General features: G+C 45.8%; 1 protein-coding gene across 1 annotated transcript; it reads right to left on the reverse strand.

Annotated features, from left to right (window-relative positions):
- Positions 1-33,544: 33,544 nt before the first annotated feature.
- LY86 (lymphocyte antigen 86) lies at positions 33,545-60,077 on the reverse strand. Its single transcript, XM_010573253.1, has 5 exons — positions 59,856-60,077; positions 45,825-45,911; positions 44,248-44,376; positions 37,192-37,244; positions 33,545-34,279 (listed from the first exon to the last, which is right to left on the reverse strand). Exons 1-5 carry the CDS (start codon positions 59,974-59,976, stop codon positions 34,175-34,177), a joined length of 495 nt encoding a protein of 164 aa, XP_010571555.1. The 5' UTR covers positions 59,977-60,077; the 3' UTR covers positions 33,545-34,174.
- Between the last annotated feature and the right edge of the window lie 3,871 nt (positions 60,078-63,948).

Genomic DNA, 63,948 nt, shown 5'->3' on the forward strand with positions numbered 1-63,948 from the left:
ATAGGCAAATCAGATCTGTTTTGGCAGCTCTGATGATAGTTCAAAGATTGCCAGTCAGGCAAGTTTATCAGTTTTCTTTGCAAGAAATCTTAAGCCAGATCGGCCCTGATGAAGGATGGGACAGCCTCAAATGATGCAGCATCTGAATTATGTCCACAGAAGCAGTTAACAACCTGGGTGCTTTACGAGTTACAGAAACCTCTGCAAACCTCAAGAGGCTGGGGTTCTTTTGTGCAATTTTTGATAATTCTGCTTGGGATGCCAGATTTGGGGGCCTCACAGAAAACAGCACCAGTTAGTTCTCCGAGCCCAGGTCCCCAGCGCCAGGGCTGCATCTCAGCCGAACGCTTGGTGTGGCAGGGAGGCATGAGTAGGCACCACCTGAAGTCACCTGCGGTCTCAGCGTAAGTGTGGCGTGCACTAAGGAAGCCTGAAGGAAGACAGCGTGAGGGAGCTTTCAAGCCTTTCCTGCATCTGGCCCCGATCCAGCTGCGAATGGTCCAGGGGTGCCCTTTCCAGATGTGGACTGACACCGTGACAGGGAAGCTGAAAATTGCCGGGGGAGGGAAGGGGAGAGGAGGCGTTACTAGCATGGTTCAGCTGAAAAATGAGGGGAGGTTTGGGAGGCTTCTGCAAGGTCTCCCTGCTGCAGGGAGCATGTTTTTAGAGGTGCCTCCGGCTGCGGATTGCGAATGGCCGGTTGGCGCTGCGGTCGGGTGCTGCTGCCTCCCAAAGCCGCAGCAGCATTGTCAAGCTGCAGACGTGCAGAACAGCTCACGCCGAGGCTGCGCGCTCACAGGTGATCTTCGGTCTGTACATTTTCCAGCGGAGCCGGCAGCTCCTCTTGCGGTGTGCATGCTTCGTTGGCTACCCAGAGAAGGAACTGGGCGGGCGTCGATCCAGTTGAGGCGGTTTCGAGGAGCGCAGGCAGGAAGGAAAAAATACCAACTTTGACATATGTTGCTCCCTGCAGGTCTCTCTTATTATAGCCTGGCGGGATGTCAAGGTGCACAGACACAACCCAGAGCTGTAACACCGATGGCCGCTTCGCCTCCTGTCCCACCCCTTTCACACAGGCAGGAGTGGCAAACCCGTATCTGGCATACCAGGAAATCCTGGTTCTCGCTATTATCAAGGAGGGAGTGCGCAGTTATACAACCTCAAGCTGCCATCAGCGGGACCCGCGGGAGGGAGGGGGGGAATAGTTCACTTGGAAAGGAATGCTGCAGTGTAGGGCAGTGGTTTTGACATGCTGGAGTGAAACTTGGCATAGGGGAACTGAGGGAATTCGTTTGCCTGGTAGACGTGGCACTTGAGCAAGAGATTAAATGAAATGGCAGTGGAAATCTTGAGAGATCTTAAGAGGCGGCTAGTTAGCACAGGGCATGTGTCTGCAGCCCTTAAAGCAGGTTTCACCATGCTGGGTGTCCGTAGCTTTCTAACAACTATTATTTATCTGACTCCCTAGCTCTTTTGTCCCACCAGCACACATGAGAAGCCAGCTATGTGCATAGTCCTACCCGGGGCAGGGCCTCTAACTTGACAAGGAGAAATGAAGACCCAGAGTTCAGTGGCCTGAAGTGTTTGTCAGCTGTTTGCGATGGCAGAAATCTACTTACTTTTCTGAGAATATTTTTCCACTCTAGTGTGCCAGGAAGAATGTAGCGTGGCATAGCAGCCATCCAGAACGATGGCAAATATTTGTTCCTGGTAAAAATTTGCTTGCCACATGTCTTCATTCGCAGCATATACCCTGTCTTGGAGCAAACTGGGGGGTCTGGGGTGTCCCTCTGAAATGTCACTCCTTAAGGACTGAGTCTTAAAGAGAGCACTTATGTGGAAAGGCTGGGAGAAATACACATGTGCATCAAGAAGAATTAGGTGTGCATTGGATTAACACCTTTCATTCCCCCTCCTGCCAAGGGCTTGACATCGAAACAAAACACGTTAAACCTTCCTCTTCATGGATTCTTTCTTCTGGGGCAAGTTACCCGTCGCTCGCTTTCATGCCGTGCTTTCAGCCGTTGTTTTTGTAGTCTGTCAGCACAACCTTGAGAGAAAGGACTTTGGCTGAGAGCTGAACACACAGTACCAGCTGTACTGGTTTCCATCTCCTGGTAGCAGTGGACTTTCACACTGCGCCTTCTTCGCCTCCCCCAGCTGAGCTGAAATCTCTCGCCAAAGTTTCTGCTCTTCTGTGTGGCTGAATTGACTCGGCCACAAGAAGCAGTGGGTTTAGGCTCCTGCAGCCCTGCTGTCAGGACGGGAGCCCCTTGGCAGGGCGCAGGCAGCCACGTGGGATGAGGGGCTGAAGGCATCGGAGGAATGTTGATGTTCCAACAAACTTTGGGATGAGCGAGGGAAGCTGGAATGCATGAGTGGATCAGAGAAAAGGAGGAAGCGAGCAGAAAAGGGAGATACCATGTGATAGATGGGAAGGAGAGCAGAAGGGCAGTGTAAAATCACACAGGGGATGGGCAGGATTTGAAGAATAAGGGCAATAAAAGATGAGGGAGTGTTATAAGTGCCTAACTCTCTGGGGAGCTGGTAAGAAATTGGACCTCCCTCCGCCCCCATCTCTGACTTGGACTGTATTTTGAAAAGAAAAAAACCCCCAAAGTTGTTTTATTGACTATCATTTTTTGTTGCAAAATAGTCAGGTTCTTGCACTACGATTTTTTTTCTTTGCATTCCTCTGGTTATAGCAGTGAAGTAGATGATTAAAAACAAAAGCACCATATTTTGCACTTTGTCACGTGCTTTGCTGCCCTGTCCTTTTCTCCTTTCTGTGATGCTGGCAAGGAGAGGTGCACAGCACAGACTTCTCCTCCTCCTCAGCAGGGGTTTTACACTGACCTCGTCACCCGTGTAATGCAGTGTTGTTACCTGGCAGTTGTGATGCTCTTTAGCCTTAAACAAAGGTTTGTATGAAACACAGGCCCTTTGTGTGAATGGAGGGAAATAGGATGCAGAAATCGGGTAATGCCAGAATAGCCGCGTGCCTGAACAAAGGCTTGGAAGGGTAATGTGGGAAGGGGGAAGCTCCAGCCTCCTCCTCAAACATTCTCTGGGCACTGGGACATGATCTGGAAAGTCCTCCTTGTCCTAGTGTCACACAGTTGCAAGGTCTCTTCATCCCATCAGGTGGCCCGCAGATACCGGTGACCACCGACTCCTTTCACCTGCTTCCCCTTGGAAAAGGGTGTAAAACTGTATTTCCACCCTGCCTCCTCTCTTGCTGCTGTTTGTCCTTCCAAAGTGTACCTAGCGCACCTATTTGCTCTGGCAGTGTGTTGATGAACTTTTATTTGTATCCCAGGGGACTTGTAAGAATTAGGGTCGGCTTGACATGAGTGGAGTACTGTACAGAGATATTTACAGCTGTTTGCAATGCTTGTATTGAGTATGAGACCAGCAGCAATTAGGATCCAGGCCAGTGCCTTCAGTGAATAATGGTCTTGGTTACTTGGAAATATCAGATGGCTTCAGCTTTATGCAGTTGCTATGAGGAAAAAAAGTTAAGTAAACAAAGAAAAAGAATAAGAGGAGGGAGTGGTGTTTTTTTATTGGCATAGTCAAGAAGGGCAGTCAAAAAGAGAGAAAGAAACTGGAAAACAATACCCTGGGTCTTCTCTTGGAGCCCACAGCACAGAACAGACATTTTCTTTGCGCGCTTTGATGTTCAGTATCCTTCTCCATGAGCACTTTTGGTTCCTGTCCCTCAGAGACCTTCCCTGGAGGCCAGTTTTCTTATTTGGGTGCCCCACTGTTAAGATTTTTTTTCTAATGCCTAACATATGATCTTCATCACCAGGCAGTCCTGGGACCTCATCCCTGTGAAGCACCCTCACATCTCATGGCCTCCATGGCAGTACTCAACAGCACGTCCCTGGGGCCGGCACTCAGCAGTTGTCCCTCTTTTGTGTCCAAATAGTCCACCTGGCTTCCTCTGGGGTTTTGAAGATGGGAGATCCTGAGATGGGACTCTGAGAGGGAGATTATTTCTGGAGGTTTTCCAGAGCCACTACGCTGCCTGTTGCATAGATGCCTTCCTCTCCTATAGATAAGCGAGAAATGCTTTCAGATTCCTTTTCAGATTTCAGATTAGAGATATTTTAATGCTGTCTTTCCTTGGATAAATAAGATAACCTGAGGGAACCGATTACGCCACATTTCTTGGTGTCTAGCTGTGGAAACAGGCACTCGGCCACTTTTGCCAGACCGGCCCCAGAGTTTGTAGTCTTTTACGCTTATTCTCCTGACTGGCGGTGTGGGTCTCGGCTGGACACCGGAGCTGTGCAGGTAGCTCCTGCGAGTCGGGGGCCACCACCTGGATTTTTGGGGTCGTCTCTCTTTTCTGGTGCAGACTAGACCTGAGCACAGAGGTGGGCACAAGCCTTCCTCAGCACACCACTGTTCAGAAATAAAGCGAGCCCATTTTGCCACCCTGGAAAAACCCCTCTGAGGACTCTGAGGTGCGGCAGGACTTCTCCTCCTCGCAGCTTGCTTTTCCTGCCCGCAGCAGGGGTTGCCTCCTCTCGCGGCGTTCCCCACAGTGGCCCGCGTTTCCCTCTGGAGATGCAGCCTGTAATGAGATCAAGATGGAGGGGCAGCCTTTTAGCAACCCTTCGGCCCGCTCTAGCAATGGAGGAGGGCTGCCAGTGCACCCGTCAGCGGGACGAGGGCCGGGTAGTCTTGCCTTCTAGCAACGATGGAGCCAGTCCTTCCAGGGCAGGATACTCTCGCTTGCGATGACACCAAAAAAGCCTTGGCTCCTTGCAGGCTGCTGGCACACACAGCTTGCTAGAGCACTGGCAAGTTTTTAAGGTTTTGTCAGATGGGAACAGTGGTGGAGAAAAGAAAAGTGAAACCAGATGTTTTTCCTTACGGTTGCTTCATATTCGTATGGGGGGAGAGAAGAGAGGCCATAAAAATGTCATAACCCTTGATCCCTGAGGCTCAGCATTATACTCTGCAAAAGCCAGTGCTGTAAATCCGCACCTCCGCCTCGGCAGCCGCGGGTCCTGACGGGGCGAGACTGTTGCGATAGCTGGCGGGGGGAGAGCCTTTGTATTTGTCAGTGTAAACTGGAGGAAAAAGCCTTTTGGAAGTTAACGCCGATAGGCTACTTTTATGGAATGAGTTATTTTTTCAGATTTCTCTGGGGATGCATCAGTGCCGAGTCCTGAGGCTGACCGGCAGGCTTAGAAATTTGGGATGTGTCTGCACGGCAATCAATCTACCCTGCAGGCTGTGCCGATGGAGCAGAGTTTTAACTTTATCCTCCCCAGCCCAGGCTCGCCTGTCAGCACGGCCAAGGCAGTGCAGCGCTGGGGTGAGGACTCACCACCAAAGCATTCACCTAACTTGCCCGGCGGGGTTTTTGCAGCCCTTGCTGCCCTGCGCTGCTGCAGCTACACGCATCCCCGTCACCTTGGGCACGCAGCCTGGGTACCACCGCATCGCAGTGCAGTGCTGGCAGCCGTGTAGAAGCAGTTCTGGTCAGACGGTCTGGCTGGTACCAGAGGAGAGCTGCTAGGAAAAGTCCGACTCCAGTGATCACTTTTTTTGTATCAGAGAGGCTGCTCGTTGCAGTCAGAAAACAACTGTGAGGAGTGCCAGGCAGCCCCTTTCCATGGAAATATGTGCTTGGGTGAACGCGGGGATGGAGGAGAGGAAATGGAAGTTGTGTACACACATGCTTCGAGCCAAACAAGGATTTAAACAGAATGCTGCTAGGCCTTTTCTGCCCTGTACAACAAGGACTGTGATAACTGGATATTTTTTCTTGATAATTCGTGATATTTCCATGCTCAGTTTCTGCCTACATGTCAGCAGCGAGGAAAGGCTTTCCCTAATCTGATGCAGACTGTACGGGTGCACATCTGCCTTGCAGGGCCTGGGGTGGGATGTGAATTCAGCTGCCAGCCCAGACTCTGAATCTGAATTTCCCTACAAGGTCAAAAGCGGCTAGGTTTAGCCCTGTTTCGGGGGTATAAGCTGTGTTACCTCCCATAGGATTCAGGTAGTTTGCTGTGCTGGGCAATGTATAGTTGCAGCACTACTTGTGCTAATGGGTGAACAGGAACGAGAACAGCATGAAAGGTGGGGAGTGTATGGAGAGGGCAGTGGGCTTGAACTCAGAAGATTTCATTTTGGATCTCAATTCAGCCAAAGACTCCTGTGGTTTCTGTGGTCAAATCATGTAAACGAGCTTTTGGAGCCTTGTGCCCTTTTGCAAAAGAAGCAAGCTGCCCTTGGTAGTCTCTGGTGGGCCCTGAGATTGCATGCTGCTCAGGTATTATGACAGCATGGCCCAATGGGTTCGAATAATTTTTTGAAGTATTTTCCTATGGGGGTTAGTTGTCCTGTAAAATAATTTCATGGAATGACCGCAGTTTTCTTTGACTTTGCAACACGTTTTACTCACAAAGTGACTAAAAGTTTAGTCTCTTTGTGACAGGAATTGAAGACGTTTTACCTCACTGCCTGATTTCTCTTCTCCTTCGCCACACCAAGTGATGGAAAATTGGAGACATTTGCAAGCTGCCTGGCATTGTCGTTGCACTACTTGTGTGAACACTGGCATCCTGGTGGACTGCAGCTATCAAAAATAGATTATTCTGTAGGCAACTATGCTTCTACCAACTTTGTATTGACTGGGATGTTCTCAGACAGATGCAGTTCTTCTGGTCCTTCATCACTGATCATGTTTTCTAGACCTCTGGTCTATCTCACGCCTCTCTTCTGGACTCTTTCCAGTTGGTTGGTGTTGAAGTGTTGTATCCAAAACTAGAGAGCAGTCCAGCTCCAGTCTGGCTAGTCCTGGGTGGGAGGATTACTTCACTTGTCCCGAGGCCTTTTCTCCTGTTTACACATCCAGCATGTTGTTTGCCTTTTTCCTAACGGTGTTGCACTGTGGACTGACATTCAGTGTATGTCCCTGATCCTCCCCTGCAGAGTGTGTACCGAGATGGTGGCATCTCCATCCTGGATCTGGGAACTGACATATTTCTCCCAGTGTATAGTTCCTTGTGCTTGGGCCACTTGAAATGCACTTTCTTTTGCTGTGACCATTTCTTCAGTTTTCCTGTGGTTAATGGAAAGAAACTTTTATGATTGATTCAGACAGTTGATCAATGTTCATCTGGGGGAGGCCAGCTTGGGTGATGGAGCTGTGGCAGGCCAGAGCACCGGGAGACAGAGGCAGATGTTACGGGCAAGACTGAAATGTAATGGCTGATGTTACAACGCTCAGTTGTGAAAATACTAGTTAGCTCTGTCAAGGGATGGGTGTTGCTGACCGGCTTTAGAAGTAATTACCAAAGATTGCCTCGTTGTAGAAATGAACATAAGAACAGTTTTGCATCTCTCTTTGAGTTAGGGAGTTAATAATAGCCAGAGGGTGAGGATTTCATGTGCGTACCTATTATCACCTGGCATTTTGCAAAACGACTGAAAACTTCAGCCAGTTTGCGAAATGACTGGTTTCACAACACGAGAACATAATGTATGTGCCTTAAAAAGCTACTGTAACTGAAGCGGAGCAGTAACTCAACAGTACCTTTGAGTGTTCAGTGAGAGACAGAATTTGTCTGAGAAGAGAGGAGTCCGCTCCCTCTGTCAGATACTATTCCTGTCCCGGTTGCAGCTGAGCACTTTGCAGCCATTAGAAAGGATGGAAGAGCCTTTAGACTCCTGTTAACCTGGAAACTCCCCTAGTACTGCATTTTTTTTTGCTGTTGTCAGAAAACTCGTCCCCTTGCACCCAGCTGCTTCTCCCTTCTCCTTCTGCTTCAGTTCAGCGCAGCAGAACTTCTCCAGGATTAAAAAACACTCCTTCTGCCATGCAAGTGTTGGGAGAGGAGAGTGATTGCTGGGCAACTGATGAGCTGGGGTGAAACAGTGTTGGGAAAGAGAGCACAATGTTCTTTTCTTTTTATGGAAAGTGATATATTACTATAGACCACAGTAATCCAAGGTCTGCTCTTAGCTACTTCACGATTAGCGAACAGGCCCCACTTGTGCTGTACCAACCATTTGTGCAGCTGTGGTAGGCATGAGGATGTCAATTAATCTTGATTTGTGCTATAGGATTACTTCATACGAGAGGAAATTTACCGGGTTTGGTTTCAGTGTATGTAGATGGACATCACGCTATCTTTGCAGGGAAAGCACAGGCTTCTGCTGTGCCAGGCGAGTCACTGGTCCTCACTGGAACTTCCCTGGCAAATTCCCTCTCTTCTCGGCAGCCCTAACTCAGTCTAAAAGATGGAGCAATCAGCACACAGTACAAAATGTTTCGCAAACTTTGCCCAGTCTGTCCCTGTGTCACACCCATTTTAGGGAAAAGAAAAATAAGGCTTTTGCTCAGCCACATAAACGATTGTAATTATTATTTGCACGGCAGCTCAAACTTTGTGAGATGCAGGGTAAACACAGAACAGGTGAAGCCCTGGTTCTGCATCAGAGAGCACAAAGTCTGTGTAGATAAAAAACCCCAAAAGATAAAAAAGATGCCGGCAAGCACACCCTCCGAGAACACACGTGTTGTCTTTTAATATTTCTTCCGCCACCATCCTCCATCAGAGAAAAATGAATTTACCTTCAAAACTGCAAGGCTCAGAGAAATAAATAAATAGCAAACCACAAACGTGGTATTCTTCTTACTGGCTTCTTTTGCAAGGTGATGTTTGTGCAGAAGAATGAAGCTCTTGTCTCTGAGGTGTGATGAAAAAATATGGAATGATGTGACTTGTGACAAAATCATGAGACCCGCCAAACTGTTTCTCAGTGCAGTGCCCAAGTGTACCTGTTCTTCTTTATCGCACATACCAGCCCCTGCTGCATGAAGCCACGCTCCCCAGGGACCAGGCTGCTCTGAAATGGGTGCAAGGCAGCACATGCTGGCCGATCTCGTCAGTACAGGTCAAAGCAGGGAAGCGGGAGCGGCAGGGCCTTCAGCAAAAAACCAGTTCAGGGATCTGGAGATCTGGCTGCCTTTGTGAGCCAGGGCTGAAGTCCTTGCTGCTGTGCCTCCGCTGCGATTGCTCCCTGCCGGACCCAACTCGGCTGCAGCTAGCTCAAGTATGCCAGTCACGCTGATTGTAATGTGGAGATCACTGTGTGCAAGCCAGAGGAGAAAATAGCTGGGCAGATGGTGCTATATTAAGGAGAGCGTCTCAGAATTGTCTGCTGGGATTCTCTGGGGGCAAGGGCCCGTCTTGGCCTTACTTGCTCTCTGCCTTCCCCAGTGCCTCCTTCTCTCCTGCCCCTTTTCTCCCTTATCGAACCTCCCTCGCCGAGGAAGCTGTGGGGCGGCGAAGGGGTGCTACCTCTCGTGGAATCTGAGGGGAGATGAAAGGCGGGCGCCTGTGCCCCATCTGTGTCCAAGGGAGCCGGAGGCCCCTCCGTTCCCACGCCCCGGTCCAGCTCCCTGCTCCGCCACGGGTCCCAGGGCAGGACCCAGGCGCAGTTTTCCGCAGGGATGGGCTGGCACGGGCGAGGGAGGGCCTCCTAATCTCCCTTGTCAGCAATCAGCTTGCTTCTCCTCAGACTCCACGGGGGAAGGACTTGCAGCAGCACGTTTTTCTTCCTCCTCTCCCAGCCTCAGCTCCTCTCCTCCCCCCCCACCGCTCCCAGCCCGTACCAGCCCCGCTCCTCATCCCTGCCAGTTGTCCCTGCCTTCCCTCCCAGCTTTCCCAGCTAAGCTCCAGCGAGCAGGGGCAGCGGGCAGGGGCGGGGAGGACGGTGACAAGACCCAGCTGCCGGCCGCTCTCCGCAGCTCGGAGAGTGGCCCCTAGTGCCCGGGAGCAGAGCGGGCCGGGCACGGCCGGCTGCATGGCCGGGGGGGCACCGGGTCCCCTCGGGAGGTCGGGGCGCAGCCCCCCGGGGGGCACCCGCGGGACCCGCCTGGTACAGAAGACAAACGGGAGGGGAAAAAGGCGCGGGCTGGCCATGCCTTGAAGGGCCTGGAGGTTTGTGGCTTTGCACCATTGCCCTTAAACTTCTCTGGTGGCACTAAGAATATTTCCTAGTGCGGGGCGGGGGAGGGCTCAAGGAGGATGGGCAGAAGCTCCCCTGCCCCATCTCCTCCCCAAGCCCCACTGGAAACAGAGTCCACGCGTTGCATGGCTTTTCCAGCCCTTCGAAACATCCTGTTGGACAGTATAAAGACGGTAGCTGGAAGCGCGCGGAACGGTCATCCTCCTTTATCAGTGCAGGCATCTGGTGTTTGGGGGGCTCAGAAAGGAACGGAGCTGTCTGGTCAGATGTGATACGAGCTCCAGCGCGGTACGTCTGCGCTGTGGCTGGGATCCCTAGCTGGTCACCGCAGAAAACTGGAGTGCAGAGGAGCCCTGGAGTTGCTTTAAGTAATGGATGTTCAGAATCCTACATGCACAGAGAGGAAACTGGCTCCTTTCACCAGTCAGAGGGTGGAAGGATCAAAGATGGAAATACTGGGGCTGATCGTGGTGTGTGTCAAAAGGGATGCTGGAAGATAAAGCAGCACAGCAGCCGCACGGGAACAGTAATGCAGTCACTCAGAGACGCTGCAAAAGCCATGTGGGACAGTGGCCGTCGTTTGCTCTTTACAGCACACATCTTAGTTGGTTAGCTCTTCTGTTGTAAGAATAATTTTATGGTCTGTAAACAGTTTTCATGACACTCCTTTTCCACACAGCCCTTTCACAATGTCTTTTCCCGTATTAAACTTGACAGGTTTTTAAGTGTAAGATTGTCACAGAAAAAGAATTTTGATTTTTTCTGGCTCTTGAATATTTAAAAAATCTTGTCGACAGCATTGCTCCCAAATAATTTTTTTTTCAGTTGTGAAAATATGATGCCTCTGACTTTATATCATGTGCTTCTTCATATCACTGTTACTGAGTACTATTTTGCCCCAGCACGTCGTGGTCCTCTCAGGACCTAGTTTTGATTCTGAGTCCACGAGGAAAGAGGCAGGCGAGGCCTTTGGCAGCCTGATGTAAAGCACCGGTGCTTGAGAGAGGGAAGTACTAATTCTGTTGTAGAAAGCGATGTGACATGCCATCTGCACAATGCGGGGCAGTTATGGTCATTCACGTTCAAAAAAGATTGATTCACACTGGAACAGGTGCAAAGAAAGGCAGCAGGAGGATTAGGGCATTGGAGAGCTGAGGTTATAAAAGTAGACTAAAAGAGCTTGGCTTATTTAGTCCAGCACCATGAAGGCTGAGAGAGGGATATGATCGCTCTCTATAAATACATCCTGGAGGTTAATGCTAAGGAGGAAGAGGAGCTATTTCAGTTAAAGGACAATGCTGACACAAACCCAAATGGGCATCATAAAGCTGGCGTGCAGAAACCGAGGTGGGAAGTTAGGTAGATGTCAGGCGTTGCAAAGCGGCCGGCCGCTGGCAGGGTGAAGGCAGGCTGAGGGCTGGGGGCTCGGGCAGCTCGCGGGGCGGCTGCATTGCTGTGGCCACCCATGCACGCAGGCTGGGCACAGCAGCCGTGGGCTCGTGGCACCCTGGCGGGAGACATCTGCCCGAGCCTGTTGGGTGCAGTGCTGGGCAGGCGGCACAGCACTTCTGTAGCTCCCATCCTGCCTGGACCCTGAGGGCACCGGCAGCCCTGATGTCCCTGCCCCGTCCCCCGCCGCTGCCCCACGGCCCAGGACCCCACGTCAGCCCCTGCCTCAGTGACAGTCCCTGTCCCCGTCCCCGTCCCCAGGGAGATGCCCTCCCTGGGCCTGGGGGGGCTGTGGGACAGGCCCCCCCAGCCACGTTAGCCCCACTGCCAGGGGTGAGCAGCGCGGGGCCGTGCCGATCTCCACGCAGGGCTTTTACCAGCCCCCCCTGGTCACAACAGCCACCAGTAGTCTCAGTTTACCTGCCCAGAGAGGGAAGAAGCGCCATTGAGATGGGACACGCTGGCGCCCGCTTTGTTTTGTGGCTGGGGGAGGAGAGGTTTCCCTGGAATGGCTTCAACGGGGGATTTTGGGGTATGGAAGGAGGCGGCTGCCCCGGCTGTGGGGCCAGGGCCCGGGAGCGCAGCCGGCTCCCCGGGGCTGATGCCGCAGCAGCGCGGGGCATCCCCAGGAGGCCGCGGACATTTTGTTCCTGGCGCGGAGAGTGGTCGGCCGCTGGAGTTAGCCCATGGCCGAGAAGCTCTCTCTGGGTGTGTCTGTCACTTGAAATCACTCACATCGTGTTGTGCTTCAAATCCCTGACTTGCGCTTCAGATCTTGCTGCCTAAAAATGTTGGCAATGTGAGTGGCCGAGTGAGTTGCTCTTGGTGATGGGAGCCGAGTGGCTACGCGCTTGCCAGTCAGGTTTTATTTCCACCTTGTGCCATACGCTCGCTGAGGTCTTCACCGTTGGATCAGTGGGATGGAGAGGAGCTGCCAGTGAAACCGTGCCTCCTGCCGAAGGGCGCTCGGCCAGGGCAGGAGCCCTGCTTTCCCTCCCCAGGAAGATGTTGCAGCTTGCTCTCAGGATGCTTTGCAAGCACAGTGCTCTGGAGAACACCCCACCTTCAAGTGACCAGGCCACCCACCTGAGGACCGGGTGACATAAAGCAATGGAGACCATACCTAGCTGGCAGGGTCAGCTTTTATTGCTCCTTGCAAAAAAAATAATGTCAGGGTCACAAGTATCCCAGCTTGTGTGTTTCGGGGCTCCCCCTCCCTTTCTATTTTCATTGCTTGAGGGTGAGGGCAGCCCATGGGATGAATATTTCACTTCGGACTTCCATTCAGCTGTTAAGTCAGGATGTTTGCCAGAAGTGTAATTCTTTCTTGTATCTCCAGGATAATAGCTGGGCAGGATGGTGGATGGCTCATTCAGGACGAGACATTACAACACTTTTATTCCTGGCATAGGATGGTATGTGGCTGTACTGCCTGTGGGTAGGAGCTTGGCTAACAGTGCTTCTTCAAGGAGTTGTGGTTTGGTTTTTTTTTTTTTTAATTAAACACCTCTTCTCTTGCTTTGCCCGGTGAGTTCTGCTGGTTGGGACATCCTGTATCAGAAAGGGACCCGTCAGTGCATGTGTCAGATACCTGCTGCCCTCTAATGGCTGCCTGTCCCTGCGAGCCTTGGGACAGCACAGGTTCTGTGCATTCAGTGAAGGAAATCTGCTTAGCTCAGAGCTTTTTCCAGCAATTTCATAGCATGGGACAAATCTCTGGAGACAGAGTGTGGCGAGATCTCTTAATTACTCTTCATGGTATAACGTGCCTTTTCCTCTTCCTCACACCCAGCGCAAACCCCATCTTTTGCTCCTTGCTTCTGCCACATCCCATCCTGCTTTGATTCCTGTTAGGGAAGTACGTGCCTTTCCTAACAGCTTTAGGTGCGGCTTAGAGGGTGGACAAGGAAGAACAGCAGCAGCGCAGCCCTTGAACTCCATCAGCTTTCTGCAGACCACAGGAGACCTGCAGAACATGTCGGAGAGACGCTGCTCTGGACTTGCCAAACACTTGGAGGGAGTTCAGACAGCTCTGTTTGTGAAATGCTTTACTGTGGTAACGAAGACACACACAGTGTCAACTTCTGCTAGTTCGCTACCAGACATGTAATAATGTCTGCTCTGTTCTGAGAAAGCTATCGGTGCCCTGACTGCCTTGTTGACTTAGAGGGATTACATTTCTTACCGATCAGGGACCATGCAGTTCCCTGCTGAATGGCTTGCTGCTGCTTATCTGCGGGCAAGGTACAGCATGTTGCTCCCTCAGGAGCTTTTCCTGAATCAGCACGGGCTCCCTGAAAAGCCTGGTTCTCATGGAGCGTTGTGGAGTTCTGGTTTTCTCCCCCAAACCAAAATCTTTAAGACTGTCTAGAGGTACACTGCTGTATTGGAGCAGTACGAGGGAAGCAGTAAGATATCTGGAAGGAATTTTGCAGATGAGTTAATGATCAGTGGAGTATGAAGAATGGTACCGACACAGCCTGCATGTCTTTGCCAAGGAATCTAGCATCCTACTGAGGACTGGAGGCCGTAAGTGACAGGGGAAAACGAAAGATGAATTGCAGTTAAGCAGACAAACAAGCACTCTGAGAGCTCTTGGAGGAAAGTTCCAGGGGCTGGAGCCTAACTTCATTCACAGCTTTCTCCCTCTTTTGACTTAACTACTTTTGCTAATTTTGATAACAATCTCAGTGAGAACACAGGATCACGACTGTTGTTTCATCACAGTTAGCCAGCCTCAGTGAAAGTTTAATGAAAACAGCAAGGCTGCAATCTTTGATGTTCTCTCTTCTATCCAGCCTGGAAAGAACAGTTCTAGCGCTCTATTTATAAAATGTATTTTAAATCTGGGTTTGTACATTTTGGAAGGTGGGGGGTGAAAGCCTGGCTTCATTCAAATCAGTGGGAGTTTTGCCATGACTTGCATGGGCCAGAATTTCATCCTTGTTTATGTAGTTTTGCAGCCAGGCTGAAGAGCTATTAGGATGCCTGGGCCAGAAAAAGGAATCTTGAATCTCAAAACTGCTGCAAACAGTTGGGGTAAAAATGCTGGGAAAGTCCCAAGGAAATTGAACTGGCATAGAAGTCATGTGTTTAGCTGGCCGTGTTTTAGCTGCTTTTTTTGTGCTCTCCATCTCCTCTCTCGCTGCCTGAACTGAGAATGATGTGCTACAGACCAACCTGGTCTGCAGAGAGATACAATTCTTACACGTAGCCATCTGCAGTGCCTTCACTGGCAGGGGAATGCCTGGTAGCTTTTTAAGATCAGATAATAGGCGGGTGCAAGACAACCAGAAGTCTGAACATACTTAGTAAGCAATGTTCCTGACTAATGTAGGCAGCAGTCAGTTTAACAGCAATCCGCGCTTGGTAGCCAAAGCGCTATGGGATGTGCTTGGATCAGGTTTGGGCATGCACCAGGTTAAAAAACTGCTCTGTTAGAAGGGTTGCTTTTTCTAAGCTGCCATTATAGGTCAGTGCAACACACTGAACTAGGAGCCACATGTGAAAAGGATTTCTAGGTCACATCTCTGTGGCTGTGACTTTGCACCCATGGGGTTTTCAGGTGGTCTTTCTATATCTAGTAGCACTCATCAGCTTCTAAATTCCCCGGTCTGTGTCTGTGCAGCAAAGAGCATGTGCAGCTGTTCATTTCATTTGACAAATCCTACACCTCATATTCCAGAATAACAGTCAACATACTTAAAATTTCTATTTTGGGTAGACAGTGAAACCAATAAATCGCAGTGTAGTTTTTACCCCAGAAGCTGCACTGATTTTAAAAATGGCTACATCTCTGCAGCTTCTACTGCTAAAACACTGGGATGCAATGTGCCGTACAAACTAATGTGAACATCCACACACATCTGCAACACTTGAAAGTGGTTGTATGATTTTAAACTCATTTAGTTTAATATTGTACCACCCAAGCATAGTACCTTGTGTAGGGAAAGTTTCACAGGCACCACCAAGGGCTGTGCTGGATTGTTAGAACAGGCAAGTCTTAAGGTAGAGCTTTGAGCTAAAAATAAGTCACGAAGTCCAAGTGTCCACATAAGGTTATGCCATGCTCCATAGCTTATCTGGTAGCAGTGACTTCAGAGGAACTACATTGAAGAACACAAGAAGAAAATTTGGTCCCAAGCTCTGATCTCAGAACCTCCTGTAGGCCTCAGAAGTGCGTAAAGCAAACACTGATGCTTGTTAGGTGCAACACTGTCCCTTCTTTCCACAGGATTTGCCTCAGACGAATGAGGATCCGGTCAAGTACAGACTAATCCCGGACCCAAACATGATGTCTGAAGAGTTGCTGGACTGGATCCTACAGGCTTTGTTTAAAACAAAACAAAATAAAGAAAAACAAAACAAAAAGGACAAACCCAACAGTCCTGCTGACACAGGTTGGACTTTTGCCTGAGGGAGACCTACCAGGCTTGACACTTGGTGAATGAAAAGTGAAATTGTTGGGGTGACTTTCCCGTTTTCTTCAAATAAACACGCCAATACTCCCATCAAAAGCAACGTTCCGCACAGAACCAGTTTGGCTTCCTCTCCTAGGCAGGACCCACCAGAGAGAAGTTTGTCAAATCTTGCCAAGATGCTGGTGGCTGTAATAGCTGGATATAAACAGGGCAAAGGAACAGCCCACAGGCCTTCCCTTGCCCTTACCAGGGGAAAAGAGATGGGTGAGATTTCCCTGCTGTTGTTCAGCTGTTGGTTAACAGAAGAAGCTGTTTTCTATTTGGGCTTGCGCTGGTTGAGCAGCCCCGTCTGCAGCTGTATCGTGTTACACACTGTTATGCAACCCCATCCTCTCTTGCAAACAATGACAGGAGCAACCTAAATCATGAAACATAAAGACTATAATTAAAGAGGGGAAAGTGCTTATTTTGCATTCGGATACCCACAGCCAATTCAGATTAGCTGAACTAGCAAATCGCTTGGCACAGGCTTAATGAGGATAACATTTGCACTGGACTAAGTGATGGTTGTTTTACCCCACTGTTGGCCAAGACAGTAGTGTAACCTGACTAATGCTGCCATGGCTCGGGCAGTTCTCTCTCTTCTTAACAGACAGTGAGATTACGCCACGAACAGGAGGAGCCCTGCAGTCAAAGGCTCTGCCTCAAGTTCTGAAACCATTAGCACCCGGGGGAGCTCTGGTCCAGGATGATGCTTCAGGTCTGTTTCTTATGATTGGAAGTTTGCAGGTCTACAAATCTGACAGTATCTGCTCAGACTATGCCCTACACTTCCCTGCCAGGCTTACCCTCTTCATGCTGGTTGGGGGCTTTATGCATCCATGCAGCTTGCTGCTGCAGTTGGCTGTGAAAAGTGGAAGCCCCCAGCCACAAACTCTGAATTTAAAGAGTATGCGACTGTGCAATGCCTCCGAAACTTTGGAAAAGAAAGTGCTTCTGAACACCCTACTCCCTCCCTCCCACCTCTTAAAGAAAAAAGAGCCACGGTTTTTAAGGTCTGATGTTTTTTTCAGATTCTTCTTGCTGGAGGTCTTCCTTGGGGAACCCAGATTAGTAGCTTAGGCAGGCATTAATAGAACAGCAGCTGTTTAATGTTAAACAAAGCGAGATTTTCATCCAACTGATCACTAGATATTTGAGTTAAATAAGAATTAATTAGGAATAAAGGTCCTGCTTCCCTTTTAGCTTGCAACTTTTACTCTGGTGAACATCTCCAAGGGACTCAGTTGAGTTTTCTGATTTGTGCCACAGTCTAAACTTCTAAGTAAGGTGAAAAAAGAAGGTGAATCGTTTTATGTTGCTGCCTTGGGGACTATGAAACTATATACCTGCTGGATCTTCAGCTGACCCTAGGGATATCTAGCAGGGGGAGGAAAAGAGCTTAAGTTTAAAATGTAAAACATGGGGAAGATGAATCAGCACAATTTTGATGCTGGTGGCTCCGCCCACCTGTTTTAATCATGCATCTTCCCCTTTTTCCTGCTGTAGTCATTCTCTGCACGTAGTTAGAATTATTTCACAGATCACTGAATGCCAGAAATGATGCAAGTTACCCTGTCCCAGTATCAGCGACACCCACATCTTGCTAATTTATATTTGATATGAAGATAATTACCCATGACTTTGGACAAGTAGGTCAACAGTTTAGTTTATGGAGAGTTCTGCAAAATGCTGATGACAAAACACTGCAGCATCTGTACCGCTGGTTGCATAGCGAACACTTGCTTGTCCCACTGCTGTCCAAAACCCTGCATTATCCTTTTCTACAGCCAAAACCTTATCTATCTGAAGAGTCAGGCAGCTCTTCAAATGGGAAGACATTGCATGATCCTGAATAACAGCTCTGTTTCTCCATATGCACACATTTTTCAGAGTTAGTCTCTCGTTCCTTTGCCTCAGCCTCTGAGAGGAAAAGTTAAGGCATCTTAGCCTTGAAAATAGCTTTGTGCTGCCCAGATGGTTAGCTAAATTTGAGATGCAACAGGTTATTCCACAGAGGAATCATTAAGGCTGGGGACTGTGTTTACCAGAAGGGTGTAATATCACATTTTATTGGCTGAAGTACCAGTCAGACACAAGACATTGCCTCTGCTGACACAGCGAGCCAGTTCTCCAGCCCAGGTGTACCTATACCCCAGCTTCCTCTCAGAGCCCCCACATCCAGAGATGCTTCTTAACCTCCCCCAGGTTTTAGGCCCCTTATTTTTTTTGTACATTCTGGGATGAGAACCTCAGCAGCCCTGGGCCAGCCTAGCTCCACTTCTGCTTAGCTTTGCTATAGGCTTTGGGTGGGTACCATGATGACTTTGCATGCTAACGAGCCCTTAATTGTACCTGCATTTAGATGCCTCCTCCCCTTAGCTTAGCTGAGCTCACAGCATATGGTTCATCATATGCCTGAATGTGTAGCAGGTGACCAGTCTTACATGCTGATAGAGAGGAGCTTATTTACAGCTGGGATCATTTCCAAGCTATAAGGCCCAACAGAGCCTAGGCAGGAGGTTTGTCTGTAGAGGTAGGGGGGGGGACTTGCAAAGTAGAGCTAATGGGTTTAATTCAGCACTCCCTTGCCTTTAGGGCTGTCCCAAGTTGCTCACCTGCTTTTAGTCAAGTGATGAAGCAGCAGCTTCATCACCTTTATATTTGGCCCTCCAGCAATCAGAAAAGAGTTTGGGTTTGGTCTTGGTAGTAGCTCTTACTTTTTCTTTGGAAAGGATGGAGGTGGGAGATGAGGTGGTAGGAAACATTGTTCCTAGTGCTGGTTCCTGCCTTCTCCTTTATGGAGTGACAAGCTGACCTGATGTTTCCTCCATCTACAGGAGATTCTCTGACTCTGAAGGTACTGTTGCCAGGCAATTTTTGAAGAAGTGTATTCTTTATCTTAAATTCTCTAAACAGGGGCTTAAGGTCACAGGTAATTGTCCTTCTTATGCTTTCTTTTTAAAAAGAAAAAGTTATTTGGGGAATACTTAGACCTAGGCTAATTCTCAGTATCAGAACTTGGCTCTCTGATGCTGCAGGGAACATGGGGAGAATCAGCTGCTTATGGACTGCAGAAGAAAGGCTCTTTAGCAGCCAGTGGTGTCACTGCTGTGAAGATCCTGGGAAAACTGTTTCTATGGATCACAGTGCCTTGTTGGATGGAGGAGAAGTTGGGTATTTGATACTTCTTCAGTAGTCATGTATTTACGAAGTTGGATGCTGACATCAAACACTTGGTAACTAAAGAAGGTGGAATTATGTTATGTTGGTGTATTCTTCTTTTTCTTCCATGATTTCCCTTCCTCTGGACTACTGGTCTGTTTTCTACTTTAACTCTGTAATGCCAAAACCCCTTTGAAACTGGTTGTTTTCTTTTTCAGTTTTCAGTGACTCTAGTCAAATTCAAAGAGTTAATCTCTTCCACATATGTTAAATACAAAGGTTCTCTTCTGGCTCAAGTGCTGCTTTGCTGAAGTCTGTCCTTTCTTTTTGCTCTCTATTTTTTTGGAATCAAATTTATAGTTGCCTCTCCACAGAGTATGAAGGTTTCTTTTTATTATTATTTTAAGTAAAAAATATAACTGCAGTGGTGTCCCACTTCCTGGATGACATTGGCAACTTTACGTGTGGCTACTGACATTTCAAGAGAACCATCTTACACAGGCAGCCTGTGTTTGGCTAAATTTAGCAAGCCATGGATCAAGTGGCAAGTATGTTCCACCCTGAAACCTATTTTAGGGAGGAACTCAGCATAGGCACCAAGAGGTTAAAAAACTGTGTGGGGGAGAAGAGGGAAAAAAAAAAAAAAAAAAGACAAGAAGCAAAATATTTTGCAAGAATCGTTGCTATGTTCTGAGCTTCAGCTCTTGAATGCTGTGGCTCTGAATCACGTTCACTGGGGAAACAGCTGCAGCTGTTTAAGATGCTACTGCTCCTCAGCTGTTTGTTACCTTCCCTTTGCAGGCTGGGGGCTGAGCACAAACCTTCCTCAGCAGCTTAGGTTTAATGTACCGCTTCTAACCCGAAGCAAGTAAGACCCAGGTGTGTACCCCTTTCCCCAGCATTGCTGGGGAGTGCAGCAGTCCCTGCAAGAGGGCTGGGGTAGGCGTGGATATTGTAAGCAGCCCCAGCAAGCTTCTGTAATGGGTTTGGAAGGGCTGCATTTATGTGCACTGTGTGCCTGAGAGTCCTGAGTGTACGCTGCTGTCCCAGATCATGAAATATGTTTCTACATATTCAGTTGTGACTGGGTTAGTTAAAATTGTTTTGGAAAATTGACTTGGCTAAATCACAGAGGAACCATGGTGTGGACATGCTGGTCTGTAATTAATTGATGAGCGCTAACCAGATAAAAACCGGTTGTCAGCTCGCATAAGTGCATTCATATGGGTTTGTGCGTGTTTAGCCAAACAGTTCCAACCCTGTTTTGATTCGGCTGCTTCTAGACACTCTTTATTCTCTCCTATAAAAGCGTACATTAGCAAAAAGGAGGTGTAATGCTGTCCCGGAACAGAGGCGTACTGCTGCGTTCCCATCCTCTCCCTGCTGCCAGGGCTGCCCTGCGCTGGAAGATGCGCGGCAGCCTGCCTCCCTGGGAGCCCTGCCAGCGGCTGACTCAGGGCGAAGTATCTCGGGGACGGACTGGAATGGATCAGAGCCGCACCCGGGGTTTTAAGCAGCGCACCTGGTGCTGTCTGCTCCGGCAGCGATTGGCAAAGACGTTGGCGTTTGCTGGCGTAGTCCCCTGACAGCGTGCCTGCGACTCACCTGGGCTTCAGCCGCGAGCAGGCCTGCGAGCAAACTGAGCTTCGGGGTCTTGCGTTTGCCCCAGCCTGTGCAGGTGGGGAGCTGGCATGGCCCCTCTCCTTCCTGCTGCGGGAGGGAGAGGGATGGGACTAGGCTGGGGGCAGCTGAGTCATGGGCTGGCTCCTCGCTTGCTCTTGGGGCAACTTCTTGCTCGAGGACCCAGAGGTATGTTAGAAACAGGAAAGGGACAGCTAGTTCCTAGTGGGGATGCTGGGCTGGGAATCTGGAAGTGTGGGAGATTCCCAGCTGTGCTACTGGCCTCAGCTTCCCCTAGAAACAAAATAGAGCTAATAACTACTCTATTATGAAGTTCAAGCCATAGAATATTGAACATTACTTAAGGGAGTATTCATGGGACTATCACTTGTTTTGTGTGGGGTTTGGGTTTTTTTTAGCAACACTGCCACTTATTAAAATGGAAATAATCTGCAGGTCTAACAGGCTCTTCATCATGTAACTTGCCTATTCTTTTACTGAGCTCAAGTCAATTGATAAAATAGTTCAGGGTCTTCTCTGTCAGCTGTTAGTGCAGTGTGAGAATAAGCATGAGTAAGAATTTTTTAAAGTTTTTGTACCATAGTTGCAGGAAAAAGAGGGTGTTCCCTTTTTTGTTAGGATCCACTAAATGGGTCCTTATTATTAAATCTTAACACAGAGGTTTTGACCAGCCTGAAAGGCATCCTGACAATGAGGAAACTAACGTGGTAAGTGCTTTTGGTCCCCAAGTGTTTAGGAGAGATGCTTTCCAGAGCATTCAGTACTCTTTCACAAAAGTCTCTTTTTCACAGAAGTCATGAGAGCACTCAGTATGCAGCTATAAAAACCTCTTGATCTCTGCAAAACCAAAGAAGGCCGTGTTTAGCTTGCTTGGTATTCCTAAAGCTGGGGGAGAAGGGATGGGGGGGGGGGAAATCTCACCCCAGACCTGAAAGGAAGCACACTTAATTTCTCCCCCCTCATGCAAAAAGATCAAGTATTTCTCAAGCCCCAAGAAACTCCCCTGGAAATTAGCAGAAACCCAATTTAATAACGTCATCTTTGCAAGCAGCCTTAAAATCTCAACAAAAAAAGACAGAATTAAACATCTTGAAAACATCACCTTATTTGGGGCAACACAGGTTGGAATAGGAGTTTTCAGATCAGACTTGTCCTCCCCCATTTTCACTTCTGTGAAAGTGAGCAGAGGTAGAAGGGGTCATTTCCACCCCTGCTTGCAGGATGCAGGAGTGTTGAAGAGCAGAAAGTGATACTTCAAGGCTGCTTGGAAAGGGAAGGAATCTAATTCCCACCTTCATCAGTGAAATGGACTCTTCCCTATTGATTTCAGTGAGTGCTGCTGCAGATATTAATAGACCGAGGTGAAATTACAAATAGACCAAACCTCACTGAAACTGGTGGTGGAGGGAGAATCTGTGCCTCCTGTTTATGGTAGGAGTAGGAAAATGATAAGGTTCCTAATGGAACTTGAAAGGTGGAAATACTGGAGCCCCTGCCCCAAATGCACACTTATGATGGGTGGCAGGGTCTTCAGCTGGCTATTGACTTGTCAAATACAAAAGGATTGAGAAGAGCAGGGGAAAAGTGATTGTGTCCTTTTAATGATAGAGGAAGGGTGTCCCAATGCCTAACTGCTGCTGAACACACTATTTACCTCTTCTCTTTCCTCTGTTGCTCCTCCTTGACTCTGAAGCAAGCTACTTGGGGAGACACAAACAAACCCAGCACCCTTCACCCTCCCAACAGTGATTTTTATCTTTTTTTTTTTAGTAGTATCAGCTTGCTGTGGGATGGCAGGAATGGTCATGCTGGCCTGAGGGAGAAGCACAGCTGCAGATGGGGGTTGTGAGGAGGTAAGAGGCAGTGATCTGAGGGTGATTCTCAGGAAAAAATCTGCTGAGTCTTGTGTTGGCAGCTGAGGCTGCTAATGAACTGGCTGTAGATCTGCTGCAGGGGATGGGCAGCTGTATTAATGCCTGGTATTGACAGGTTTGCCAGTGCAGTAGCCTGTTACTGGAGGTGGCTTGGGAGCAGGTACATGCTGTGCTCGGCTCTCCCCTCTGCAGGGCAGTGACCCTGGCAGAGAAGAGGTTGGTGGCCCACAACTGGCAGTGCCCTTGAGTCCTGCAGCAAGAACAGCCAGAGCCGCTGTCAAGGTTTGAAGAGGCTTTTAAACAGAGTATGAACTTCAAAAGACTACATGAGAATGTGAGCAAATACATTGCTTTGTGTTGTTTGATCTCTGCTGCGTTCACGGGGGGGAAGGAATTTGTGCATTCTTTGCAAAAGATGGAGGCAACACCTCCTTCAGCTACCAAATCCGCTTGTAACGGAAACGTGCCGCTCCCTACATTTTTGGCTGGCTGCTGAGGTCAGAAAGGATAACAGTAGCACTGTGCTGGGGTTAGTGTTGCTCTAGTTCTGAGGAGGAAGCTCTGTCTTGTCAACATAGGCTGAAATCATCTCTTACTATGGACACAGATGATATTTAAGCCATTAACACTTTGGTGATAAATATTTCCTCACATAGTAAAGTCCTAGGAAAGTGGCTTTGATAAAAATCAAGATGATTGCTTAACTGGAAACTTTCTCTTTTCAAGGCACTGTATTGGTGTATGACACTAGACTTGCTGCAACAGGCAAGGGACAATTCATAAGGCTCGTGGCCTGGTCCTTGTTGCTTGTTTGGAGGGCCCTTCAAAGCAGGCAGTAGGCCACTCTTAGGCTGCTGGTGGTGGCTGGGGTAGCAGCTGAGGCGCTGCAGCCCCATCTGTGTTTCATGATGGCCTTTTCTGTATCAGGAAGCCAGGTGTGAGCTCTCTCTGTGGGAGAGGAGGGGCTGCCAAGTCCTCAGGAAAGCTGGTAATTGGGTTGGTTTCCAGAAAAATCAGTGCTTGTGGGTAGCTCCTCTAATGAATCCCAGGAGCTCTTGGAAAATGGTTTGCTCTGGTACCACCAGCCCAGGACCGTCCTCATGATGGCCTTGGTGGGAAGCAGGGTGGGTACAGGCTTGTGTGAATGCCTGCAGCAAAAGCAGGGTTTCTGAGAGGTGTTGAGCTGACTGTATGTACACAGGTCAGCTCTTCTGCCTGGGTGTGATATGTGATGTTCAGGGAAGATCAGGTGTGCAGTACTCATGTGGTGAGAAGAACTTGTGGCCTGTCTCTAGCTAGAAGTTTGGGCACTGCTGTCCCATAGCACGTAGCTTCAAAACCTCATTCGTTGGTAGTTTCTGCAATTGTGGTAGAGAAGGGCCAAGTTTCAGGGATGAAAAAAGTGGCTATGAGAACTTTTAAATTGCTAAAAAAAGATACAGACACTGCAATCTTTGCTATGACTCATCTGGGCTGTTACTCGAAAAAGGCAGGCTGAGCAGTTGTGGACCTCCTTGCTCAAGGGAGCAGCACTTATTTGTGAACTTGCTGGAGCCCTGAAAGCAGAATTGGTGTAGGTGAGTGGTTCCCATGCTGAGCCCCTGACCACTGATTTCCCTCCAACCATGGCCAGATGCAGCTTGGGGAGAGCTAGCAGCAGGTCATGGCTGGCTAATTTCTTCCCACCTGTTGCTTCCACTACTGCTAAACAAGTTTGAGAAGTAAAAATCCAGCAAATACATTCTCATTATCATCTTTCTCCAGCAAACAAAGAATGAAATAGTTGTGGGAATATCAGTAATTCCTGGATGGATGGGGCTTTGTGCCACAGTGAGAGTTGCAAATAGGGGGTGGGTGAGAACTATGAGGAAAGCTGGTGTTGGTGTTGCCAAAGTGTGAGCGGAGATAATTCCCGGGATGTTTCGGCAATGTTTTTCCCACTTTGAATTTTATTCTGGATTCACAGAGTCAAAGCACTGCTGTGAACTGCAGCAGCTTGTTTGGTCACCTCCCTTCAGTGAACCTCCCGTGGGTCCTTGCTGGGACATGAAAGTTGCCGGCAGATGAGTCCTGGCAAACTTGGCAGCATCGCTGCCTCCTCCCTGGGGATTAGGGACCCGCTGAGTCCCAGCAGGAAAGAATATGTCCCCTCGGCTCAGGGCGCCGGGCAGAGGAGTGCTGCTGTTTGCTCAGCGAGTGGGACTGCGGGAGATAAGGTGTCCCTCGTGATAAAGTGCTTTTGTTGTTTGCCTGCTGGGTCAGAACTAGGTGGGTGTTCTGCATTGCCGTGCGTTAAGGGTGGAGGCTGTTTTAAAAAAAAAAAAAAAAGGGGACTTTGAATGGGCTGGGTCCAGGTGTCAGAGGGTTAAAACCAGAACAGTTCCGGCAGTCGCTCGAGGGAGAAAGCTGTATAACATCACCTTCTGCCGAGTAAACATCTCCATCGTAGCTAGCCAGCCCTTTAAAAACTCGATGCGAGAGAGAAACACTCGTGCCATCGTAAAACCATCGTCTGCTTAAGGAGCTTTTATTTTTTTTTTATGCCAAGTTTTTGCAATGGTGTACCGCCATCCTCAAGGCAGGAAAAAAAGATTACTGGGGGGAGATGGGAGGGGGGGGGAAGACTAGTGGCAAGGCTCCGTGGCTTAACAGTGCCACCTCCTGGCTGGCCGTGGGAGCAGGGGTGTCCCGGCTTTGCCCTGACGTGTCCCACGCTCGTTAGTTCCCAGCAGCAGCCGCGCAGCCCCGCACACGCACTTCTCGCCAAGGGCTGCGCGGTGCGGGGCTGCGGGGGGGGGGGGAATCACCCGGGGCTTTTACCTCCCCACTGCGCCGGCCAGGAACGGTCTTTGGCGTGCAAAGGCTGGCCCCGGCTGGATTTTTCCATTTTGTGCAAACGCCACAAGTCTGCAATAGTTTTTTTTCATCTGCATTGGGATGGAAGAGAAGACTTGGTCTTTCCTCCTCTCCCAGGGATGGGGGGCTGGGACATAAACCATTTTGATTCATAGGAGGCAGGACAGATCCTGTTTGGTAAGGTCAGATCAGTTGTCCAAATGCTGATACTTAAATTTCATTAAATGTTGATCAAAGGCAACACTTAAAAAGGTATTTTGAAATGAAAAGCCCCTTCCTATAGCACTGGTGTAAAGCTTTCTCCGTAGGAACAGGCTGGGATTTCCTGGTGTGAGGGGGTATCCATTCCTCCATCCTCTAGGCCCCTGATCGATTAATACCAATTAGCACAGGACATGGGCTCCTGCACAAGGCAGCATGGGTGTAGCCAGGCAGCCCTGCTGGGGCTGCGCTGGCTGCTGCTGCAAATGGCTCCTGAGCCAGGATGATGCGAGGGTGGCATGGCTGGGCTCCTCCTCAAGATGGGGTGTCAGCTGGAGACCGGGGACTTGCCTGGGGCTGAGGAGCTGGAGCTTGGGGTACTGTGGAAAAGGCTGTCCCTAGAGACGCCAGCAGAGTAGGGTCTTAGCCTTGGGGGAAACCTTGGTTTCCCCAAAGGACTAGGTTTGCAGCCTTGTTTTTACTGCTGCACTTGAGTTTCCACGAAGCTGAGCAGGATCCTGGATGGCCTTGCATGTGGGTGGCAGTCCCACAGCAGTTTAGGCAGCTCTTAACCTCCCACCTTGTTTCCCCACTGCTGGCTATGGCACTCCTGTGATGCCTGCAGAGGCAGTTCAAGAAGTTAAACCAGCAGAAAGCACACAAAGGCAGAGGTGACCAGCTTTCTCTCGGTGTGGTTTCATGAACAGGCGTGCAGGAGAGTGGGGTTGACCTAGCGTGGGTGCGAGGAAGGGGATGGGAATGCACAGCTGAGGTGGTATGGGTGTGAGCACAGCTCCAGTGGCCTCGGTGCTTTGGTCTGCCTTGGGTGCTGTTTGTGATGGCCCCCAGTGCAGCTGGGGCAGGCTGTCAGCAGCAGGGTGCGCTTCCTGAGGCACATCAGCTGCTTTGACGTACTCTCAAGAGCACTTAGAGATGCTCAGGATCTTTAGGCAGCAGTTTCCCTCTCTAAGTAAACAATTTATCTTTGCAGAGGCTCCAGTAACAGCAGGTTGGGTTTTTTTTTTTCTCTAGATGGTACAAAATAGAATCACTTATGCAATACAGCAGACCAGGTTTCTAATCTTCCCTCTGTTGTACTACTCTGGCAAGCTCTTTGGATTTATATCTGTATTTCACAGTGTTCCCCAGCCTCCTCACTTTCATCTCATCCTACGGTGTTTCCTGTGGGTGTAGTTACTACTGAGGAAGCAGGAGCGGCAGGAAAGTCTTGAAATGGCTGTGATGGAAAAACCTGGTAGTGTGGTAGTGCCTCCTGAGCAGCACTTCAGCCTGTGGTGGGGTGATGCAGAAACCTCAGCAACAATTTTGATGTGAGGAATGTTGCATCCTGGGACCTCAACCCTTCAGCTGGGCTGAAGGTATGAGCCAGCTTGTTGTATAAGCCAGGCCAGAGAACTGGCTGAGGCTAAAATAAGTAAAGCAAGCTACAGTGCAAGTCCAATGTGTTGACACAACCAGGAACTCCTTCAGCCAATTTTGCTGCTGAAGCCTCTGTATCATCAAGGCACAACTTAATAGTTTTGAACTTTCCTTGAAATAGCTCATGATGAGTCTTCTTCCTACCAGTTCTTTCTGCTGTGCAACCCCAGTCTGTGTCTGGAAGGCCCCTCCATTTAATCCATTCTTTAGCCACCACCCTTTCCAGACAAAGTGCTTTGCTTGGTCTGGGTGCGTCTCCTGACATCGAGCAGAAGTTCTTCAAACTTTGATATTTGTCTGTTAGTTCTGTCTCACTTGTGTTTGGGGCTTCATCCTAAGTGGAAAGTAAAAACCAGAAAATCTGCAGAGAAAATACCTCTCAATCCTGATGGCGCTATGAGTTGTGTGAAGGTCTGCACAGAGATTGTTATTTCAGTTGAGCTAACAGAAAAATTTCCCTGAATGATTGCCACAGCTGGACTAGGATTATTTTTTTGCCACAGAATACTCTGTTGTGGTTAAACCCAGAGATACCCAAGAAGTCTACTTGCGTCAGAGTTTCTTACCTTGGCTGTACTTGGGGTTTGTGTCCACATTGCTCTTTTTTGCTGGCTACTGGGAGCAGTTTGCTATTGTAGACACTACTATATGAGAGAACTATGTGAGTGAGCAGCAGTGACTTGGAGGTGAAAAAATCCTGCAGTGTTGTTTGCTTGCCACCTTCTGCAATTGCAGTACCGAAGCTCATTGTAGTAGTGGCTCTAGGCCCATTTGTTTATTTGTGCTCATCATCCACAAGGTACTGATGTATTGTTGAACTCTTATGTCTCTTGTTGTGTGTTTACCCTTGGAGATGTTGATGAAAGAATTAGCAATGGAAAAGTGTTGTTATTCCTGATCTGGATCTGCAGTTTCCTAACATCCAGGGAGACCTTGAATTTGATGCTACTTTCCTGTTTCTTAGGGAACAAACCAAGCTATGAATAATAAATACAAGCTCTGGGGCAAAACTGTTTTCCATTCATAAAATTTAACAGTGAAGACTGAGTAGTAATTTCTCAGCCTGCTGCAAAGCAATAGGAACTCCATGTGGGGACTAGAAAGCTACTGACAACTTCTTCAGCCTTTGCTGTGCCACAGTTAATAAATTAGTTCAGCTTTGATTTGTATCTAGATACAACAAAGCTGTCTCCAGCTAAGTGATGCAGATTAGTGTAGCTTCCAATCTGAGCAGTTTGAACTTGAAAAAATAGAGGCAAAACAAAGCCCCTTCCTTCTGTTGGCTTCTGTCTTGGCTTTCAGAATGGGAAATGGCTGGGGCATAACTTGAATAAATCAAGTAGAAAGAACAGATGAAAGTCATGGCCTTGTGTTTTGGGCTGAATTAAAATCTACTGCACAGGCACTGAAGTTTTGGCTTCAGTGATGACGGGGTGAGAAATCAAATCATAGGATGCCAATAATTTTCTGTGGTCCTGATCCTGTAGTTATTTGTGTTTCAGCACTTGAGGGGTCCTGCTGGAGCCCAGGCAGAGCACTGCTGGGAGGGAGGAGGGAGTAAATCACTGTCAGCACAGTGGTGCAAAGGTTGAGGAGGATCTTTGATTTGGGTGCTCTAGTGAAGAGCATCTAAAGCATTCAGTAGGGAAACCTGATTATGACTTGCTCTCCTCCTGCCCTGGAGCAGCCTGTTTTTCAAACTGATGTTTGTCAGGTGGTAGATGGAGGTGTAGTTTTGCAAGGGGCAAGAGAACATCCTGGATCAAAGTATTCTGTTTTTGCAAGGTAAAGCTGCGTTAAACTGGGGACAAGCAAATCGGCAACAGTGAAGGATAATCTGTGCATTTTATCACTCTGCTAACCCCAGCTGTAAAATTTACCATAGGAAAGCTAATAAAATGGGAGCCACACAAGCAAACAGAGGGCACAGGCTTATCAGCAAACATTTATTTTGGTGCTGGTGGAGTCGCTCTCCTGATCAAAGCAGTTGGAGTTTGAACCTCTTTTAAGTTGTTCCCTGCTTGGTCTGGGAGTGCCCTGCTCTTGCATTGATGGCATCAGTATCCTCTGTGCAGCTGAGTGGAAGAAGGAAAGTATCAGTAGGGAGAAAGAAAGTATGTGTGAGGGTGCTTTACTGCAGCATGAGACAACAGTAGCTTATTTTAGCTTTGCCAGCCACTGCCTGGTTTAGGAAAACAACCTAAGGCTTATTGTATAACTAGATAGTACAGGCATTATCACAGGGCCAACAGGGAATGCTTTACCATCTTGAAGGCTCATGCCTGGCAGACTGAGTAGCTTTGCAACACTTATCAACAAAATACCACATTGACAGAAACCACATTGGGCCTTAGGCTGGGCCCTTTGGGAGCCTCTTCTCTGTCCGATCTCTTTGTTTAGCATTCCCTTCTTCTCCCCCAGCTAGAGATGCTTGAATCCTTCTTGGCAATTAGTCTCCTGGCTGAAATTAATTGCTCCTTTCTGATCCTTTCAGGCTCCATGGTTGGTATCTGGCAGGGGGGCTCACTGGCTTAATGTGGTGTTCTTGCCCAGTCTTGCTTGCTGGGGAAATACTTAGAGCCTCTGGGAGGAGGTAACATGGGTGAGGAACACAGTGTTGTGGAGAGGGGCAGAGGGAGGAGAAAGTTTTAAGGCCTCATGAGCAGGATCTTTCTATGCAAACATCTTGCATCTCACTTCATATGTTAAGAGCAGAACAAAGGCAGCTTTATTTCTGACTTTCTTTCTACGGTTTCTTTTCTCACCATTTTTGTCCCTTCTGTATTTTTTTTGTACTCTCTTGGGGAGATTGTTGCAGACACCAGTGTGCTTGAGTTCAGATTCAGCTCCTAATGTGTTTACAGTAGGGAGGGAAGTGGGGAGCTGGGCTTGAATGTACCTGCTAATACCGTGGCTCTCCTCACCGGGTCAGGGCAGTGCTGAAGAGCCACAAAGTGTCCCTGCCTGGAAGGAGAGGCCAGGCTGAGCAGCAAGGGAAGATAGCAAACAGTGGGAAGTTAACCCTGTGGGTGTAATTTGCAGAGGATTGCTTCATAATACATTTTTTTACAATTCTTATTTTTAAATGGCTCCTCATTATCTAGCCAGAGCTAGGCCAGAGCACTTAATGTTGGGGCCCTCCCTGGAGGTGTGGGTATTGAGGGGAAACTGGAGTAATCTGGAAGGCTGGCAGAGCAATCCAAGCAAGAGTTTCCCCTCGCTGTCCCAGGGGACCAGCGGTGACTTTCTGTCTTCATATCTGCCGCAGCCAGCTCTCTTGTGCTGTGTGAGGAAGGTACCGCATCCACCACGCGAGGTCCAGGAAGGCTTCCCTGTTCTAGGCTGGTTGAACACCGTGGCATGTGCCCCATTAGCCTGAGAGCTGCCCTCCAGACGAGCCCCATTCTACTGCTGCACAGAAATGAGGGTCTTGGCAGCGTACAGCCACGTAAGCCGGGTGAGGCTGGGTGGGCAAGAGCTAGATTTGTGGGTGGACCTCTGTGCTGATCTAGGGCTGTGCTGTTGTAAAGGAGTGGTGGGAGATCTGTTCATGTCTGGCAGTGTTGGACTTTGCCTGCTGAGATACAGAAGTCTCTGACTAGGCTGTGCCTGACTTGGTAGAAACATTGTAGTAGCTGTTTTATCTCAGCTTCAACTGATTGAGTGTATTTGTAGCACACTGGTAATTGTGTTTGCCTGAGCCCTGTGGGAGCTCCTTGGGACCACACTCCTATCCCATCTGTCTCACTGAAGCATTTGTCAGTCCTGGGAAGGTTAGTTCAGAGTAATCCGCTGAAGAGACTGGGGTCTATATTCTAGGCAGATTCTTCATCATAGTCCATTGCATGAGAGCTGAGGGTAAAGATAGCTTTGTGCTTTACCTTCCCAGCATGCTCTGGGACAAAAAACCCTTGATTTTTTGATAGAATAACACCCTTTAGATGTCCTGTTGCCCTTGCTCCCCTTTCTCATGCTGCAGAGCACTATCAAAAGAATAAAACAGAGCCAATGTGATTATTTTAGGGCTACACTGGAGAGTGTAGAAGATGGTGTATGAGAAATTTAAACAATGGAAAGAGTAGCATCTTTCAATGTAACAGAAGTAACAACATAAAGACACTTCCAATTCAGGCAATCTTGCCAGCAAGGGGGGCTGAGAGCCCAGACTCTGGCTGTGGGGTTCACTTGTGCCTCATCCCCCTGACTTCAAGGAGAGCTGGCTGGAAATGTGCAGATCCTTGTTTTGGCAAAACCCAACTGCCTCCTTGCTCAGGCTGCAAATACCTGGAAGATATTGCTCTCACCCTTGCACAGCTGAGCAACGTTCGGAGCCTGGTGTTGCTACAGTGCCCTTACTAAGCTTTTTGAGGCTATTTTAGAAAGAAAACTGCAGTAGCTGCCAAATGTAGTTGAAATCTGGTGTGATAGTGTGAATACACCACAGACCACCTGGGACAGCAAGGGATTCATTAGCTGTGCTGGGATCAATGAAGATGTTTGACCATACACAATGGTGTCTGATTAGAAATAGGAATTCAAGGAAGAAACTGAGGCATTTCTTAAGCTGAAGGGGCAGAGCCCTTTTTAATTTAGAGAGAAGCTGAGGCCTTGAGCTGCTAAGCCCTGAATGATTTTTAGACAATGAATGAAGCTCCGTGGCTCTGTGGTATGGCAAACATACCTTTCTTCTGCTATGGAGAAACCTCCAGTTTAAGCCTTGGAGCGTGGGCTTAAGATTTGGTCTTGGTTCTTCAGCTAAATTCCAAGAGAAAAAGGGCAAGCAATTTTTGTGATAGGAAGCCAGGTGTTGTTCAGCTGGTGCTGGGAGTGAGGCTGTGCAATGTCTGTGAGCTGGGCAGTGCAGGGTCAGTGATGGAAGGTCTCAAGGGCCAGAAGTCTGCTTTAGGGATTAAATTCCCACTTTGGGCACCTGAGACCTCCTGCAGCAGCTTCTGCTACAGATGCTCTAGGGGAGCCCCTGTGCTGTGTGGAGGCAAAGGCTGGCTTGTTTGCTGCCATGGGCCTGGGGCCCCTCCTGGGCTGCCCCAGGGTATGAGGAGCCTGGTGAATTTGGCTAAGAGCATCTTGGTTATTATGGGATCGATTTCAAGTAGAAGTGCTTAAACTAGCCCTGGTTTTGTTTTTCATCTGGTGAGTCTTTAATCAGATAACAGGCCAAGAAGCTTGGTGTCAGGAATTTGGGTTTTAGTCATGCTTTTGTTGTGTGGTTGCAGTGGAACGTACCTGAGCAAGTGGACTCTTGTGTGAGTGCTGCTGCTGAATGCAGTTTTGCTAGCTTCTCCTCAAGGTATGGGTCTTCTGATATCTTATGGGAATTGTGGGGAGAGGTGGATCTAAAGAGCTACTGACATGAGGAGGAAAAAAATGAGCTTGTGTCTGTGTTGTGATACTCTTGTATTAGTTATGAAGTCCTAAAACACAGCAATGGTGGTGACTTGGATGAATGGCTTCCAAAACAGCATCAGCACTTTAGAGTTGAACCCTGATCTGGGGAGTGATGGCCAAAGCTGTGAACCACCACCCTGGCCTTTTTTCTGTTCTTTTTTTTTTTCCAAATCAGGGCGTAATAGAAATGGGCTGAAACCGCAGCATGTTAAACATGCTCTATCCCATTTTGTGGCACTTGCTGGTTCATGTTCAGCAGTGGTAAGCCTCCCTAAATGCGAGTCAGGCCTCAAAGACTTGCTCACCTTTGCTGGGATGGCAGGTGAGAATTTCACTGCATGGGAGGGAAGCAAGGGACTATCCCTTGCCGCTAGCAGTTGGCTGCTCTGTGGCATTGTTCATCTGTGCAGCAGGGATGCTGTTGCTGCTCAGGAATTTGAGCTGCAGCATGTGGGTGTGTGGGATGGAGGCCATGTGTCAGAGCTCCTGTGTGGCCAGCTGTGAGCCACAGCTGCCCTAGCTGTACATGCTGAACCTCTCAAAGATGAGGCATGCAGCCCAATGCTCGCTACCATCCTTCGTAAGCCGATGCTCAGCTCCAGGACCCTCCTGTGGCTCTGATTCCTGCCCATACCTTTCCAAATCAGAACTCAACCCTATTCCTGGTCCTTCCCCTACACTTTGAGTCTCCCAAACAGGTCTCTGCACTGTCCAACCCAAGATCCTAATCCCATGTGCTGCCCTATGCTTGGTTATCTACCTACCTATCAGCTATGCCAGCTGCAAAGGCTCCTGGAATGAGAGGGTTTGGGGATGTGCTGCACCTGGGAGTGTAGTTTGTGTTTACTTCTCCTGTGGCTTCATGCTCAAAGTAAGGAATAGTTTGGCCTCTGCTAACATAAAATGTGGGTCAACATGACTGATATTTTATATATAAAAAAAAATGCTCATTTAACTTGTTTCCCTCAATGTGTTGTCTGCCCCCCCCCCCCCCCCAAGCTTTGGATAGATCCTAGAATCATGAGGAAAAATGAGAAAAATTATTTCTTCATTATGAATTTATTGAGAAGCAAGAAGAGCACATAGCTTAGGTACAGAATGATTCACATATCACTTAAAAGTCATTAAAGAACAAAAATTCCAGGAAGACTCAAGTGATATGAATCCAGTGACAGGACATGGATCACTGGAAAAAAGGCATGTTCATCCTATTTGATCTTTGTTCTGTGGTTATAACAAAATCTATATTAGTGGAGCCTCCAGACAGGCCACAGGGAAGGTTGAAAATGTTGAGTGCTGTAACTGCATAATATGTGATACATGTGAAAGTCATCTTTAGCCTGTGTTAGAAATGGATACCTCCATAACTTACTGCAGAAAAATGTTTAGGCTCTTGCCTGTTCTGCCTCACGCTATTTTCATCCTAAGATGAGAATGTTGGTGTCGGACACTTTCTACTTGCAGCTGTATATATTAGAAGCAAAAAGTGGGCTACAGTGTGCATTTAGAGATAAAATTACCACTAGAGGGTCTAGTGACTTCTCGAAAAGTGAATTATAAAGAGGAATAGCATCAGAACTACCATGTGGGGATTACTTCCTTCAGAAGCATTATAGCATGCAAGCAGCTCACTTGGCTTGAATAGCTTTGGTGGTCTGTAGCTTTCATGAAACTGGTTTATCGATAATAATTATAATCTAAATAATTTTTCACAGTAAAATCGGCACAAGCAACAGTGACGTGATCTTCATTAGTTAGCTTTGCTGAAATAGTGTAATCTCCCTGTAAGAGACAAACACAAAGAGATTAGCCTATCAGTAGTATATAACTGCTGCTGTTTCTATGAGGGAGTCCTCTTGCTAGAAACAGAATAACACTTTTCCCATCAAGTTCCTCCAAAACCTTTCCTGTCCAAATGTTTCAGAACTGGTCAAGGACTTGCCTATATTTTCTGCCAAACTAATCTCATCAGGGATATCAATGCTGACAGCGAAAGTTCAAAATCTAAACAGTGCAAGGGGAACAAAATGTTTTGATGCATAAAAATTCCTTTCAAATCTGTGTAACTTCTCATGTTTCTTATGAGCAAGCACAATATGACCTGTGCTGTCTAGTAACTGGAAGAGGATGAGGTGCTTAGTTGTCTGGCACTTCTCTTCCTTGGATCTTGTTGTTGTACACTGTCATATCAATATGAATTTTTATAAGAGAGCACCTTGGGGGATGTGTATAGATGACTGAATTTGTGATGAATTCCTATATAATAAAACAAGAGGTAGTTTAATTTCAGATTGTGTAGTTAAAACTACTAATAATTCTGGCTTTGGGGAGAACTTGTATCATTGCAGTGAAGAAAATCTTAACCTTAAAAAAGCCATGGCTTTTTTGTATTGGTCAAAACTGCTCTCTCCAGACACTTGGAGAAGGAGAAGCACTGGGCAGGGAAGGTAGCAAGACTCATTAACAGATATGGAGGAAGAGGTGAACTAGATTGCTGGCACTGCAGTATTTCTTTCTGTATTTTCTGGAGTGTGGAGGGGAGCAAAACTTGGGGTAGGAGAGCTTGGCAGCAGTGGCCTCCTGGCTTTGAACCAGAGAAAGCTCTTGCCTCGCTCAGAACTCTCCCGGTTGTGGAGTAGAAGGAGGCACGGCTAGAATGAGTCGGGCTTCTTGGCATTTGCCTTTTGCCATGGGATTTCTAAAGCAATAACTGGCCTGTGTCCTCACAGAGGTTCAAGTTAAGTGTAACATCCAAATTTAGACAGGCCCAATGGCAATGTGCTCATGAGACTACAGCCTTGTAATTGTTGCGCAGACTGTGCAAACATCCTTTGGGCTGCTCAGATGAGGCTGTTCTTTGTAAAGAGCAGAAGACAATTGCTGCATGGAATAACTCCTTGTTGCTGGCATAGAAGGATGGTGTTATTTGCCTGACTGATTAAGGAAAAAAAGCCTCCTACTCCCTTTCTCACAAGCATGTTAATTCTCCAAAAGCTTATTTCATTCATGGGAGGGAGTTTATAATAACTCATTTCCATTGCTCATTAGTGATTAGATTTTTTTCTTCCTCCAGAATAGTTTTTTTGCTCATGGGTAAAAATTGTTATTAAAAAAAGGATTGTGTACAGTCTTAGAATTTCTGGCTCCAAATTCAGCTAATTTGCCCTGAACTAGAGTTTTACTGGACTGTTTGAATGTTTCTAGGGCTTCCTCTCGGTCTAAAGACCTATTCCTCAGGTTGTCTAGAGGATTTACTACATAAATGTCCTCACTATGTTAGTAAAGCTGCCCCTAGAGCAGGATGCTGATAGGAGCTTGGGCACCCCAGTGTGAGAAATCAAAAGGCATTGCTTGACACAGCATCTCTAGGTGTAGCCTTTAGGGAAGCAGGCTGGGAAGGATGGGATAACAGCCTGCATAAGGAGGCCCAGTTCCCTGTGTGAAAGCCTTGGAAAATGAAGGTTGTGGTTGTTGCTATCACCAAGGGAAGACTGAGACATATGAGATGGTAGCTGTTATGGAGGCTCGATCCTCCCAGGAGCCAGCTATCCTTGTTATCACCTTTGCAGGTCTTGGCAAGCTTGGCTCTCTGGGACTCCTGTCATTGTTCTGTATCCCTGTTCTGGTCCTGTCTTCTTTTCCTGCACCTGGGCCAACCCAGTGCTGAGCTGGCTCCAGACTTCATCTTTGCAGCTCTGACACGGGTTTTATGTCTGCTGCTGAAGAACTGAGAGCTCATGCTGTGCTTCTCTGTGTAAGTAATCTAAGGAGTGTTTGACCACCTGAACTGTGTGCTTTTTGCAGTGGTGAGTGTGATTTTTCTTTGCCACATTCTCAAACAGATGCCTTGATGATCCAGATCTTGCATTCTCCCCTTCAATCCAGTCTCTTCAAGTATGTGGCTAAAAATCCTTTGTTATTTACTTGTCAAATATAGCTTCATGTTGTGCCCAGTTAAGAGACCCTGTGGTGTGTTCAGCTTTTGAGACCTATCTTGCTTTGCAGTGTGATTTGGTTGACCTTCTGGAAGGAGTGTGGAGAATGCTGCTTGTAAAAAGCATCTGTAATGGATGACCAGGAAAGTCAGAGCAGTGCCTAGAGTACTGCCTGTTTCCTCACCTTTCTAAGAAATTATTTTCAGGCTCCACAAGTCCAGAGACAGTGTTCTTGGCCCAATAGCTTGTACTTTTGGTTGCAACCTAGAAGACCTCTGTCTCTGTATCTAATACCATATATGTACAGTGGAGCACATACAATTGCAATAGTTATCTAAATTGTCTTTATAGCCAGTGAGGATGAATGAGCTTCTCCAAATTGTTCAGCCTGCAAAGGAGTGAGTTGAATTGCAGCCTTGGTCTCTCGGGAGTCCCCTGGAGCTGCTGCTTTTGTTGCTATTTTAAGAGTGACAGAGGGGGAGCCTACTAAAGAACTGTCTGGCTGCATGACTTAGTGCTGGTAGAGGGGATCTGCTATCCTAAGAAAACCTATTCTGTCTCTGAATAATGGTGGCTTTCTAATGCTTTAAGCAAAGCCACTTAATTTCATATTGAGAAGGATGAGTCATGTAAACACTATCACATCCAGTGTGCCAGCTGGGGGAGCTTGGAATATGCTGATGTGATTGCTGGTAGTCCTCTGGCCATACCTCATCCAGAAAGCCCTACTGCTTGGGAGCACAGCTGTGACCAACTTACCTGTGGGATTTCTTTGATTCCCAGTGTGACTGGTCCCTCATAGTAGAGGTGTTCTGAAAAGCAAAAATGGTGATGGGTGGTTAGGTAGCACATGAAGGAAACAAGCAGCTGATTGTAGATGCTTTTTTATAATAGCACTTCAAAATGCTCCAGTGACAGGTGTTATGGAACTGCGAAGTGCTCTATACACAGTCTTGCAACAGCCTTCCTGAGAGAAATGTCAGGATGTGTACTGCCTTATGGGGAAAGAAGGGCTGAGCCTGTGCTCACAGAGGACCTGCAGCCCCTGTCTGAGTGGAGGAGGGGGGCATGGCTTTGCACAGCTGGGTGGGTGTTCCTATGTCAGCATGCATCCTCCAAATTGGGAAATTAAATGGGAGGGGGATTGCCAGGCACAAGTCCTTTAGCATGATCTATTAAACACCTGCAGCTGTAATAGTTGAACTGTACTGTCTTGGTAACTCTTAAGAAAAACCAGTCTGAGCTGAGTGTTTCTGTAGGTGTGGACTTCTGACTGCTTGCTGAATATGACCTTAAAGTAATAAGAATATGTCTATCTCACTGCTGAGGGAGTGTTCACTGAAGTTACATGATATACTAAAGCCATCACAAGTTATGCTGGTGACTGGAATAGAGCCTGGGAGTTCCAACTTCCAATCCTCATCTCCCTAATTGCGAGGCATGCTTGCTCTTTGCTGTTGAAGAAAGGGCAACTTTGGCATTAATGGACAGAATTAGCAAGCTGTTCTGCAGTTCCTCCTACTTTTTCATAGCTTACTGGGCCAAACTGTGCAGACTTGACTGAAAATAAAATTTGTAGATGTTTCAGTATTTCAGAATTTCTTGCACAACTTGCCCTCCACAACTCGTGGAAAAGTCTAAGAACTGTTTAAGGATTCTCTTTTGTAGGTGTTGTGAAGTAGTCTTTACTTTGACAGAGGAGTAAGTGTTTCATCACATGTATGAGTATGTGCTGGCATCTTGATGCTTGTCACTTCTAGAGAGTTGTTTTGGTCCAGTCTCACTGTTCTGGTTTAAACTGTTTCTTGTGAAATGTTGGACAAAAGGTTTTTAACATTTATTTTGTATGGACCATCCCACCATGCAGTAGGTATCTGGCTTGGAAAAGAGTCCACAGAAGGTCTTCCCCCACACATTCTATGAAATGTTAGTCAATGCCTCATAACAAACTTAGATGAAAGAATCATGACTATAAGAAACTAGGAAAAGAATAGGAGAAACCTGAGACATCACCAAAGTTCTACACTTTGCATTAATGAGGAATTTAAATGTAATGCCCTGATGATCCTGGGAGGTGGAGAAGATGCAGAACTTGTCAGTGTTGCCCTGAAAAACCTAATAGCAAAAAAGAAAATGGAATAAGTATGTTTTGGCATGTCACTCTCAAACTGATCAACTATGCTGCAGCACTTGTGCTGTACTCCTTCCCTTCTGCATCCCTGGCTACTTCACCTGGACACCAAGAAGTCTTTTCCTTTTTAAAGAGCAGTCACCATTGCTGCTTGCTTCTGTGCACGAAGCAAGAGCTCTGGAGTCTGACACATCTCTGCTGCAGAAAGCGGTGACTCAAGAATTTTAAAAATACAGTACAGCCCACTTCTCAGTTCACAACTTTACTTAGAGTCTAAATGGGAGTTAAAGGCATTGCAGACTGCATGACTTGGGTGGTGAGTGACTCCCTTGGGACTTGAGCTTGTATGTGTGTTGATGTATGCTAAGCCATATTGTCAGCTGCTCCCTCAGGGTGGTGTGGACTGTGCAATGGCATGGCTTATGGTTTGTATCCTTTTGTTCAGTAGAGAGCCTTGTTTGTCTCTCCCTCAGTCAACTCTGAGCCTAGTAAACCTTGGATGGCAACAGAGGATGGTGGAGAGGAAACTGGTCTGTGAACAGTCATGCTTCCACAAAGTCCTTCTCCACAGGGACATGGAAACTCCTCTTGGATCATGTGGCTTGTTAGGGTCTCACCTAGGCTGTCAGCCATCTGGAATCTAAACACACAGATACAGCATTCAAGCTCTGCAAAAACTATAATTTAAAATGAAGTAGGAGTCATCAGGCCATAAATTTGCTTCTGAAATGATGGCAATGCTAATTTCTCCTTCAGTGTAGGTAGAAGCTATTCCCCCCTTTGCTGTGACAAAGTAATGATTACATCAGAGCTAGATGAATGCAGTCTTAGGGCTCTGCCTCAGCCCTCTCTGAGGTATTTTCCATGATTGCTGTGATGTGGGGTAGCTATGCCTTTGCTTGGTAATCAATGGAGTCACTCTCATGGGCTGTACTATCTTTTAGGGAGCCTCCAACTGTGGTGCTAGGTGCTGTGTGTCGGGTTTGAGGTCCACATTTACTGCTTTGTGCTTCAGCGTTGCCCTTGCTTAGCTCTTTCTAACCTGGGGTCTTGCAGTGTTTCACAGTTATTAATCATATGGAGCTATTGGAGAGAGTCCAGTGAAGGGCCACTGATATGATTGACTGGAACATGTCTGCAGTGAGGAGAGGCTGAGGGAGCTGGGACTCTTCAGCCTAGAGAACAGAAAGATGAGGGAAGAATGTGTCAATATGTACAAATACCTGAAGGGAAGGGTGTAAAGAGGATAGAGCCAGGCTCTTTCCAGTGGTGCCCAGTGACAGGACCAGAGGCAATGGGCACAAACTGAAACACAGGAGGTTCTGTCTGAATGTCAGGAAACACCACTTTACTGTGAGGGTGACTGAGCACTGGCAGATGTTGCCCAGGGAGGCTGTGGAGTCTCCATCCTTGGATATATTAAAAAACCCTGCCTGGACATGGTCTTGGGCAACTGGCTTTAGGTGGTCCTGCTTGAGTAGATGGGAGTTGGACTTAAATGACCTTCAGAGGTTCTTTCCAACCTCAACCATTCTGTGGTTCTGTAACCAGGTCTCTAGAAAACTCTTATGACCTTCCTTGCTTTAGTGATGTTGGGGGGAAAGGACTATGCTTTGAAGTATGTCCTGATAGGCAGCTTTCATTTTCAGCTAGCTGAGACCTGCCAGGAAATAGTATGGATCCATAGATCTGCTGGACTTTATCATTCATCTTCACTTTGGACCACTCAGTCCCTATGCTGGCTGGATCAGGCTTTTCAAAGCCCATTCAATGTTCCTCTCACATGAGGATTTCTGTTATAATTCCAGAAGTGTAAACATCCTCACAGGCTTTAAGGACTGTAGTTTATCACAGCATCCTTCATATAAATTTTTCTCCATATATTCATACATTTTTACATTTCTCCATTGAAAGAGGATGAACACATCTGCTGCAGTAAGTGTAACTGTCACAAACACTAAGCCTAGCTCATTGAAAGAATTCTGTGGTCTTTTTAGAGCAAGCCCAGATGTAGTTGCAAGAAAATGTATAAACATTGGGAACAGCATAAATCACAAGTGCATTTTTCCAGTTAAATTTCCCTATGTCTTTGTTGTTCTGTCGGTAAGTTATGGTATCTGTCAAGCATGCTGTCATCAGTGATGTTTTTTCAGTCTACCTTTTGTTTTCAGCCCTTTTTCTCAAGACTTAACTGAAGGTGATTTCTGTAGAGCATCCTGGAAGACATTTCTAATGTACCACTGATTCAAGGTGATATTATTGTGTTTTTTTGTAGCAGCTTTTCACCATTATTTCTACCAAAAGTAACATAGTCCTTTTCCTTGCCAGTGAGTAGGCCTCTAGTAGCTTCCAGTCTGAAGCAGAGCTTTCAAATGTGTAAGAACTTCCTGAGGATTACTTCAAGTTACTAGTTATCATTTATCGTGAAGATGCCTCATTTCTGACAAAACACCTATAATGAAATTCTCACTCCTCTTTCTCAAATCTTCCTTGCACTGAAAATCTTTATACATTCTCACTCTTGTACTATATAAAGGCCCTGTACATCTGCACCCACCTCTTCCTTTTTCTATGTTTTAAATCTTTTTAGAACTTAAATGCTCCATGTTGGAGTTCTTCTAGGACATGATCTTGCACCCATGCAACTGACACACCACTTCTGTCAGTTTTAGGGATGCAGGAGTGATCTGAATAACTGCCAGCTATAGATGTATAGTTGAGAGAAAAACCTATATAAATACATAGCTGGGTGAGAAACATCCCTTCTCTTTACTGGGGAGGAAAAAGTGAGATGAAGATGCTAAGCAAGATGGCATTGTATATCAGCCTAAAGACCTAGCTTTGTGGTGTAGCTGCTCTCTCAAAAACATGTACATAAATCTCAATGTGATACCCAGTTCTGTAATTCGTTATGCTCTCTACTTTTATTCACAAATATTATTTTAGAAACTTCCTCACTGTAACACCCACCTAAAGAGGCAATAATGTAAAGAATGTAGGTCTGAAGCAAGGCGGGGGGTGGGTTCTCTATGGTTTGGGAGTGTGCACAAGGAATCATTCAAGTGCTCTGATGGTTCCTTTATCAGTTGGGCCTGAAAGAAAACTTGCAGACTTGCAGAGGATGCAACTATCTTTTGTCAGGAAGCTTTGTTTAAGCCTGCAAGTTGTGGTTGGCACACTGCTAAATATTACCCTGGTAGGTCTTTTTCTCTGATTTTAGTGATTGCATTGGGAAATTGTTAAATCTTATGTAACTTTGCTTTGGAGGAAATGGGGAATAACCAGTACTTTCTACTAAAAAAGAGGAAGAGCTGAGTTCATGTTATGCTACAAAGAATTTAGCAGTTTTATTGTTATTGTTCTTAAATGGACAATGGCTCATTTCCTTGCAACATTTGAGCTAACAACTTCACAACGGGCATATAGCTCAAAGAAAAAGATCTTGGAATCCTATTTAGGAATCCCAGTGAGCAGTGTCAGATGTGACCTTTGCTTAACATAAATAGTAAATACTGTATGATTATGATGAACATGAAACCTCCACCTATATCGAGTCTCCTAAACTATTTCCAGTCATGGCAAAACTGTGACAGTATAGGAGAGCAGAGAAAAATAAAACAACCAGGACACTGCCACATCCAGCTCTTATAAGTCTCTTTTCTTTGTAACTTCTACCTGCTCATCCACACAAGTGAGTGGACCAACAAAGCCTGTAGCAGAACTACACTCTCTCTCATTTTGGGAGAGGGAGTAACATGCAACTTTTGGCCTCCTGTGGAAGGCAAGCAAATTCTGTGAGAACTGTATTTAAACTCAGGTCAGGTCTGGCCAGGTGTTGGAAATGTTGCCTGTACAACAGGGAAAAGGGGGCTCTGCATGAGAAGCTTCAGTTGAAAGGGCTGTCTGCTCCTCTGTACCTTTGCTAGGCTGCATACTTGGCCATTCACAATGTTGTCCTTTCTGCATAGGTATTAGCTCAGATTTACAGCTGTGCTAATATGGTAAATTATGGCTGTGCTGAATTATCTCAAATTGGTCTTCAGCTCAATTCTGTGTCCTAAAACACAGGTTAGAATCAAATGTCAACTAATTAAGAAATAACACATTTTCAGTTTGAACCTTAGTCTGAGAAAGTTCACTTCTTTCCCACTGTGACTTAATTACTAAATAAAAACAGCTACTGAACAAGAGAGTGTGTATTAAAAAGTGTGGCAGAGGTCCTTGCACTAACTTAGGGATGCTTCTAAATGAAGGTATATAGTATTATTTAACCAGCTATGGTTTTATATCATAATGTACTTCAATTAGTAGAAACAATTACCTGTCAGTTTAAGATTAAGGGACTTGGAAACCCCAGGAGGTTTTGGCTTTGTGGCTTAATGTGTGAATAGCAGTTTGTGCTCAGCTCAGGACTGACTCTGCTTCTCCTTAGTGTATTCTCTAAAGGATGTTATTTAGTACTTTATCAGAATAATATAGTTTTTCAGTAGGTATATGGGTGTGTCCCCCCCTTGTAATTCAATACGCAATTGAAGAAACCTCTGAATTCAATTTTTTTTGGTCTATCTGGCTTACAGGATTTAAGCAATTGTCTGCTCATGCAGCATTTCTCTATTCTTTGTGGTATTTCTATGCTGTGTGAAATGTCTTAGTAATTTTCCAGGGGCTGTCTTAGCAGTAGTACTGTGCATGGTCTTTAGACTGATAGCCCTTGCACATTAATTATTGCAGTGTTATCAGGCTGGAGGTGCATGTGAATGGCAGTAAGGCAGAGCTTCTGAAACTAACTGGTGCTCTAATGACTCTGAAATGTCCCTGCAGCTCTACCTGTTTATTTTAAAATCAGCCTAAAGAGATGATCATGGTATAAGAGGGACTTCAAAATAACTGTTTAAGATATGTGGATATTGCTGTCCAGAGGCATGACTGTAGCTCTTCCAGAAATGCCATGGCTAGCTTTGCACTATCTGGTCTGGCTTGTGGCAGAAGGGACTTTGAGGTGCCCAGGCTCACCTGGGACCAAAGCTGCCTGCTTTTTGGGGGCAGCTAATGCCACTGTAAACCAACTAGTGCAAGTCTGCACCAGTTGGCAGTTTGACTGGCATGAACTGAAATCTGACTGCTGCATAGGCATGTGTTGAGCAGAAAAAACATGCAAACCATAGATAGTATCAAATAGTATTTTGGTCCTAATATCCTTATTCAAGCATAATTCCTCTTAAAGCGAGTGAAGAACTACCTTTAAGGACAGGAAATTTTACTTGTTTAGTAGTGAAGAGCATGTTCAGAATGGCTTGTTTGTTTGCTCAGCCATTTCTTTTACAGAACTGGCCCTTATTTTTGTCATACTTGCTCATGTGACAACCATGTGGCTATAAATAGAGCTTATGAACCTCTCTGCTGTTGGATGGGGTCACATTACCACAGTTATTTTTTTATGGGCTTGAAATCCCATGTGTGTGTAATATTCTGTGATTAAAAGAAAAGCAAGTGAACAGGTTGGGGGAAAAAGCAGGCTCTGAAATTAAAATGTCTGTCCTACTGTGTTTCTGCCATCCATTAACATGCTGTTGAAGTAAACAGAACGTTACGATGTATTGGTGTGTTCAACAGCACAGCGGGTGTGTTCTGCTTGGAGTATTCAGTAGCCATCAAACACTTAGAGTGCTACCTAAATTACCTACCTCCTTTCTTCTTTCCACAGAAAATAAGCTTAGAAAGACCCAGCTCGCAAAGCGTCTCTGAGTAGGTAAAGATGGTCTTCCCATTTACGATCAGGTCAACCTTGACGTACAGCTCCTTGATGCTGTGTCCTACACACAAAGCAGAAGGAGAGCTCAGAGAAAATACAAGGGTAAACACAATTATTACTTTATTTTTAAAAAATTCCATTCCCCCCCCCCCAGCTGTTTAAGCCACTGCATGTTTTCTCTTCACTGAACTCCTGATACCTAGGAATCCATGCTTCAGGAACAGGTGTCTAAGTTCCTTAAGGGTACATAATGGGGGATGTAATAGCATGTATCTTTATTGTTAAATAAACTATGCCCATGACTAGTCTCTGACTCTGAGGTCAACTGGCATAGTAAATCTTGTGTCCATACAGCTAAACGTTCCTTTCTACTGTCCCTAGCGGAGGGACTATATCCAATAGGCCCCTGGGAGCAGCCTGTGGCCCATACCTGCTGCCTGAGAAAACAGTAGCTGCCCTGAGGTAAACCTGTACCAGGGACCAGCATAGCAGCTTGGCAGTGCTGGGAGGTTGCCTGCTTGTGCCTGGCTTGCTAACATAGATACAGCCAGTGAGGCTACTGGATTTAGAGGGAGGTCCCATATTCTGAGCTGTTGGAAAAGTATTTGCAAATGCCAGTAATGTGATTTTTGTGGGCTTGTTTAACTTTGCAGCCATCTGAAAACTGATGCTCCCCAGGCAAAAGGGCAGCATGTCTCACAGGAGGGAGACTTTTTGCATACAAGGAAGCATTCCCAAGTGCTAAAAGACACTTGGCACACAAACATTTTCAGCACCAGGAGCATACAGCAGGGCTCTTATATTTATGCTCTGGTAGTAGACGTTCTAGGTGAGCTTGGGGCCAACAGGTTTGTAAGAAGGTGGCTTTCCTGTGCAAGGGAAACAAAGCAAGCTATGGCTAATATTAAATTCTGCACCTGGCTTGTTAGCTCAAATGCAGTTCTGCTTTTGACCTTTTATTGCTGATCAGTCAAGTGCTGAAGAGGTATAATTTCAGCTAGTGCAGCTGATGACATGACTGTTGCCTCAGGCTAGCACTTCCCCAGCATGCTTCTCTACATGCCCAGGATGGGCAGAGAGATGCCCTCACCTTGGTCTGTGGGAGTCCCTTCAGCCTCCTACCTACAAGGGTCAGCCTTGGCAATTTGGCAAGCGCTGCTGGTGCCGACACAGGAGTGTGGGTGCTGTAGCTGTCTCATTCAACAAGAGTCTCTCCCTAGAAGACTTAGTTGTGAAGACAAGCTGTAGAGTAGCCTCCACCTTTACTGTCCATATGTACAAATGAAGGTAGCCGAGGGCTGATATGACCTGCTTAGGGTGACATATGTAGTCTGAAGCTGAGCTGATAACAGAACTGACATTTCTGTAGCCCCACACAGGTTTTGAAATTTCTCAGAAATGGAGCCCATTCATATTTTATAGGAGGCTGTCACCCTTGCTTATTTCTTAATACCAGCACTCACATGTGAATTACCCATTTATGGCATGAGAAAATGGCAATTCACTTACTTAGGACCATTGCAGCTCTAACGTTAAAGGTGTGGGTTGTGACATCAGAACAATGGTCAATGCTGAAGGCAAAATCTTGCTGGGGATCTGTTTGGAGACAGAAAGCAGTGGGTAAGAAGTAGTATTTTTAACAAGATACTGACTGTATAGAAGAAAACAATAAAATACAGAAGCATTATAAAAAACAGGTTATGTATTCCTTAAATATTCTCTAAGATGTGCTTAAAGCTCCCATACCCTGTGTTTAATAGCTACTTCTGTCCTTCCTGCCACTTCAGTCTGAAGCACATTCAGATGATAGCCTATATGTGGCTAAAACCTACTGTGTGGGAAAATGAGCCAGGTTCAGGGAAAGCAAGTTCCCCACAGTGGTAGGTAGTCAATACTCATTCAACAGTGAAGTCTTGGCACAGCTGCTCTTTCCAGGTTCTTTGCATCGCCCTTCCTTCCTCAGCACTGTTGAGCGATTGGTTATGATGATGGTTTTTAATTCATTTGTATCACAAGATGACTTGGTGAGGCTGATGGGGAAACTGAATCCTGAAGTGGGATGAAAAGTCCAGAAATGAAAATAAAATTGTGTAACTGAGATCCTGGAGTGTTTCATGCTGGGTCTACCATCATACGGTATTTCTAACTCAGGAAATAGTCTACATTTTTGCCTTTCTGGGAGACTTCAGCAGAGTTGGGGTCAAAGGGAGCCCTACAGCTGACAACTGACACGAACGTGACTCTTACCAGTTCCTACAGTACCGCTTTCTCTGCATCAAGCTCCAAAACTCTTGTACAAACATAACTGCTTTCCCCCCACTTCCACCTTCTTCCTTGCTACCCTCCATGAGGTTCCATGCTATGCCTGAAGCCTTGCCAATATGTCAGTCTGGTGACAGCCAGCAAACAACAACTGGCAGCTCAGCTGCCACAACCAACAGCATGTGCAAGAGTTTTCCAGAGCTGTGGCTGGAGGTGAAAGATTTGGCCAGTTTGGAAGCATATTGTCTTGAACCTCAAGGCTTGCTTTAGGCACAGGTTTGTCCCTCATGGTGGCTTTCCAGCCAGCCTGTGCATCCAACTTCCTTCTCTGTGGAAACCAGAGGAGGAACTGCAGCATGTGCAGGAGCAGCCACAGGCTCCCTGGGTTACATCGAGCTGCTGGTAACAAAATATAGACCTGGGAATTGAATTCTGTTTCTAAGTTATTGTTGCTTGAGGTAATCTTTTCACTGAATTGAAAATAACACATTGGGAGAATTTTTCTTTGCTGTGATGAAACCTGAGTTGCAAGTGTCCTCTGTGAGGCTCAGCTAGCATCTCTGTAGTCTGATGTTATTTTTGCAGTAGTGCCCCACAGCTGCAGCAGCTGGCAGGGAGCAAGCCTGGGTGACTAAAGCTTGATAACTTATTGGGGAACAGGAAAAAATGAAAGTGCTGGGAGGAGCTGGGGGCTCTAAGCCAGGCTCTGAAAGCACACAGATTGTCAGTGTGGTCCAAAAGGAACTCCCAAGTCCTAAATTCTGATAAAATAACTGTTTAAGGGAGAGAGATAAAAGGCCCCCACAGCTGTATTTCCCACAGTTCTGTATCCCTGTGCTGGATTTTGTCCTCCATACCATTAAAGTGCAGTATCTGCAGTTGCATGATCTGCCTGGGACAAAAAGGTTAGTGCCTGGAGTTGTTTATCAGCTCAAGTGTGACAAGAGTCAGAGGGTTGTCTGTCTTCCTTTTCCACATTCCTTTCAGTTCTTGCTTTTGTTGCAGCTTTAGAAGCTGTTGCAATTAGGTAGGAGAGCAGTTTCCTGCTCCAGCTGGAAAGCATGTCAAACTTCTCTTTTCTTCAGGACCGTTATGCCTGCTTCCCCTCTGGTCTTTGCCACCTCGCAGGGCTTGGCTTCCGCTTTCCTCTGGACTTCTGCAAAAGCCCCTCTCGTTTCTGTTTTGCGTGTGGTGCGATGATAAGGTTCAGGAAGCAGCTGCTCAGATTCAGAGCAACTTGGGCATTGATGCCTACAAACAGTGCTGGTTGTCAAAAGACTAAAATTGTCAGCTCTGCAATTTCCAGAGGGAGCTATCATCAAAAATGGCACTGCAACATATACGATGCTCTTCCCCCCCCCCCCCCCCCTCCAGAGAGACTAGGCTGTGCCTTAGTCAACAAATTAAATAATGGTATTAAGGCTAGAAGTTGAATTTTTTTGCTTAAAATTTCTCATCAGTAACTGTTTGGATGGAAAGGGAATGTTCATGAAACAAAGCTTCTCTGGAAAGCATGGGCTTCTTACAATGAACCTGATCTCAGGGTAGTTTTAGTTTGGATGTCTCATGTCTGTGCTTTTTTTTTTTTTTTCCCCTATGGGTTGAGTTCTTTTGCCAAATAGATTTAATGGTGCATTGTAGCCATAGGTGTCTTCTACTGCACTGCTAATGATGCAGCATAGGAGTCTGTATCCAGAGAAGTGTTGTCTGGTCCTCAGGAGGAGGAGAGCATGGAAGCACTCACATGAGAAATTCCAGCAAAATTTGTGAATTAGAGCACTTGGATTTTGTGTTGTTACTCCATTGCTGAGAAGTGTAAACTTTTCCACTGGCAAAAGAAACCCCAATTAATTTTCTGATGGTCTCCCTGTGGAAATGCAGGCTATGACTTTCCAGTCCAGCATCTTAGATATTGTGGTGTACGTGGGGACCTCCTGCTGAAACCAACTGAAAGGATGGCTGTGTTGCTAAAGCTATGGTGCCAGGGAGTCTGGATTCCGAAACATGTAGGCGGAAAGGTTGCTGCTAAAAGGAAATTAAAGGAAATAATGTGTTTTAACCATTTGATAAGTGAAGATGTCTGTAAATTCAGCTGTGCACCATGAACTAAGGTGGTGTGCCATACCCCTCTTTCTTTAAATGTTGAGGAGTCCCTCGTGTGGCAAAGGCAACTCGAGGCAATTGCCATTTTTGTGTTTCATCTCAGATGCACAACTGTGAGTCACTGTGTGTCTCTTACGGAGGTTTAATACTTATTCTTTCTTGTTTGCCTCAATCTGAAGAGAGCTGGTTAGACTGAAAAAAATACATGTTATGTCTTTCACATGTGCAGAGCAATAACATTTACTGTTAAATCTCTAAAATATGTGGGGCTGCCCTTCAGCCTTCCACTTCCCTGCAACATTTCATAGTGCACAGTACTGTATGTTCCCAGACTTCCCTCCACCCACTCCCTTCAATCTGCTCCCTTTTCCATAATTAAAGCTAGAAACTCTTCGACTGGTTGCAGAGTTTTGCTTTTCCAGTTCAGCTTTGATATATCACCAACAGTTAAAACATTGCTGGAAATCTTGTAAACGTGTTGAGGTTTATCAGTGAAAATCTGCTTATTGGGGGGAAATGGGGCATTTTTTTATGTGTTTCTATCTAGTGAGAAGGGCTTGGGCCGCAACATTTACAGCTAGCATGAAGGTGCCTGGGAGTGGGATTTTGACTGAAGTTTCTCTCTAGAGAGTTCTACATCTTTTGGGCAACTGCTCTGAGAAAGAGGCAAGTCTTCGGCTTTTGTAAACAATCAATGTGCTTTAAGACCTTAGACCTGTTATTTGAACTTGATGCTGTGGCTAACGCTGAGCTCTCAACTGTATCTAGCATCAAATGTGCAGCTTTTGCTGAAGACTGGCTTCTGTAGTACAATCCTGCTTTGTAGGATTTGGGCTGTACCTGGCATCCTGCCACTGATCACCCCTTACGTGGTATAGTGCCAGCTGACGCCATGCATCCCACCTCCCATTTCACTCTTACCCAAGTACCCTAGTGGAGATTCATTGCTATGTTGGCTTGATATGTGGTTTTCCTTGCATAGGACTTGTAGTGGCACCATAGTGCAAGATTTCAGCCTGGCTTACTGTTGTGAGGAGCGCACAGCGATGAATTTGGCTGTGTTTTTCTAGAACACTGAGCAGATGTGTAGTGCAGCCTAGAAGCTCAGATGAGTTCCTGATCTTTTCTTCCTAGAGCTTCTCTTCCTGCTCTTGTTCTTGGCAGAAGGTTCATAGGTATATTAGCTCAGATATATTTATAGTGGTGTACCTATGTGACCCTCCTGGCTGCAAGTCTTGTACCTTTGATGGCGATTACCCCGGTAAGAGGGACAACAGATGGGAACACACTTTCATGCCTCAGTTACTGTAGTTGTGGGGCTACCAGCTCATGCTCCTGCTGAATGCGGGTGTGCTCCAAGCCAAAGGGCTGTGAGCTGGGGCTGCCCTTATGCCCTGCAGCCTCCTGTGCTCTGGGAGATGATCTCCAGCAGGAAGATGCAGCAGACAGCTGGGAATGATAATGTGCTAACCCACTATGGCTATGTCCCTCAGCCTGAGCTGCTAGATGACTAACTGGGCATTACAGAAACTGCATGGCCAGATGGGAAGCACCTGCTATAGGAATTTTGCTGGGCTGGTGTACAAGAGCCTCTGTTTTTTATTCTTCTCTCTCCCTCCCCCCATCTTGTTAACTGTCCTCTACTGGCTTTACTCTCATCTGAATCTGCTCTAAAATCACATTGTTTCCACATGAGCATGAAAATCAGTGGTATGAGTGAATAGGAGCAGCAAGCAGGCAAGCTTTGCTTGTGAAGAGTCCACATCTGTAAGTCTTGCAGTGGTGAGAAGAATCTCCAAATTGGAAAGCTTTGGGTGTTTAAAAATAACACTTTTAGGAGCAGATAAGCCACAGAATTGAATGGAATGACATAGCTGCACTTGGCTAGGGTCATACAAGGACAGACTGGTGCTAGAGGAGCTGGAAATTAGCACAAGGAAGAAACATATTTAGTAATTACCCAACACTCCTCACCTTCAAAGCTCTTAATAAAATTAAATCATTAGTCCTTACAACATTCAAGGTGATGAAAGGAGAGGGAAAGAATGAGGAACTGTTTGGGATCTCAGACTTTATGTATTCACTCAACATTTTCCCTTTAATGTCTGTTTAAATAAATTAACCTGAATGCTCAAGGTTATATTTGACACTGGAATCTACTTATAAGGTACTGAGGAAGAAGCATCAGGTGAATTAGCAGCTCCCAGTTGTGCATCTAGGTTTTCCTGAGCACCTTCAGTTTAATGAGCTTCCCTGTGGGCCTGCCTTCACCACATGCTACTGCCATGTCCAGACATGGCTGGGAGGAGCAGAGTGATCCTCTGTTCAGAGGGGAGCAGAATAAATTGTGAGACTTATGTTGGCTGTGTCTAGTTTGTCATGAGGATGCTTCATCCCAGATGCTTACCTCAGACATGACCAGCTCTGGGCTTTTGCCTAGTTTGGATAGGTGCTCTGGTCTCCTTTGCAGAAGGCTTGATATGTTTTATCTCCTGTACCTTTCTGGCTTGCTTAAGCAATGTGGAGGTGAAGGAATAGGGAAGATTACAGTTCATGTATCCTTAATGTCCTGGGGGTACAGACTGTGGGAATTCCCCTTTGCAAACAGTGCTATTGACTTGTGGTCTCTGAGGTCTGCTTAAACCTGAAGCTCTTGGGGATGTCTAATGGAGTGAATAACCCTGCTTCCTGTCTGATAAAACTTGGATGGCTGTAGAGGGAAGCCTGAAGATTTGGTCTCAGTATAATCTATAAGCTAAAAAAAACCCCATAACACTGGTATGAGAAACTTAAAATACATCTTAAAAATTGCATAAACACCTTTTTTTAAAAAAAATAATTTCCACTCCTCTCTCAAGAATACTGAACGCTAGTAATGCAAAGAGCAATTATATACTTCTTGGTTAGAACAAGGCACAGGCATTACTGGCCAGTGTGGCCCTGGTTTTGGAGCAAGGCGATTCCAGTGTCTTAAGAAATTAGTTTAAAGAATGAAGACTTTGTCTCTTTCTATTTCAAATAAAACTCCTTGCTGAGTATAACTGATGTCCAAATCTACAAATATTCAGAAACAGTAACTGAGAAGGCTGGCAGCTTCTCCAAATGTGTTGCTGGGGCACTGACTGCAACAGTAGCAGCATTTGTGGTGTGAGGAACAGATGCGGGATGGAGGGCTCAGCCCACGAGCAAAGGGCTGGAAGTGTGGCAGATGGAGAAGAGAGGAAGAGACTTGCCTGGTACCAAGCTGAGGTCACCCAGTTGCCGCCTGTGGCCGTGGCAGTGCTGGTGGCCTGGGCAAGGGGCTGTGTGGTGCGGAGAGCTGTAAAGACGGCGGGTGTGAGGGGTCTCTGCAGCTGGAGGGCTGTGTTTGGGGATGGGGGTGTCACCAGCACGTGTAAAGCAGCCTCGCCAAAGGCTTGACCTGAGTCTCCCTGCCTTTTCCTGCCTGAACCACCTTTCTTGACAGCAGGATTGTTAGAGCTGTTTGCCAGGGCTCGAGGGGGGGCCCGGTGTCTGAAGGTTCACGGAGACTTTCCTTTTGCCAGTGGTGGTATTTGGAAGAGGGAGTTTCTGTGCTTTGTGTGGTATGACAAAGCTTTGCCTCAGCCTGTTTGAGAAGACAAAACTGAAAGATGCCAGCTTTGAGAGGCAGCACGTACAGATCTTTATTTGTATTTGATAATCCTGATTTGTCCTAGTTAGCTTGAGAGAGAAAGGGAGGCAGGGCAGGCTTCAGCTACAGCAGTGTAACAAGAAAATGCTGCATTAATTTGGGCCCAGCAGGGAATGTATTAGAGAGAGAAAGTCTTTGTTCTTCTGTTCTGTTGGTAAGAAAACACCATGCGCTGCATGACTAAGATGCATACAGTAACTGCCTGTATTCCTAATCAGATCTGTCTCCTCTCTTCATGTGTTTTATCATTTTTTATGCTGCTCTACTTGAGACGGAGATCTCTGGACATCAGTGCTTGCCAGTATGACTTGGGATTCACAGCAGACTTGCAGACTTGTGTCAGAAATAGAACCAAACATTACTAGAAACTGCCCTGCTGTTAGACACATGCCATGCTCTGGGATAGCAGGCTTTACCGCTGATTACACAGAACAGTAATCAGCAGCATATGAATGGGCTAAATGTTCTCATTTTCTCAGGATGGGTTGAAATCCACTGCAGGAGCGTGGCAGTAAGCTATAATTGGAATAGCATGCTCCCTCTGCTGAGGAAACTAACTGGGTTCCTGCCTGCCTGATCACTGCTGGATCATTTGACAGGAGCCATCCATCTTCAGGTGAAGAAGAAAGTGGTGCATTGAATTAATTTGTGGTAGCTTTCAAGATTTCCAGCTTTTGGCAACTGGAAGCTCTCTTGAGTCTAAAAGCAGCATCTGGGATAGATCAGGTTTTGGATTTGTTACATGGTGATTCTGTACAGGGTATTTAGGTATCTTGTCCCTGATGGCCACTGTTCCTCCCTAGTTTTAGGTTGCCGTAAGCTTCCTTGAAGTTGGTGCAGTGACACCAACACACAATAGTGCTGAAGTCCTTTTTGCATTTTTCTGAGATGTCTTAATTTTTCTTAGATCATTCTGGGTATTTTTGCTGATGGATGTTAAATTACTGCAAGAACCTGATCTCTTGCCTCTATTTGCTTTGGTAAACTGTAAGCATTGTAGGGTCCAGAGATATTTTGAGGCCTTTAACAGCTCTAGATGAGATGGTGTGGCAATGTCAAGAAAGCCTAGCAATGCTTCATATGCGTACACAGGAAGTTTTACAATGGAGCACTTATGAGCAACTGTGGTATTGTTCTTGCTCCTGACTTGATGCAATGAATATGCCTTTTGATAACTTCTACTTTGTGTAATACAGGAAGCTAATCTCAAATTTTCACCAAACTGTAAACATAGCTGTGACTTACCTGTTTAGTTTATTAGACTGCTCCCTCCATAGAGACTCAAATTTAGCATGCAGTAGCAAATGACAATTCTGCCTTGCCCACAGTACTCATTGACTGTAAGGTAATACACAGTTTTCCAGGTATATCTCTCCTGTTTGTTTCCAAAGGGGAGAACACATTTTCCTATGGCTTGCCTTGTGGGCTGTTACCCCTCCTGCTTGTGATTCCTTAGTGACTCAGTGGCTACAACAACTGAAGACATGGCAAAAGTCAATAGGTGGAAAATGTGTCTACCAGTTTAGACTTAGCGGCTGGCGATAAGCAGGAGAGACTGTCAAACAACCAACCCTCTTCTGCAGTCCGTGATGTGGGACCTTCATTGATCTGGTGAAGAAATGGACACTGTGAGGAAAACTCTGAGAACTAAATTAGATGGGAAAATTTAAAGCATGGTGGGAATGTTCAGCTGAGGTTAATTCTCCCCACTAGTAGTCTCAGTGAAAGCATTAATATTGATTTTGCTAGATGGTTCAGTCTAGATGCTCAACCTAATGCTTTTGCCAGAGTACCTTGGAGGTATGAAATTGTCTCCTGCTCCTCCTTATAATTTACATTTTAAAACTTACTAAATACTTTCTCCTCTCTGAAAGAAGAGGTAAAATTAAATCAGAATCACCTTAAGAGGTCACATAGGAAAAGAAAGTTTTAATCGTCTCTAATGAAGTGGAGAACAAAACAGATAAGGTAGTTTTAATTCATGGAGGGACCAAAACTTTAAACCGAGATTTGTATGTGCACTCGTATCTATGCTACCTTGATTCTGGTGATAGCTTCCATTTGTTAGGATCTGGTGCCAGAAATAAGCATGTCAACATCTGGCCTTCCTCCTGGAGTAAGCAAGCTGTACCAGATGAGTATAGCAGCAAGGCTATGACACCAAGATGGCTTGGACAGAGCAAGCAAACAAAAAATGTTTTCAAGTGAAATTCTTTAAGTTCTTTGATTGTTTGCCCATTAGCAATCTATGCAACAAAAGATCAGAGGGGAGTTGGTGTCGTGTGGCTTTAAATAATTTAGAAGCAGAAGCAATTGCTGGAGACTGCTTGAGGGAAATAAATAAATAAGTCCAAGAGAAGCATCTGGCTCAATCTGTCTGCCAAAGAAACAAAGAATAATGGAAAAAGAACCTTCTTTTACCAAGTGTCTAGAAGAACATTTGTCCTGAAGATGCATGAAGTGAGAATTTTTTGCAGACTTTTCTTTGCCAGCTGAAGCTATCAGATGACTTATATCCTTTAAATAAAGCATGTAAGTGTGTGGCCAGAGAGGAAAAAAGACTAATAATATTGGTTGACATAGAAAACAAAGTGATATGTAAAATTAGTGCTACAATGATGACAATTTAGCAGGTTTGTTTTCAAGTTGGTATTGCTGATTGAGCAGGGAAGGGTGTTACAGGTCTATTTTTAAAAAAGGAAAAAGAAGATTTTAAGAGAGATAGTATATTTGATCTCTCAGTATGTAGAAGAAAGGATATGATGGGCTGAGTGTGTGAGGGGGACCCTAGTAAAACTGAAACTATTCAGTATGGACAGACAAATCATCAGAAAATTGTAATCTAACCAGTCTATCAGTCTCTATGTTTTCTTTTTTTATGCACTGAAAAGTTCCTTCAGAGCAGGGTTTAACAGGAGGGTGTTTATATTGTGCTATCTGAACAGAGCAGGTTCTACACCAGAGTAACCCTGTTGACTTCAAGGGGCCATTTTAGTGGAGATCCAAATCTGAGCTCACAAATTTTAAGAAGATCCATACAAATGAGAGTTTCTCTATCTATAAACACAATCCAGTGCAAGCTTGTACTGAAATGGGCAGTGCTGCTCTCTTCTACTGTATCAATGTAGGGCAGGAAAAAGGTTTCTAGAAATGACCCTGCCTGAAGTGTGATAGAGCTACACAAGCAGTCATGGAGCTCAGTGGATGTAAGTTCAGTCTGACTTTGCTCTGTTTAGGAAGAGGCATCAGCATGTAAAAAAAAAAAAATCTGTAGTTGACCATAGGGCACTGCTGCTTTGTCTAGCAAAAGATATTAAAGCAAATAGTTATCTGTATCCCTAAATATGTTTTATTATTTTTAAATCTGTAGATATGCAGATATAAAACTTGTAAAGAAGTGTGTAAGAAGTTTCATATTTAGTTTCTGGAGGCTGAAATGAATACCAATTGATTGCTCCTTCTCCTGAAACTTCAGCTGATGGCTATTAACCTTGCTTCAGATGGAAAAAGAAGAAAAAGCATAGTCAAATATGAATTGGGAAATGTTTGTCTGTGATAGTTTAAAAAAAAATCCCATGGGGTCTCAACAATGTTTTAAAAGCCTAGAGAATCTCTCTCAAGTTGTCATCTTCAAATACTAATACTTTGACTCTTCCAAAGATCTCCCTGAAATTCCCTGTTACTTACTCCTGTGCACAGAAAAAGTCCTTAATGGTTGATGCTCTCCAGACCCTTTCTGAGAACCTTCTGCTTTACCAGTAAGCTTTTCTGCACTGTCAAGAAAGCTACAGTTTCAGGCAGCTCTGAAATCCCCCAGGTCCTAATCTAAATGTAGAGCTTTATTAATCACCAAGCATACTGGTGTGGGTTTGCTGGTTGAAACAAGACCAGGTATTCTGAAATACTGACTTGTTGATGTAGGCCCAACTAACATTTCGAGAGCGAGCTGTAAAAATAGTTGGAAAATGTTTTTCATGTGTCTGCAGCAGCAATTGCCTGCTTTACCCTATGAAGAGGGCCCCATTTGAACACTACATTGTAAGAATGTTTTCATGGCTAATTAAGACAATTAGGCTTACATGAATGGTCTGGAAGCAGGTGCTGGTAGACATGTTGAAGAATTACATTTTGTAGTCTCTCACTGCATGGCATATTGCACTTTGAGGTGGGTGACTGACACTCAAATAGCACTGGAATTTGCTCGGGGCACTTTGCTACCACTGCCTTCCCACCTTTCCCTTCCCAGACAATTGCCTCCTAAAATGTAGCCGAAAAGATCAAAAGTGTTATTACTGTAAAAATCACTGTGAAATTAAAGGGGATAGGAATCAGCCATTTGTGTAGCAGGTTCTTTTCATGTCTCTGCATAGACTTGCCAATTACAGTTCTCTTTTCTCAGTCAGAGATGTTAACCTATACTGCCTTTATCTCGGGATCCCTGCCCAGATTTCTAAAGTGATTTGTGGTCATTTGAGATCTTTCTTCATTTTTGTCACCTCTTCCTGGGAGGAAGAGTGGCACTGATGGGAAATGTCTTGCTGTATTTATAGACTGTCTTGGTGTTATGTCTCCTGTGGTTATATAGAGGAGGCAGCATACTATCTATTTACTTTACTTGTAGACCACCTGTCTCTCAGCTTGAGCTTCTCACTATGGACTTGCTGCTGAGATTTTTTTGTCCAATTTCTTTTAAATGACTTTTTTACAAGTGCATGATACTGATCAATGGGGTCTTGTCCAGCTCTTTCTTTTGATGCATCTCTTAGGGTCCTGGTTACTGAATGTTTAGTCTGATGTAGCTGGGTGGGAATGGGGATCCTTTTAAAGGATCCAGAGCATGGACTGAGACTGGGGGCTTGATGCATGCCCATATCTTACGCGTTATAGGGGCAGGATGCAGCTAGAGCAAGTGCTTGTGACAGGGACTTGGGACTTGCTCCTGGGTACAGGAGATTGCTACTCTTTCTCTGTCTTCAGTTATGCACCTAAGCTTCTCTGCTACATTTATCGCAGTTATATTAACTCATATTTTTGGCTTTAGTCAGATTTTTACTGCGTTTTAGGAGAGGACCTGATAAGCTGCAAAGTAAAAATGAACACTTAGCTCCTTTTTAGATGCTCAGACTGAACTCTATTAATCTGTTGATAGAGGGCATTCAGTTCCAGAAATAAAGTTGTGAAGTACTTTTGCTAAAATTATCTCAACCTGAATTTTACTTGATTCAACCCTGATTCACTGATAACATCCTAGAGTTTATAGTAACAACAATAAAGGTGAAATCCTGACCCTCTTGAAGCCAACAGGGAATCCTTTACCCAAGATTTCATACTAGACACCTCACTGTGGCCACTGTATCCCCCAAAATGTGTCATCCTCTGGCATCTTTGGTGGAGCAGGAAATACCATGGGGATTTCTCAAACTGAAGAGACGTGCAGGGCAGTCTTCCCCTGAAATAGCTAAAGAGTATGGGCAGTTGCCTAGCATTGACTCTGTGCTTGCTGACATTACAAAGTTGTCATGAGAAGGTTTGTTGGGAAAGGGTCTTGTCAAACCTAGGCACTAGCATGTCTGTTCTCTCCTGGGTGAGAACAATTGGAGGGACGCAGCTAAAGAGCGAAGCTACGTTCTGCCCATTTAGTTGTGGTTTACAGAGAAATCAAGCGGGGACAAAGCTGCTCCTCTCCTGAAAGGGTGATCGGCACCTCTGGCACTGTTGTGAGCTTGCCAGTGAGCTCAGGAAGAGCAGTGCCTTCTCTGAAGGGAATGTAGGCTGGTGGGTTTGGATTTATCCTCCCCACCCATAGACTTTTTTTTTTTGGGGGACTCAGCCCAAAACACCTTATTTTTCTGCTTTATGCAAGCTACCAGACTATGAACTGGGTCAGCAGAGATGCAGATGGGGCATCCTGGTCTGATGCTACAGGTGTGGTAGCCTCTGGAAAAAGGCAGGGCAGAACATTGTGACAGCAGCTGTGAGTGTTGCCACAACTGAATCTGCCAGAGCTGTAAGGGAGTGAGGAATTGGGCTTCAAACAAGGAATCTGATTTAATTCTTGCATTTTTTCCATGTCTGTGTAATCTCATCTCCCATAGCTATGCCCAGGAGAACAGAAAACCACTCTGTGTTGGGACCTGACCTGTATGATCTCTGGCTTGTGCTTCTCAAGCTGTGAATTCCTCCTGAATGAATGTACCTCTTACTTTGGTTTGCCATACACAAAGGTAAGTGACACACAAGCTCTAAACAAATGCATTTTGTTAGCTAGGTCACTGGTGTGCATAGTAAGAAGCAATGCCTGAGTGACACGTGCCCAGCAGACAAATTTCATCATCATTTGAATTGACTCAAACTGTAGCCTGTGCCTCTGTCAAGGCATCTCATGCTAACTGAGACCTGTTGAGGGAACAGAATTAACTTATATAATGAATTCTTACTAAAATAAAGGTAATACCAAAGCTTGTATTCGATATCTAATTAAATATTTTCCTAATGCAGTATACCCATTTATAATATGAGAAGCCTGACTTTAGTCTCCTGGGAGCAGGCCAGTAAAGAATAGCATTACAAATATTTATTTACTTCTCTTGTCCCTCACTGGCTTTATTTTAATGGGTGTGCAAAACTGCATGAAAGCTACAGGGGAGAAAAAGCCCCCTGGGAAACCCTTTGTATCAGGATGAATTGGAAAAACAAACTCTAGGGGGCTCATTTGCCATGAATCGCTTTTCACATCACGTGCAGAAAATGAATGAGGCGTCTGTGAATCTAATTCCCTTTGTCCCAGCTGTAAAGCAGATCAGCACAATAGGAGAGGCACAAGGCCAGCAAAGCAAGAGGTGGAAAGCAGGCACCATTCAGTGAATTCATTTTCAGTCATTGCAGTGCCACTTGCTCCTTTTCTTCTCTACAGATTTAAAGAACAAACAAACCCCTATGGTCCCTGGAAAATGCCTGTGTTAAGTGCTGCTCCTGAAGTCTTGCTAAGCACGGTGGCAATGGCAGAGAACACGAATCCTTCCCACTGTCACGCCGGGTCCCTTGTCACTCCCAAGTGGGAGGACAGAAAGCACATCACCACAGCCTTGCTGCACATTAGGAAAACAGCGCATCAGTGCATTGAAGAGTGTGTGTCATCCCAGGGGTAAAAAAGATAAAGACCTAGGGTCTTCCTTTTTTATTTAACCTAATTTCAAGATAAAAATCCTAGTCATGTCTTTCATGCTGGACTGGATTTTTGACAGCAATTTATTGTTCTGAATTAGGTTATATTATTTCCTCTTTATTATTTTCTATCTAAATACAGTTAGATTTGTGTATATGTGTGTATGTGAACCAAACCAGCTATATTTGAAAGACTAAAAATATTCTAGCTGTGAAACCTGGTGCTGGCTTGGGAATGTAACCCTTCCATTCATTGCCTGGCTTATAAACCTCTCTCACTGCATAAGAACAACTCTGTTGCCCAGCTAAAAAGAAAATGGAAATTTTAAGAATCTCACCACAGCTTTTGTAATATATTTCCAAGTTCTCCTCTTTGCAGACTGTGTGCGTAGGCCATTCTGTGCTGGCATTGATGTAAAGCAGGACTATGATGAGAACAAGAATGTTTGATGTCTTCATGGTGGTGGTGGTAGTTTGCAGGATTACTCCTCTGTCTCTTGCTAACTCTCTGTGGAGGCAGGTCTTCCTTCCTTTCTCCGAGGGAGAGAGGAGTTACTACATTCGTGCCTGCAGAAGGGTTAAGTGAGCCAATGGAGCCTTAGCTTACCACAATGTGGTATAAGCAAGAGGCTAATCAGAATTGGAGGGTGCTATTTCTGTGTGCTTACACTTCTGCTTTCTGCTTCATGTTAGTTTAAACTAATGACAAATGAGCTAATCACGCTTACTGACTGCACGGCATAGCCCTGCCTTGGTGCCTGCTGGAACAATCCAGTAAACTGTTTAGTTTTTCTCTTGCTGCCAGTTTCTCCTCTTGAAGTCAAAGCATTTGGGTCAAGACTTCAGACAGGCTTATTTATCCCTTCTGGCTGCAAAACACTGTGATCCAAATCACCCCATCTTAATCATACAAAGTCAGACCAGAATTTGCAAGATGGTCAGTTTGGTTTGTATGTTCTTCTTAGTAACTAATCTGTCTGCTAGAGGGAAGGGAGGTGTGTCTGATAAAGCTGACACCAAATAAGCAAGTCTTGAAATGCTGAGGAATGAATCCTTTCTGCTTGACTATGCTAAATACTGCATTTATGTTCATTTTGTTCAATGGTTCTTGGGAATATACTATTTACCGCTAGACCTAGTCAGGTAAACCTAGACTTAATTTTTCTCTTTCTGTCCTCCTGGTTATTTAACTGCCCACTAGTGACACTGTGCATTTGTTGTTTGCTCTAGCTTTTTTAAAGCTGTGCTTTATGTAGAAATCAGTTGCTGTTGCAGATGGCAGGGAATGATCAGTAAGGAAAGGAGGGAGGGTTGCTTCATCTCCAGTAAACTTCTCCGATTGAGTTTAAGATCCAGGGTTGGAATACAATTTCAAACTGCAGTTGCCAAAAAGGTCTTTCCTGGACAGAGCACCAACTGGAAAAAAAGCTACAAGCTAAATTCAACCCTAAAGCAAATGTCTGCAATAGTCTTCTCTGAGCTGGAGGCAAAGAGAAATTGGCTCTGTAGCATGACAGAGTTGGATAAAAGATCACTTTGGCCATCTCAGCCTTTCTTCCTCTGAAGGCTGTGAGTATCGTTTGCTCTGCTGTTGAGTAAAGTTGAAGAGGGAAAAGCCTACATACTTTAGTAAACAGGAGAGCACCTAACAAGATAATTATGAAATAATGCTAAACAGTAGAGCAGTTCCTCAGGCAAAATCCTGGCCTGAACAAAAGTAATAAAAGTAATCCCATAGATTAAAGAGGGAGCCAAGATTTCAGCGATGATGTATTAAATTTAAAAGCCAATTCAATGCAGTCCAAGAGACCTTGCTTTGAATAATGAGGCTCAGGCCTGCTTTGTGTTTTTTGCAAACTATCATAAGGCTAAATTATACATCCAGGGCCAGGGTGAGAATCCAGGCAACTGTCCTTAGGCATGGAACATGTATGAGTCATGTAAAGAGATTTGGGTTACAGATCTGTCTGGTTTGACTGGACTTTGGTTGTACCCAGCTGATAGTTGATAAAAACAAGCACAACTGTGAAGGGAATAGTAAGGAGAGACAATGTCTAGGATTACTGCAATACATTTAAACTAGAATCACATAAAGTACAAGTCCCTTCCCACTAAGGTCTACAAAGACAGTGAAAATTGGATATAGCAATATGAAAAGCGAAGTACTTCAGATCAGGACTGTGAGAACATAACCTCCAGATTTTTTTTTAGGAATGACATCATCATGGTCCTTCATTTAAAATGTCAGCTTTACTCAATAACAATGAACAAACCAAATCAAATGATAGGGCAAATGCTTCAAAGAGAGACCCACTGGGGATCACTAAACAAACAAACCAAATCAGGCTCAGGACCTCTCCTGAGATGAAAATCATGGAAGCTGGGAAAATATGTGGGAGAAATACCATATGTGGCTTGCCCTCCTTTTACTCTTCTCTGCATGCCTGCTTGCCCACACTGCTGGGAACAGGTTACTGGGTTAAACGGAGCCTTGGTCTGGACTAGAACAGTTTACCTGGACACTGGGCTGCTGCTTTACCTCCCCTTCCCTCTGCCCACCCCATCCTGTTGGCACAATGTTGACAGCGCTCATGGCTTTCGAAGTGCTGACTCAAAGCAGTTTTTTGTCTTTGCTGAAGCCCTGTGGTAGCCAGTCTGCAGATACCCAGGATTCTGGGCCTTGCCTTGCAGAGATTTCAGTCTAAGCACAAGTAGACAGCCCAGGAAAGTGGAACAATGCTGGACTTCTGGGGTACAGGTCTTCCTGCTTCACTGAAAGCAGGATGGCTGGGTAGATCCCCTAGTGGAAATCAAATATGACTTTGTAGATGAGCTCCGCTATATGCAGGCGAATGCCTGTGCCATTTCCCCGTCTGGTGCATAGACTCTTTTGCTCTTTTGAGACAGCTACTTCATCCTTTTTTTTTTTTGGCAGTGCTCCTGACACTGACTCAAAATGACAAGTCACAAGATTTTTTTTTTGTGGGTGTGAGGTTGGAATGTCTCTCAAGCAATTTTTGGGTAGCCAATGTTCTGAGGGGAAACGGCCATGATAGCTAATGTTTTGGAAAGCCATGCTGTCACTTCCACTTTGCCCCACAATGTTGTTCTCAGTGGGAAGGGAATTTTACTTCGAGTGGTTCAAGTTTTACAATGTGTACTCCAGACACCACTGTTTCGCTGTTTCATTCCCTGTGTAATCCATGTATCTCCTAGAAAGAGCTTTATTACCAACTCCATCTGTTCTGAGAACTGCTTTCCTTTCAAACAGCCGAAGCCTGTGGGATGAGAAACTACATCTAAACGAAGTGGTATCAGTATTGGCAGTGGGAATTCTGTTTTGGCAGGTTGCTTAGCTGGCCAACAAGTGTGTTTCTTTATCTGCCTGACTGAAGGCTTTGACCATGGAGATAAGCAGCTTAAAAATGCCTGTAAAGAAAAGTATTTACTTAAAGAGGGACAGTGGCTTCGTATATCTAGAGCACTTTTCACCTTGTTTGGATTCTTCTGCAGCATTAAAGAGTGAAAAAGCCTCTTGTTCCTTATCAAGAAGATCATTATATCTGTAATATAATTGGGAAGAGTAAAAGATACAAAGATAGCAGACTAGTAAGCAGATAAATCTTACATCAATGTCTGTAACTTCTTGGGTTGGCTGATACAATACTGCTGATATAACTGTATCAGCAAACCACACACCCTTCCCACCCCCAAGCAGCTTATACCACTAGCCTCTCATACCTATAGCCAATAGCCAGTACCAGCTTCTTGGAGACAGTATAGCAATAAAGAGGTGGTCTTTGGTTTTTTTGTTGTTGTTCCTTGTTACTTCAGGGTCCAATTCTGCTCTTTTTGGATTGCAGTCAATACTGAGTCATAACTGATTTAATAGACAGCAACATCTATTGATTAAACAACATACTATAAAGTAGCCTAATTATAGATATACTATTAATAGATACACTTACCATTAATTTACAATTGTATCATTTTGTGCAGTTACAACCAAATATAACACTCATTCTCGTTCTCTGATCTTATAAACCACACCCAACTATTTTATTATAATTCTGCCACCCTTCCCACCCACAATACTTGGTGCCAGAGTGCAAGCCTGTCACTCTTTGCTTGCCCCCATTGATTCTTTCAGGCAGGGACCTGATGGAGAGTTGTGTGGGTTGTCCGCAGGGGTTCCCTTCGGTGTCCTGGTAGGCTTGGGTGCACAGATGGCTTCTGTGCTGTTTGTAGGTGCTTGCGCTCCTACTGTCAGAAGATACCAACCTCTTTTTTTCTTTACCTGATATTATGACTTATTCCCCCTTTTTTCTGTTGCAGGACCCATCCTTTTTTTCCTACCTTTACCGTCTCTTTCTTTACCCCAACTCTTTGCAAACAAGCAATTTGCTGCCCCCCCCCCCCCCCCCCCCTCTA

The sequence above is a fragment of the Haliaeetus leucocephalus genome, unplaced genomic scaffold (genome assembly GCF_000737465.1).
Source record: "Haliaeetus leucocephalus isolate CR32 unplaced genomic scaffold, Haliaeetus_leucocephalus-4.0 Scaffold373, whole genome shotgun sequence".
In the NCBI taxonomy this organism is placed as follows: domain Eukaryota; kingdom Metazoa; phylum Chordata; class Aves; order Accipitriformes; family Accipitridae; genus Haliaeetus; species Haliaeetus leucocephalus.

Bases quoted from the DNA above. Each gene is read 5' to 3' on its own strand.
- LY86 (XM_010573253.1), bottom strand. From the start codon at position 59,976: ATGAAGACATCAAACATTCTTGTTCTCATCATAGTCCTGCTTTACATC. The intron at 45,912-59,855 runs GTGAGATTCTTA...GTCTCCAAACAG, and splicing joins AATATATTACAAAAGCTGTG to ATCCCCAGCAAGATTTTGCC. The intron at 44,377-45,824 runs GTAAGTGAATTG...CTTTGTGTGTAG, and splicing joins TAGAGCTGCAATGGTCCTAA to GACACAGCATCAAGGAGCTG.